Source organism: Pinus tabuliformis, chromosome 8, assembly GCF_031772625.1.
Source record: "Pinus tabuliformis cultivar Carrire ecotype Pingquan chromosome 8, CPIR1, whole genome shotgun sequence".
Lineage (NCBI taxonomy): Eukaryota > Viridiplantae > Streptophyta > Pinopsida > Pinales > Pinaceae > Pinus > Pinus tabuliformis.
The window spans coordinates 1,190,282,298-1,190,354,386 of NC_142294.1; the positions used below are offsets into that span (position 1 = coordinate 1,190,282,298).

Consider the following 72,089-nt stretch of genomic DNA (forward strand, 5'->3'; position numbering starts at 1 on the left):
CTGTAAAGTTGCAAGGATTCCTAGATTCAATTTGAGTTTGTTGCCTTAGTTTGAGACTTATTATGAAATTTACCTCATATGGAAAAGGCCAAGTATATTTAAATGGGATTCACAAGTTGTGAAGCAGTATGGATTCATACACCACTTGCAGAATTGTATGGTGACAAACATGGCAATGAAATATGTAATGAAGCTCAAGTATATCTCCACTTAGGAGCATATCAGGAAAAATTTTAAGGATGGAAAGTGATCTTGAAGTGTTAAAACATTGGTGATTCTCACTAGTCCATAATATGCAAACTATAAAATGTTTATTGATATATTTATAAAATTATTCAAATTTATAATGATTTCATATAGTGTCTATATAATGTTCGCGATTTCTAAGGTAAAGTAATTTTATATTGAAAAATTTTGGCAGATAATTTTTCTAAAAAATGGAAAATTGTGAATCTTTTTTTTGGAAAAATCATGGAGAATTAGCCCACCTACGAATATTAGCCCCTAAATTTTTTAATGGAGCATATAGTCGATATTATGTACAAAATTCATTCTAGAGGGAATTTTGTGCACCTTCAAGACAAGATTGGTCTTGTGGAGATTGCCTCCCTAGTTGAGAGGGAGAAAGTATGATATTGCATCATGGATATGGTTTATCCCTCTATCATGTACTTTGACAAGAATTAGGGATGTTATCCTTGTTTCAAATATATTAATCAAAATTAGGGAGAATGGTTTGATAGATTAGATAGCATCATGGAAAAATGTTCTTCCAGTGTCATGTACTCTGGTCAAATTTAGGGATGTTATCCTTGTATCAAGTAAATTGACAAGAATTTGGAAGAATGATTCAATGGACATACATTCTCCATGTGACAATAATTATGACTGGAATTAGGGAGAATGATCTGGTAGATGGTAGTTGTTTCCTCCTAGAATCATGCTTGGACCTATGAGAGAGCTACTCAGATCTCTGAGAGAGTTGTTCAAATCTATATTTAGCGAGAGCTTCTTGGATATTTGAGAGAACTTCTCAGATCCATGTTTTGAGAAAGCATGTTTTGGCATTTGGACTGGGTTGAGGCCATTTGGAAATTCACCTGGAATATGTGCACTAATCGTCTTAGGGTGAACAAGGACTAGTCTGGATGCCATGAAGTTGAGGCACCGACATGATGATTTTGGTGTTGTACCATAGGTACTGAGTTGACGCCATGATTGTTATAGGTCAAGAGGGTTAACCTAGATGACAATGATGCTAGTGATTATGAAATTGATGATGATGTTTAGCTTAATCTTGATCCTTCCTTATTGAATATTTCAACTTGAGAACATTGCGATAAGACATTATGAATACCTCCCTAGTTAAGAGGGAGTGTTGAATTTTGTAACTATGGTTAGTCTTCATAATGTAAATTTTTATTTATATATTTATTTTATGTTTATGCATGTTCTTCATGCTCATTTCAAAAGATGGAAATGTGAATTTTAAATTTAAATGTTTTGGCTCCATTGAAGGCTAGTTGGCCTCCTCCGAGTCAATTTGGCCTCCTTCAAGTGATTAATTCGAGTTAGATAGAAAAGAACCCATTCACCAAACAAGAAATCTATATATTGACATTTATGCTCTATCATTTGATAAGAAAATTTCCTTTGTCTGTGGTGAATTTGACTCTCATCTGAGGCATATGAAGTATCAAATATGAGGTCATCAAAGAGGCTTATTTGAGGCAACATGGAATGAATTTGAGGACAGTGAATAACCTCTTGGTCTTTGTGATACATGATCTAATAGAAGTGTTACATATGGAAAAATAAGGATCTATGCATGTTAAAGAGTTAAGTAAACTAAAGTTCTAAAAATAAAAATATCAGCTCAACTTATTTATAAGCAAAAACTAAATTAGTAATAAGGTAGTTGGTGTCTTTTTTTTGTTTTTGCTATTGGTATGTGTGGTGAATTGATTAGTAATCAAATATTGTTCAAGGTGATTTTGTGGTGAATAGGGTGTGTGATTGAGGAGAGATTGTTTTGTTTTATGAAAGAGAGTGGCCTTCAATGATTTGAGTTTGAAAATGAAATGAAAGATTAATAAATGAGGTTAAACAAGTGGTAACTTAAAAATGAGGGGTCTTAGCTCCTTCTAGTAGTTGCTGTTAAAAAATCATGGGTTGGAGATTATTTCAGTGGTAGTTGATAAACTTATGGTTTGTGGCTCTTTCTAGTAGTGGTTGGTAAACAATCAGGGGTTGGATATCCTTTCAGTGGTAGTTGATAAACTCAAGGGTAGTTGCACCTTTCAGTAGTAGATGATAAATTAGGGAGTAGTAGCTTCCTTCTCGTTGGAGCCAGAAAACTTTGTAAAAGAAAGTCGAATCTTTCCTTTATGAAATTAATTGAAGAATATATGTTTTTATTGTGTTGATTCTTTTGATGCTCATATTTATGGTATTTGAAGTGTTTATTGGTGTTTTAGGATTATTTACTTGTGAAATAAAAAAATTAAAATTCTCACAATATTGGTTCGCTCCCCCTTAGTATTTCCCTAGTTTCTAAAAATTGGTATCAGAGAAAAGTTATTTCAATATCATTCCAACAACTGGAAGGAAGATCAAGGACTATGGAAAATTAGGAAGGGATATTTACCAATAGGGCACCTATGTTTAGTGTAATGAGCTGTGTGTTTTGGAAAGTAAGGATGAAAACCTATATGTAATCTCTTGGTGTTGACGTATAAGATCTAATGGGAGAAGAATATTAAAATGCTAAATCCCTCATTACTAGAGATTAGAATATGGAATTTACTTGAAATTCAAAAGATATAAGTGCACTATTAGTTGGCGTACAAGAATTTGAACTAGTCAAGGTCATGGATTACAAAACTGCAAAAGCAATATGGGCCAAGATAAGCAGTTTGCATTAAATTTGAATACAATCTGCATTCGATTGAAACAAATAATTTCTTGACAATATGTTCATTGAACACACGTAGCATCCTATTTCGTTTTGAAGATCTTATTGCTGACTATGATTTGATGAAATTTGATATCCTTTATTTCCAAGAACCAATGACAAATTCACCCCCATCAAACGAAACCTTTACAAAGAGATATAACTATATACAAGTCTTGCATCTGCATGGGATTTTTACATACTACACAAAAAATATCAAAATTCACAACCACTTCTCTTATACAACAAACTGCATTGAATCAATAATTACAACTTTCTGCAAAACAACAACTTCAATTTCCATACAACAAAATAAACAACTAATTATGTCTCTATGCTTGATCGCTTTTGAGCAAATTTCACATTATTTGCATTACTATAGCTTGATTGATCGTTTAACTATTTTTCCACTGTTCATATGCATGGTTCCAAAGCATTTAAAGCTCATAGCAAATAGAAATATTTGTAGATATCCATGATAGACATATGCAATTTTTTGAAAAAAATATTGGCACTTATATTCATGGAATATTTGTAGCACCTTCAAAATATTTTATTGGTTGCATTTATGAATAGAACAATTTTGCAAAATAAACATGTGTATATTCAAAGATCTAGTTACTAGAAAATCATATATAAAAATAGATGCAACATAGCTACAATTCACATGTCTCTGTCAGTACATTACTTTGATTCCCAATTGTTATTTTGACATCAATATAACACATAGTCATCCTAGAATATCAAAAATTCAAAAATTATAGAATATTTAGCATTTTTACTCCCTCGGATAATGTTATCCAACAACCATTGTGTCATAATGGCCTAAAAAAACTTGCCACAAAAATCATTTAAAAAAAAACAAAAGTAAGAAATAACACAAAATGACACTTGTTCTTTGGTAAGCAAAGCTTTTTACATTGACAATTCCTAAATCAATTTCATGCTCTTTCAATTATCTTGACACATATTAATTGATAGACTTTGTACATCTTATAGTGCCAAACATACTCACGTACTAATAGGATTTTGAGAAATATGTCAAAATAACTTTTTATGTAATTATATTAGACTTCAACTAATTAATTTTACTCTCTTGACAGCAGTAAATTGACCCTCCCTCAATACAAAATGCATAGTAGCAATACAACTTCCTAGTTGCTCCATGAACAAACATCAAATGATCAAAATACAAAAAGGTAACATTGACTTTATTGACATTCATTCTTACAGATCAATTGTAGTTTTATGAAACCTAGTGACATGGTTTCACATATGCATAAAGAAAAGAGTGTGCAAACAACTTCATGTTCAATTATAGAACTTTGCATAGGAGTGTTGAGAAATGGCAACAAGAAATTCCAGTTTAATTTGTCCTTGAATTAAACTGAGAATTAAAATTGAATTCTATTCTCATAGCAACTTGTAAATAGTTAATTAAGTTTAATTAGCTTAACTAGCTTAGGAATTTCGATTTGGAAGTCTTCTTGTAGTCATGTATATGTTCTTCCTAAGTTTTAGGGGTCCAGTATGAGTTTAAATTGAGTTGGAAATTAGATCGCTCAGTTTATTGAGTTAAGTTCAGTTAAGTTATTTCTAAATTGCTTTTGGAACTAATAGAGGACTAATAGTCAGTTGGTGAACTAACACATCCATTAGTGCTATTCCAATTAACTGAAGATTTCCTCATGAGAAACTCATGCATGTCAGTTCAAAGAAAGACCTAGTTGATACTAGAGTGCAGGGACAGTGTACTATCAGTGGTATGATTTACTGGGTTGTACAGATCATGCATGCAATCAGGAATTGGACCTAGTTGGATTGCTAGTTTTGTATGCACTGGATTCCCATTAATATGGGTTATTCAGCAATAGGAATTGTGCAAGGAAATAGGGGCTTGGAGAGCTACATAATTGGCTAATTTTTTGCCAAGAGCTTGCTTGTGAGCTAAGAGATTTGAGCATACTTGTGCGGAATTGTTCTAGTGAGAATAAGATTTGTATCTTCACTCATATTTATGATATATGAAATACAGATAGTGGGGTTTTGATCAGTGGCTTTCCCTAGATACATCTTGTGTTATGTACCATTGATTTATCTTCTTCTTGTTCTTATTGTTTTCATCAATCTATTGGATTCCCCTGGTTGAAAGTAGAAGTGGATTCTTGTCCCATGATTTAGTAAATTGCATGCGCTTGTGAATCTACAAGATTTTCTATAAGGAGCATAAGAAAATTCTTTTGAGGGTGATATACTCATAGTATTTGGTCTAGGGCAGACCAAAAATTCCAATTCACTAGTCAAAGCACAACTTTTTCATGCAAACCTTGTGGAAAAATATGGATAATTGACCATCATAGTGAACATAAGAAATAGTCTTATAGATAAATTTCGTGAGATTTTCTTTATTTGAAATAGCCTTTGTATCAAAAAATGTTGGATAAGAAACAAAGACATCTATGAAATAAGATATTCAAAATGCTACATGGTGTTACATGAAAATACTACAGTCCAAAAAATACCTCAAATTTGAAAGAACCACAAAATGGCACTAGACACAATAACACAAAATCTCGTTGTGTCAACTAAAGCATATCCACTTGGTTCTATTGCAGCTGCAATTATATCATGTCACCAAAACAATAGACAATTTGAACTACATATCAAAGATGGTGAAACTACGAATGATACAACAATTGTAAGTATATCATTCTAGTAAATTGCTCCTTATTTTATATTGCAAATCTATCAACAACTATTGGTTAATACTTATATTCTCCTTTGAAACATTTTAAATTAGTTAATACTCATACTCATGGTCTTCCTAATGCACAACAACTACAATTGGATGAATATCACAAAGAACATTTCCTAGCCATAAAGCATCAGATAGCATAAAAAAACACACCACTCTATTTATTCAAAAACATTGTTAGTAACGACCCAAAAGGATGCTAGGTGCTTCCATATGCAACAACAACATTCATTGATGTTCTCATTAACAATTGTGCAAAGGCACATTTGTTGTCTCTCATCAAATCAAGAACACAGGTGTTTAGCAATGCTCTCTCTTTTTTTCCATTTAATATACATTGTATTTCTCACCATACCATCATGGTACTCAATAATTACAAATTATTTTGAAACAAGTGCAAGGAATACTTAGAGAAAAAATGCCTTCACACCACCCTGTCAACAAATCTATAGTAAGTGTGTAGATACCATGCTTCCAAATTCCTCGACTTGCACATCTTGTAAACAAGGTACAAAATATTTTTATTGCCTCAATGTGGAATGCACGTTGAAAACACATGATGGAAAAATAGATTGCGTTATGAAAATGCCACAAGTACATGAATATTGTCGAGTCATTGTTGATAAAAAAATTTAGCAATATCTCGAGAACATTTCATCTATACTTTGTGCCCTCAAAGCTTTCTATCCAAGGGATTTCCACATTGACACTTGATAACATCATCATTGAAATCATGCCACTGTAAACAACCATTCCAATATCATCAACAGTTCCATTTTCTATGTTATCAATGTATATGTCCTCATAAAACACTTTCATTGATAGTATATTCCATTTTCTTGTAAAACTATTTGAAATACACTATTCTTGCACTGGAATTAGTTTTATTTGACTAATATTTCTTTCATTTCTGATTGTCATGCATTTGTTCCAATTGTATATGAGCATATAGTTTTGATTACACTTCATCTTTATTGGTCCAACCACCAATGCCATGCATATCTAGTATGCAATTTTTGTTTTTCACAAAACTTGTTGATTTCTATTTTTTCTCTTTCTTTTTCACAAACCTTGTTGATTTTTTTTTTTTTTCTTTTTCTATAAGTTTAACAACATGTACACTTTACTTATTTCTCTTTGCTTGTAATTTTTGCTAGTAACAATGTAATTTAATTTAAGATAACTAAACTTTGAACTTTTGTAATACTATGGATTCTAGGTATATTTTACCTTTCTTTCTTCAAATTAGCTCTACATGTCTAGTGCTTTAGTCCATTAATATGTCAAATTTTTTTTACTTATTAATCTTAATATCATTATATTTAGTAAATTAATATGTCACCCTTTTGTACTTATTAGTCTTAATATCATTTTAAAATGGAGTGATATTCACATTAAAATCAATAATATATATTAAATTTATATATTTATTACTTTCATTATAGTATTTATTTCATTGTAGTATTTATTACAACATTGTACCCAAAAAACAATCACAATGGCATCCCACCACATGACTTTGGTCTACATTTTATATCACATATTAGTACAACTAAATTTTCCATTAGATTTTGTACTTATTCGTCTTAATATCATTTTATAATGGAGTGATATTCACATTAAACATGAATCAATAATATATATTAACGAGATTATTAAGTTGATTGGTCGGCCATAAAAGAAAAAGATAATGAATATCAACTATGAAAGTGAGCTTCGTGGATAGTATTGGATGGATACTTCTCACCGGTCAATTAATAGTCGGTGAGACCCATTTGGAATGGTAGTTGCGTATTATATCATTCACCTAACCAGTGGAGATGCCTTCTGTGAGTGAGCGTGACAGAAGGTGTTGTGGCTTCCCTGAAATTTCACATCAGTGGTAAAGTGCACCTTTAAACAGACGCGTCCCCAGGACGCGTTTTTAGCCGCTAATACACCATCATATTATTGCTCAACGAGTCCACTGCATCTTTTGAAAGTTTTTTTGCAGTTTCCCCTTCAGAATTTCACACTGCCTTTGTTCCAATCATCTAAATCAATTCGTTGATAGATCCTAAAATTTCCATAATCCTGTGTCAATGGCAAACCTAACTATGGGCTCCCTCGACTGTGACCATGCTTCTGCTGCTGCTGCTTCTTCCTGCACGGCCTCCACTTCTTCCTCTACTTCTTGTCCCAATTACCAAATCTTTATCAATCATCGCGGGCCTGACGTAAAAAAGGGCTTTGCCAGCCATCTTTACAGAGGCCTTCGTGATCAAGGATTGAGCGTGTTTTTGGACAAGGAGGAATTGGAAGAGGGCCACAATATTTCTTGTCAGATAGAAAACGCTATCCGTGGTGCCTCTGTCCACGTTGCAATTTTATCTCCAACGTATGCGCAATCTAAATGGTGTTTGGATGAACTTTTACTCATGAAGAATTCGGGGGCTTTTATTATTCCAGTGTTCTACAAGGTCGATCCTTTGATGGTCCGCTGGACGGTCAGAGACGGAGCCTTCGCTGAAGCCCTGCGGCAACATGAACAGAAAACAACACATGACACCGAAACTGGTAAACAGAAGCCACGCTATAGCTCTGATACCATTCAGAATTGGAGAAACGCACTTTCCTATGTGGCCGATCTGAGCGGTTTAGTATATGGGTGAGCTGCATCTCCAAGCTCCTACTGTCCCTTGCAATCCGTGTTAATATTCATTTGTTGATTGATGATATAGGCTGCCTGATGTACTTACCTAGCCGTTTCTGACTTGCTTATTTTACTCCATTCAGGGCCGAAGACGATGAAGGCGAGCTATTGGAAAACGTTGTGGAGGCTGTTCTGAAGAAGGTTCCAAAGAAGGTTCCAAAGACATTGTTGGATGTGGCAAAATATCCAACCGGGCTGGATATCAGATTAGAAGATCTTGAAAAGACTGTGCTCTCTCAGTGGCAGGAAAGGGAGCTTGGGGAGGCCAAGGTTGTGGGCATTGTGGGTGCGGGTGGACTCGGGAAAACCACCCTAGCCAAACAATTCTTTAACCTCAGAATGTCAGATTATAATAGTTCCTCTTTTGTATTTGATGTGAGAGAAACTGCACGTACTAGGTCTCTAGCATACTTGCAGAATAAGCTCCTGGGGGACCTAATGCCAAGTAAAGATATCAAAATTCAGAACCGTGATGAAGGCATAGGGATACTGAAAAAGTATCTCTCATCTTGTCATGTTCTGATAGTATTAGATGATGTAGATGATGTGGATCAATTGGAAGCACTTTTGCCAGTTAAGAAAATCCTGAAACCAGATAGCGTGATTTTGGTTACCTCTCGTGACAAGCATGTCCTAAAAACATCAGGGGTCCTTGAGTCATCCATTTATAGTCTAAAGGGGATGGATACACTGCACTCCAAAGAGCTCTTTTGCTGTTATGCCTTCCATCAGCCAGATCCAGTACCAGATTTTGCAGATCTGGTAGATCGATTCTTAAAGGTGTGCGGTGGACTGCCATTATCCTTAAAAGTATTTGGGGCGCTGGTTTTTGGAAAAAATGAAAATTACTGGCAAGAGATATTGGATAAACTTGAGAACGTGCTACCCTCTACTAAGATATATGATAGATTCAAAATTAGTTACAAGTCTCTCAGTAAAATGGTGAAGGAAATATTCTTAGATATTGCTTGTTTTTTTCTCGGAGAAGATGGAGATAAGGCAAAAAGAATATGGGGCGAAGTGGGAGTTCAAAATCTGCAAGACAAGTGTTTGTTGGAGTTGGATGAAAATAATGAAATAAAAATGCATGATCATATCAGGGACATGGGAAGAAAGATTGCTGAGAAAGGATCGAAGCCCCTTCGTCTTTGGGATTCGGCGATCAAGATCATTGATGATTTGTTGGAGCAACCATCAACTGTAAGCACTTCAACCAACCATTCAAACATTTGTCTTCCGTTCAATTAAATTTTGATCTTTAAAGCTTTGCTTTCAATTAAATTAGATCTGTTTGCTTTGTTATTCTAAACAATGAACAGGTCATAACCAAAGTTGATGGAATCAAAATGGATAGTTATTCCTATGATATCTTCCGGAATGCCGAAAAATACCCTTCTTTATACTTCCACGACTCCAAAAGCTTAGAAATGAGACACCTATCCTCGTCCAGAAGCTTAGAAATGAGGCTTAAAAATCTGAAACTTCTTGTAGCCGAAGGAGGTTATGTAGATGACATATTGAGGAGGGTGCAATCGCCCAATCTGATATGGCTACGCTGGTATGGATGTCCCTACTCTTCCCTGCCTTCCTGGCTTCCCATGGAGAATCTACGCGTTTTAGAAGTGGAGGGGAGCGGATTGAACATACTGTGGTCACATCAATCTCAGGTAGGCAAATATTTGTGTGCTTTTTGCTTTCCTATAATTTCATTTTGTAGACCACAATCATAGATCTCTTATTGCAGGCGATGCCTCTCCAACTGCGAGAATTAAATATCTGGGCCCCACTTTCAGACATTCCAAAGTCTATAGAGCAGCTGAAGTACCTGGAAAGGATTGCCATATGGAGGAACTCCAAATCACCCACAGTCGCAAGATTGCCCGCTGAAATTTGTCATCTGCGGTATTTGAAATACTTAGTTCTCAAAGACTTTTCAAGACTCATGTCGCTGCCCGATTCCTTTGGGGAACTAAGAAACCTTCAGTATATCGATTTGGAAGGTGCTTCTAATTTGCAGATGCTTCCAAATTCATTTGGGGATTTAACTCAACTCAAACATCTATCATTGAAAAGGTGCTCTAATTTGACCATCTCCAGCGAAGCACTTGGAAATATTACCACGCTTAAAAGCTTAGATCTTTCATATTGTAAGCAGGTGAAAGAAGTGCCTCCCCAAGTCACACGTCAATTGTCCTTGCAAAAATTATATTTGACTGGATCGAAGTTAAAAGAATTGCCAAGCATTATTGGAGTCCTCTGCAATTTGGAAGTTCTGGAATTAGGTAGCGATTTGTTGGAAGTGCTGCCAGATGGTCTTGGTGTCCTGAATAGCTTGAAGAGATTATCACTCTATTCTTCTCCGCAATTGAAATCCTTGCCGGATTCCATTGGACTATTGACTCACTTGACAGAGCTGGTCATAGAGGATTGCGGACTAGAATCCTTACCAAAAGAAATTTTGAAGATGAATAATCTTACAATTTTAAGAGCAGGGGGATGTCCGTTCCGGGAACATCCATTTAGAAAGGAGGTTGAAGGAGCAAGAGAAACACACTTATTATTGGAAGGGGAAAGTGCATTGAATAATTTGAACTCCTCCAATAACAGATGCATGTTTGGGCTCAAGTGGTTAACCCTGTCAGGCACAGAAATAAGGGAGGTATCTTTTGATAGGGGTGTTTGCCCTAACCTTCAACACCTACAGGTTTCGTTCTGCCCTGAGATACTGAAGCTGTCAGTGGAACATTTAACTTCTTTGGAGATGTTGACTGTTTGGAATTGCAAGAAGCTCCAGAACATACCAGGGTTGGGGCAACTAACACAGCTGAGAGAACTAAGGGTTTGGAACTGCGTTGAGATACGAGAGCTGCAAGGTGTAGGACAGTTGACTTCTTTGAAGAAGTTGGATGTTTGGGCATGCGAGAAGCTCCATAGCATATCCGGGTTGGGGCGGCTCACACAGCTCACAAAACTACATGTTCATGGGTTCTGTGAGATACGAGAGCTACCAGGTGTGGAACAATTGGTTTCTTTGGAGATGTTGAAAATTTGGGAATGCCAGAAGCTCCAGAGCATACCAGGGTTGGAGCAGCTCGCAAAGCTCACAGAACTAAGTGTTGATGGATGCCGTGAGATACGAGAGCTGCCAGGTGTGGAACAATTGGTTTCTTTGGAGAAGTTGACTGTTCGGGAATGCCAGAAGCTCCAGATTATACCAGGGTTGGGGCAACTCACAAAGCTTACAGTATTAAACGTGTATAGATGCCCTGAGATACGAGAGCTCCAGAGTATACCAGGGAATTGTTTGGAGAAATTGCGTGTTTCGTATTGCCAGAAGCTCCAAAGCATACCAGGGTTGGGGCAACTAACACAGCTGACAGAACTACATGTTCGTGACTGCCGTGAGATACGAGAGCTGCAAGGTGTAGGACAGTTGACTTCTCTGAAGAAGTTGGATGTTTGGGGATGCGAGAAACTCCAAAGCATATCAGGGTTGGGGCAGCTCACACAGCTGAAAGAACTACATGTTCGTGACTGCCGTGAGATACGAGAGCTGCAAGGTGTAGGACAGTTGACTTCTCTGAAGAAGTTGGATGTTTGGGAATGCGAGAAACTCCAAAGCATATCAGGGTTGGGGCAGCTCACACAGCTCACAGAACTACATGTTCGTGACTGCCATGAGATACGAGAGCTGCCAGGTGTGGAACAATTGGTTTCTTTGGAGAAGTTGACTGTTCGGGAATGCCAGAAGCTCCAGATTATACCAGGGTTGGGGCAACTAACACAGCTGAAAGAACTACATGTTCGTGACTGCCGTGAGATACGAGAGCTGCAAGGTGTAGGACAGTTGACTTCTCTGAAGAAGTTGGATGTTTGGGGATGCGAGAAACTCCAAAGCATACCTGGTTTGGGGCAGCTCACACAGCTCACAGAATTACAGGTTGGTGGATGTCACGAGATACAAGAGCTGTCAGGCGTGGAACATTTGGCTTCTCTACATAAGTTGAATTTTGGGAGATGCGAGAAGCTCCATAGCATATCAGGGTTGGGGCAGCTCACACGGCTCACAGAACTAAATGTTAAAGGACAGCCTGAGATACGAGAGCTACCATATGTGAGACATTTTGTTAAATTTGTAATTTTACAGCGCGCGGTGGTTTTCAGCAAAACCACAAACCAGCTGAAGGGATATCGCACTGCCTTTTGACAAAGGCTGTTTTTTCCTTGGAGCCCTCCGAACACTCTCACCTGCCGCCACGCGTCTCTTGTACGAACCCCCCAAAACCATTTTCCCCGGACAGTAAAGTTCGTTTGTTTTGCCCGAGGTTGGTGTGCGAACCTCGTTGGATCAGTCAAGTAGTTTGGGCACGAAATCTCCGCCGTTGATCTCCGGAAGGTGCACGGGCCAATGTCAAATCAATTTTTTTTACGTGGAGTGAAGTTTTGTTTCGTTGACCACCGTGAAGGAAACATTGTAGTTTTAATGCATTTACGTAAAATTTGGTGGCAGCTTTTATTATGGTAATGGGCATACGTCCCATGCCTTTAATACGATATGGGAATATAGTTAATTTTGGTTATGGGCATTGTCCCACATGCCATACGATTTATATTTTTTTTATATATTTTTTGCATACGTTGTTATATGTTAAAAAAACATGGCTACGTGCTGTAGTTTTTTTTTAAGTTTAGAGTGGAGTGGCTGCGCACAGTAGTGGGATTTTTTTTTGTAAATGCACAGCAGTGCTATATAGATTTTGGAATGTAATGCTTTGTATTAGTTTTTTGAAGAACAGAGAGCTGTGTATGTAATTTCCACAGCAGTGGAAGATCTGTGAGAGTAGCAGTTTTTTTTATTCCCTCTTTGCACAGAGGAAGAAATATGTAACAGAGTTTCAGTTTTAAATTAATAGAAATGTGTTTGTGACTGTGTAATGCTGTCTTATGAGTCATTTTAGTTTTAAGAGGTTGTCTGCAAAAGATCCTGGACAGAGTAAACAGAGCATTGTCTCTGTGGTGAATTTTATTTTGGTTTTGGTATTTCTCCATTAAAAATACCCAACAATGGTATCAGAGCAAGGTTTAGGCTCTTTGTAGGAGACAAAGAAGCTGAAGGGAGAAGGTTGTTGCTGCAGCAAAACCTCTCAGGCAGTTAGTAGACTCAGACAGCGAAGGATTCAGGTATTCCCCAAAAGCATTTCTCTTGTTATTGTTGAAGACAGTCAGTTTTTAAAAAAATCACAGTCAAGGATTTAAAACCATAGTTCAAGATGCAAGGAATGGCAAGCACAAGCATGGGTATGTTCAACACCCAGCTCCCACACTTTAATGGGAAGAACTATGACTACTGGTCTATAACCATGAGAGCTTTGTTCATCGCTCAAGATATATGGGAACTAGTAGAATATGGGTTTGAGGAACCAGCAGATGAAAATGAGTTCAATGCACTAACTCAGGGAGAGAAGGATCAGCTGAAGCTCAATAGGAAGAAGGATGCAAAGGCCATTGTCTTGTTGTATCAAGCAGTGGACCAGAGTATATTCCCAAGGATAGCAGCAGCTACAACATCACACAATGCATGGCAAACCCTCAAGACAGCCTATCAAGGCATGGAGAGAGTGAAGACAGCAAAATTGCAAATGCTGAGAAAGGATTTTGAAAACTTGAACATGAAGGAGTCAGATAACATTGACTCATTCTTCACTCATGTGATTGGTGTAATCACACAAATGAGAACTCATGGAGAAACAATTGAAGATAGAAGAATAGTGGAGAAAATATTGAGGGTCTTACCCTCAAGGTTTGATGCCATAGTCACCACCATTGAAGAGACAAAGGATCTCTCAAGATATTCAGTTGATGAGCTACATGCATCACTGATAACTCATGAGCAGAGGTTGAGTAGGAATGAAAACTCATCCCTTGAGCAAGCCTTCAAGACCCAGATGTCCTTTGGAAGAGGAAGAGGTCAAGGCAAAGGAAGCAAAAGAGGAAGAGGCAGAAGCCAGAACAGAGGAGGAAGGAACAGCCCATCAAATGCACAAGGAAGAGGCAGCAATCCAAATCAGAACCAAGGTCAAGGCAGCAACCAACAAAGAGAACAGTATCAGGCTCAAGGACAAAGGTATGATAAATCTAATGTTCAATGCTATTATTGCAAAAAGTATGGACATTATGCTAGTGATTGTTGAAAGAAACAGCATGATATGAACAGCAGACAAAATGCAAATGTTACAAGAGAAAACAGCAGTCAAGAAAATGTCCTGTTAGCTTGTAACATGGCTGAAACACATAGTGAGGACATATGGTTTTTAGACTCAGGTTGCAGCAACCATATGACAGGGAATGTAGCCCTCTTTTCAGCCTTAAATCAGAATTTGAAATCAGAGGTCACACTAGGAACTGATAGTAAAGTGTCTGTTATGGGAAAAGGGGAGGTAAAAATATTCACAAAACAAGGAGAAAAGAAAACCATAGCAGATGTCTACTATGTCCCCGGAATGAGATGTAACCTATTGAGTGTTGGACAGCTTATCCAAAAGGGTTACAATGTTTACTTTGTAAATGATGTGTGCACCATCATGGACATACCACCCAGCAAAAGATGCATTGCTGAAGTGAAGATGACAAGGAACAGAATGTTCCCTCTTAGAATAAGAGCAGACTTGAAGAACAAGAAGGAAAAGGCAGCAGTCACCCAAGAGGCCTACCAAAGCGTGCCAAAGGATGAGAACTGGTTATGGCACTTGAGATTCGGGCATCTAAATTTTGGAGGTCTAAACTTATTGAGCAGAAAAGGAATGGTAAAGGGATTACCATTGATAGAGAAGCCGGACAGCCTTTGTGAAGGCTGCATATTGGGAAAACAACATAGAGAAAGTTTTCCATCAGGGAAAAGCATAAGGGCAAAGGCACCCTTAGAGATTATCCACTCAGATTTGTGTGGACCAATGCAAGCTCCATCATTAGCTGGCAGCCTATATTTCTTGACATTCATTGATGATTTTACAAGAAAGACTTGGATATATTTCCTCAAGAACAAAAGTGAAGTCTTTGAGAAATTCCAAAACTTCAAAGCACTTGTGGAGAACCAAAGCGGGCTGCACATAAAAGTATTGAGAACTGATAGAGGAGGTGAGTATATCTCAAATGAATTCCTAAAGTTTTGTAGAGAAAATGGAATACATAAACAATTCACAACTCGGTACACCCCACAGCAAAATGGAGTTGCTGAAAGGAAGAACAGAACCATCATGGAGATGGCAAGGAGCATGTTGAAGGCAAAGCATTTGCCAAATGAGTATTGGGCTGAAGCTGTACATTGTGCAGTTTATATTTTGAACAGGTGTCCTACAAAGGCAGTCATGAACAAAGTGCCAGAAGAGGCATGGAGTGGGAGAAAGCAAGAAGTCACCCACATGAGAGTTTTTGGGTGTGTGGCCTATGCACACATTCCAGATAAACTAAGGAGGAAGTTGGACAGCAAAGGGGAGAAATGCATCTTCATTGGATACAGTGATGAATCCAAAGCCTACAGGTTGTACATTCCATCTACCAAGAAGTTCTTTGTAAGCAGGGATGTTCAATTCATTGAAGAGGAAGCTTGGGATGGAAGCATAGAGAAAACAGTGAACATTAAAATCTGTTTGCCTCATGATGAAGATGAAGAGGAGGTGGCTGAAATGAATCCCCAAACAGCAGCACCAACACAAGGACAGCAAGGGACACCATTGAGGATCAATGAGAGTGCTTCTCCAAGCACACCACAAGGAGGAAACTCAAGTGCATCTTCAAGCACTTGTACACCAAGTGAAAGAGGTAAGAAGTTTAGAAATCTAAGTGAAATTTATGAAGAAGGAATGAATTCCTTATTTGCCTTGTTTTGTCATGTTGATGATCCTATCCATTTTGAAGAAGCTATTAAAGATAGGAAATGGATAGAAGCTATGGATGAGGAAATGAATGCCATAGAGAGAAACAAAACATGGGATCTGGTTGAGTTACCAAAAGGCAAAGAAGTCATTGGTGTGAAATGGGTCTACAAGACCAAGAGCAATGCTGAAGGCAAGATTGAAAGGCATAAAGCAAGGCTGGTTGTCAAAGGCTACAAGCAGCAGTATGGGAGAGATTATGAGGAGACTTTCGCCCCGGTTGCAAGAATGGAAACCGTGAGAGCAGTGTTGTCCATAGCAGCTCAAAACAAATGGAAAGTCTACCAAATGGATGTGAAATCAGCATTCCTAAATGGAGTGTTAATGGAAGAGGTCTATGTGGAACAGCCTCTCGGATATGAGAAGAAAGGAGAAGAGCACAAAGTGTGCAAATTGAAGAAAGCTCTTTATGGGCTGAAGCAAGCGCCAAGAGCATGGTACAGCAGGATAGATTCATATCTATTGGATAATGAATTCGACAAGTGTGAAGGAGAACCCACAGTCTACATCAAGGAAAAGGATGGTAAGATTTTAATAGTTGTCTTGTATGTTGATGATGTGATTTTCACAGGTAATGATGATCAGCTCATTAAGAATTTTAAATCAGTCATGAAGGATGAATTTGAAATGACTGATATGGGTTTCTTGAGATACTTCTTAGGCATAGAAGTAGATCAAAATGAAAAAGGAATTTTTATATCTCAAGCAAGATATGTAAATCAAATTTTGAGCAGATTTAAGATGGAAGAATGCAAGGCAGCCATCACTCCCACAGTAATGGGATTAAAACTCAGCAGAGAGGACAGCAGCAAGGATTTTGATCCTAGCTTGTATAAAAGCATTGTGGGCAGCCTTATGTATTTAACAGCAACTAGGCCTGATATTATGTATGCTGTTAGTTTGATTTCCAGGTTCATGGAGAGGCCAAAGGAGGCACATTGGCAGGCAGCAAAGAGAATTTTGAGGTATGTCAAAGGCACTAAAATGTTTGGAATTTTATATCATACCTCAGAACATTCAGATTTGGTTGGGTACACAGATAGCGATTGGGCTGGAAGTGTAGATGATCGGAAGAGCACTTCCGGTTATGTTTTTAACATGGGTTCAGGAGCCATTTCATGGGCTTCTAAGAAGCAGTCCATTGTAGCATTATCTACAGCAGAGGCAGAGTATGTGGCAGCGACAGCAGCAGCATGTCAGGCAGTATGGATGAGAAGGATGTTGAGAAGCTTAGGCCAAGAGCAGGCAAAAGCGACAGTGGTATTTTGTGACAATAGCTCAGCGATTGCTTTGTCAAAGAATTCAGTGTTTCATAAGAGAACGAAACACATTGACACAAGGTTTCACTACATCAGAGAATTGGTGAGCAATGGAGAAATTGTCCTAGAACATTGCAGGACCCAGGAACAGGTAGCAGACATCTTGACAAAGCCACTGGTTCAGAAGAGTTTCGAATTTTTGAGAAAGTGTTTGGGAATGACTGAACGCGCAGCTGTTAAAATTAAAGGGGAGTGTTAAATTTGTAATTTTACAGCGCGCAGTGGTTTTCAGCAAAACCACAAACCGGCTGAAGGGATATCGCACCGCCTTTTGACAAAGGCTGTTTTTTCCTTGGAGCCCTCCGAACACTCTCACCTGCCGCCACGCGTCTCTTGTACGAACCCCCCAAAACCATTTTCCCCGGACAGTAAAGTTCGTTTGTTTTGCCCGAGGTTGGTGTGCGAACCTCGTTGGATCAGTCAAGTGGTTTGGGCACGAAATCTCCGCCGTTGATCTCCGGAAGGTGCACGGGCCCATGTCAAATCAATTTTTTTTACGTGGAGTGAAGTTTTGTTTCGTTGACCACCGTGAAGGAAACATTGTAGTTTTAATGCATTTACGTAAAATTTGGTGGCAGCTTTTATTATGGTAATGGGCATACGTCCCATGCCTTTAATACGATATGGGAATATAGTTAATTTTGGTTATGGGCATTGTCCCACATGCCATACGATTTATATTTTTTTTATATATTTTTTGCATACGTTGTTATATGTTAAAAAAACATGGCTACGTGCTGTAGTTTTTTTTTAAGTTTAGAGTGGAGTGGCTGCGCACAGTAGTGGGATTTTTTTTTGTAAATGCACAGCAGTGCTATATAGATTTTGGAATGTAATGCTTTGTATTAGTTTTTTGAAGAACAGAGAGCTGTGTATGTAATTTCCACAGCAGTGGAAGATCTGTGAGAGTAGCAGTTTTTTTTATTCCCTCTTTGCACAGAGGAAGAAATATGTAACAGAGTTTCAGTTTTAAATTAATAGAAATGTGTTTGTGACTGTGTAATGCTGTCTTATGAGTCATTTTAGTTTTAAGAGGTTGTCTGCAAAAGATCCTGGACAGAGTAAACAGAGCATTGTCTCTGTGGTGAATTTTATTTTGGTTTTGGTATTTCTCCATTAAAAATACCCAACAGACTGCCCTGAAGAAATTGGATGTTGGGGGATGCGAGAAGCTCCAGAGCATACCAGGGTTGGGGCAGCTCACACAGCTTACAGAACTACATGTTTGTGGATGCAGTGAGATACGAGAGTTGCCAGGCGTGGAACATTTGGCTTCTCTGGAGACTTTGAATGTTGAGGGGTGTGAGAAGCTCCAGAGCATACCAGGGTTGGGGCAGCTCAGACAGCTCACTTCATTAAACGTTCGTGGATGCCGTGAGATAGTTGAGTTGGCAGGTGTGGAACATTTGACTTCTCTGAAGAAGTTGGTTGTTGGGGGACACGAGAAACTCCAGACAATCCCAGAGTTGAGGCAGCTCAAACAACTCACAGAACTACACGTTCATGGATACAGGGAGATCCTAGAGCTGCCAGGTGTGGTACATTTGACTTCTCTGAAGAAGTTGGATGTTGGAGAATGTGAAAATCTTCGGAGCATACCAGAGCTGGGGCAGTTCACACAGCTCACAGAACTACATGTTCGTGGATGCTGTGAGATACTAGAGCTGCCTGGTGTGGAACATTGTACTTCTTTGAAAAAGTTGGATGTTGGGGGATGCGAGAAGCTCCAGAGCATAGCAGGGTTGGGGCAGCTCACGCAACTCACAGAACTACACGTTAGTGGATGCCGTGACATACGAGAGCTGCCGGGCGTGGGACATTTGGACTATCTGAAGAAGTTGGATGTTGGGGGATGCGAGAAGCTCCAGAGCATAACAGGGTTGGGGCAGCTCACACGGCTCAAAGAACTACATGTTCGTGGATGCCATGAGATACAAGAGCTTCCAGGCCTGGAACATTTGACTTCTCTGGAGACGTTGGATGTTGGGGGATGCGAGAAGCTCCATAGCATACCAGGGTTGGGGCAGCTCACACAGCTCACCGAATTACATGTTCGTGGATGCCGGGAGATACGAGTGCTGACAGGTGTGGAGTATTTGACTTCTTTGAAGAAGTTGGATGTTTGTGGATGCCAGAAGCTCCAGAGCATACCCGGGCTGGGGAATCTTACAAATCTTACAGAACTGGATGTTGATGGATGCAGCGAGATACTAGAGCTGCCAGATGTGGAACATTTGATGTCATTAAAGATTCTTTCCGTTCAGGAGTGCCCCAAACTTCAGTGGAGTGACGTTGTACTTGAGCAGTTGAGCGAAAGGTTGAAGGATGGGTTAAAATATGAAAAGCAACTAAACAGAAGCGGTTGTCTCCAGTTTCTGCAATCTCTGTGTGAGATGTTTAAAATTGGTTCTAATTCTGGTCAGACTGAGTAAACTAGCCCATCATTACTGGGCTTTCCTGTAAATTTGAATCAGGGCAAGATATTTGAGTAAGTGAAAAAAATGCAAAAATGTTTTTATCATTATTAAAAATATGATTTGTGGAATTTCGGAAATTTACTTTATGATGGTTCAGTTTAATGAAAAGCGTTCATTCCATTGTCATTGGTTTTAGATCAAACCAGTTTGGTATTTTTTTTCAGTTCCAGTTCAATGTCAAGGTTATATTTAACAATTTGATGGGAACCGTGTTTTTTATTGCAAAAGTGTCTCTTACGAATTTTGCACTCTCAGCAACTTCCCACTCATAAAAATTTATGCGTCAATTTCGATTACAAACTTCTTTATGAATTGATATGTTTTGGGTCAAGAAAGCGCTGCGCAGAGCTTTTAAGTGGCCTTGGGGACAGATTGAAATTTCTCAAGGATAATTTTGTGATGAAAAATTTATAGTTGAAAATTTAAAATAAAGTGTTTAAATTCTTATAAAGTGATGCTGCTGGACATAGGCAATCCGGAGTCTTGATTTGTGGTTTTAACTGTAGTTCTTGTTGGGTCGCTTTTTAGTTTAGACAGTTGGGACTTGCCAGTTTCTGTGTATTTCCTGGGACAGTTTCAACTTGCATTTTGGGCTTGGGATGTGTATTACTGTTTATATTGTTATTGAGGGGATAGTTATATGTAAGTTTTATGTTTATGTATATTATTATTTATATTGTTATTGAGTGGATAGTTACATGTTTATGGAGCTAAACTACGTGTTTTATTTTATTATGCGAATAAAAATGATGCACAATTTTATCTTAGAAAGGAAAATATTGAAAATAAAAAAACATTATGGTTATAAAAATGTTATCATTGCTAAAATAAAATAAATTTTAGATTTATTTTTAATTTTAGATTTATTAAAGTTGAGAGGGATTAAATCTCTCAAAATGCAAAATTTTTTGAGTGTAAAATTTGAGGAAAGGTTTGCATCTAGTCTTGACACATCATTGATGTGATTAAAATGAATCTAAGCAGATTTTATTTATATTGACACTTGATAGATCTGAAATAAAAATGACTCTAAGCTAATTTTAATTCATAATATTTTCATCTCATTATTCATTAGTAAATATATTAAAAAAATTTAAATGTGTTTTACATATTGTTTTTTAGTTATAAATTAATTCTTTTTATACATTCATAATGTATTAAGGGGACTTAATAGCTTTAGTGAAGTTCACCCAAGTTCAACATTATTTCACTATATGTAAGATGTGAAAATTCATTTCTAAATAAATAATTTGGCAAAAAATGCTTTGTCACACTTATTTTTAAAATGCTTTGTTACATTTTTTATTAGTATTTCAAGGTGATAACATTGAACAATGGTGAAGTGGAGGTTGGTGTAGTTGAGGCTGGGGATAATTTCATTGTACACATTGTGGGGAATAGCTCCACTGTACACAATGTGGTGAATGTTCAATGTTCATTGACGTACATACCTTCATTGCCTTCCAATCGATGCTTTCACCACCTCGCCACTATTACATTGTTGTTCTCGACAATGCTCATACAGAGCCATGCAACAAATCCTGATTGATAGAGTTGTATCGTTTTTGTTTTTACATTCTTGTATGCCCTCTATGCAAAATCCTAGCTACATAATCAAGTTAACATGTGATGCAAGAGTATTAGAGCTTCGAAACCATTAAGTCTTCATGTGAATAAACTTCAAAAAAGGGACTTGATTTTTGAGAATAATTTATATTCTTTTATGTAAATAAATTGTGTTTTCCAAATTGATATATTTTATGAGTTTTATAACTGATGAGTAATAGTTTTAGAAAAGTTATGGATAGACGAGATTTTGTCCATAAGGGAAAAACTAATTTACCTTGAAAATCATGAGAGATTTAGGGAATAAATCATGAAATCTTTAGGGAATAAATCATGAGAGCTTTATGGAATAAATCAAGGAGTGATTTATGAAGTAGGAAAATCTACTTTTCTTCTAATTTTGTATTTAATCATTGTAAGCCTACAAGCAAGGCTAATGGCCAAATGAAAGTGAAATCAGATCCTCATAGAGAGAAACAAATGTTTTGAGTATTTTTGTATGTACAAGTTTTGTTAATGAAATGAAATTTCATATTTTATGTGTATGAAGTGTCTATGTGCACGATTATTGAAGAATTCTTAAAATCTGGAATTGGTAGAATTAAGTGCCTATGTGTGTGAATTGGGCAAATAAATCTTATTGAAGATTTAGTGAAATTAAATTTACTGCATGTATTAAATGCTGGAGACCAAGAATCATTGGTCAAACTGTTGATGAGAGATTTGCAGTTAAATTTTTTGTGAATTTTGTATTGAATTTAGTTATGGGTTATGTTGAGATCGTATGGAGATCTAAGTATAGACCATTGGATGAGTTGTGATTGGAAAATTCGATTTTCCTGCTATCAAGTGGTATCAGAGCTGGTTAGCTCTTTAGAGAAGAGAGACAGAGATGATTATGCTCTTTGAGATTGGAAGAAATGTGTAATATTCCCTTTCTTGATCTGGTCAAAATGGACAGAATTTGTCTATGGTTTATCTATCTGCTATGTTTTTCTTAAGAAATTGGTGTGGCCAGTTCCAGACGAAAACCCTGTGGGTGTTATTTTGTTTGGTGGATCCATCCATGGTCCACGATTGTGCTTTAGTGCATTTGTCTTCTCTTTGATAAGCAACCATACGTGCCATTATAGGAGCTTGAAATTTATTGTATGACATGTACTATTTCTTCAGTTATTAATATAAATAAAGGCTGCATTTGCATTTGCCTTCTCTTTGATAAGCAGCCATACGTGCCATTGTAGGAGCTTGAAATTTATTGTATGACATGTACTATTTCTTCAGTTATTAATATAAATAAAGGCTGCATTTTCATATTTGTTTTATGTTCGTTGTTTTTACTGCAAAATTTTTTAGAACATCTAGAGTGTATCAGATCTGTTAGATATTTTGGTGTTTGGGATATTACAGTGGTATCAGAGTTGTGCATCCTGCCAGCCTGAGGGTTATAGTTGATACATCAATTTTTTCATGCCGTAACTTCGGTGAGATTTCTCTGCACCCTAACTGACATTTACCCAACTTCGGTGGTACCAAATACCACCCTCGCTGGTCGATTAATTATCTTATTTGGTTCGTGGAAATGATTATGGATTGGTTCTAAGACTATTGTATAAGATCTTATCATCCAAGGCCATCGAACCCTTATCAAATCTGAGTTCTAATTGGGCATTTCAGGATCATGCGATTGAGACGAGCAGGATCAAGTTCGTATACAACATTTTTCCATTGTTGAATATCTGCAAACCTGCATCGCCAAGCTTTGTTGGTGGGGCAAACTACCATACCACAAAAGTTACCAGTCGTTGGGTCACACGAGGACCATGTAGGGGTCATCAGGGCCTAATAGTCTCATGATCGATGTGGGCAATGTTTTCAGAGGCAATAAAGGGCGATGACCATGCATAAGCTTTTATAGGAAGAGCAACATATATATAGTCATCCGAGGAGCAGAAGTCTGGAAGGTTCCTTTAGGTACCCAACGCTTGAAGGGAGACATGCGATCTATCTGAAAGCGCCCTCAAGGACGATCCCAAAATCGCTGAGTTCCAGAATCAATGTTCCCTCCTCACGTAGACAGAATAACAGGGTTCTCTATAATTTATGGGAGCACGCCAATGTAAAGGATATGTTGAAATATTAATTTCAAACTGTTGTACTGCGCACATTTAATTCAGCAAAACCACCAGTCTCCCATCGGACCGCTTTTGTTGAGGTAGTGGTTTTCCTTCGAGGGGCTCCGCTACTGTACACCTTTCGACGCGTGTCCCCAGTACGTTTTGCAAAACAGCGTTTTATTGGGACGTAACGTTTGTTTTGTTTGGGCAAGCGATATTCGTCCGATTGCAAGGATGGATGATGATCGTTGATTAAACCAAAGTTAATGTACATGCCTGCAGCAAATGGAGACTGCATGAAGTTTCATTTTGACCGCCGATCTTATGAGTAAAATATTTAATGAAATTTATTACGGGATGGTAAATGTAGGTAGGCTTTTAATTTTATTGCTTTTTTTTCATGTACGAGAAGTATGGTCATGTTTTTTTTGTTATTAAAAATATATGTTATGTTCTTTTGTTTTTAGCGTTGACTATGTATTGTAAAAAAAATGGCACAACAGTGCGTATGTGTAGTTTTGAATATGCAAAAAAAAGAACACGCAGCAGCGTGAGAAAAATCTATGTGTAATTTCCACACAGCAGTGTGTTGATCTCTCCAGCAGAGACAGAAGTTTTTTTTTATTATTATTTTGTAATGCAGTAGTGTGAATGAAACAAGAGGATTTTTTTTACAGCAGTAAATGTAAGAGATTTTTACACACAGCAGTGTAAAATCTCAGGAGGAGACAGAGTAATTTTTTTTTGTTGTTGTTGAAATGTTCTTGGTGTAATCCCTCAGGCAGAGGAAGAATATTTTTGTAATAACAGTTTTATTTTAATGAATACAAAGCTTTTGTGGGTGTGTGTAATACTCTGTTCTCAGAAAACAATTGTAGCTTCCCTGTGTTAAAGATCCTGGTTAAAACAGAGGATTGTTCTCTGTTCATTATTTGTTTGAAATTACCAGAAATTTCCAACATGGTATCGGAGCTTGTCCAGGCTCTTTGAAGGTGTCAAAGAAGCTGAAGGAAGGTTTCTTGCCGAAGCAGCTTCTCCAGCAGAGTGAAGACTCAGTCAAGAAAGGATCAAAGTATTTCTCAGATTAGTTTTCTGTGTTGCTGTTGAAGACACTCAGTGATTTTTAAATACACAGTCAAATATTTTGAACCATAGTTAGAGTGCAAGGAATGGCTGGCTCCAGCACCAGCACTAGCATGGGTATTTTTAATACTCAGCTCCCACAGTTTAATGGAAAAAACTATGACTATTGGGCAATAACCATGAGATCCCTGTTTGCCTCACAAGATTTATGGGAACTTGTTGAATATGGGTTTGAAGAACCAAGAGATGAAGATGAGTTTAATAGATTAACTCAGGTAGAGAAAAATCTGTTGAAGAGCAATAAGAAGAAGGATTCAAAAGCCCTCGTATTTTTATATCAAGCAGTGCATGAGAGTGTGTTTCCAAGGATAGCAGCAGCCAAGACATCCAAAGAAGCATGGCAAACTCTCAAGACAGCCTATCAAGGCATGGAAAAAGTGAAGACAACAAAACTACAGTTGCTGAGGAGAGATTTTGAGAATTTGTGCATGAAGGAGTCAGACAATATTGACTCATTCTTCACACATGTGATTGGTCTGGTCACACAAATAAGATCTCATGGAGAAACTCTTGAAGAAAGGAGGATTGTGGAGAAACTATTGAGGGTCCTACCCTCAAAGTTCGATGTGATTGTCACCACCATAGAAGAGACAAAGGATCTCACAAACTTTTCAGTTGATGAACTTCATGCATCACTGATAACACATGAGCAGAGCTTGAGTAGAAATGAAAAATCATCTCTAGAGCAAGCCTTCAAGACCCAGATGTCCTTTGGAAGAGGAAGAGGTCAAGGCAGAGGAAACAAGAGAGGAAGAGGCAGAAGCCAAAACAGAGGTGGAAGGAACAGTCCAGCAAATGCTCAAGGAAGAGGCAGCAATCCAAATCAGAACCAAAGCCAAGGCAGCAGCCAACAAAGTGGACAACATCATGCTCAAGGACAAGGGTATGAAAAATCCAATGTCCAATGTTATTATTGTAAAAAGTATGGACATTATGCAAATGATTGTAGGAAGAAGCAGCATGATATGAGCAATAGATCTAGTGCAAATATCACTAGAGAAAATATCAGCCAAGATAATGTGCTCTTAGCTTGTAACATGGTTGAAACAAACAGTGATGATATATGGTTTCTAGACTCCGGTTGCAGTAACCATATGACAGGAAACATAGCCCTGTTTTCTGCTTTAGATCAGAGTGTGAAGTCACAAGTCACACTTGGGACTGATAATAAAGTTTCTGTTATGGGAAAAGGAAAAGTAAAAATATTTACAAAGAAAGGTGAAAGGAAAACCATAGTAGATGTCTATTATGTTCCTGGAATGAAGTGTAACCTCTTAACTATTGGACAGCTTGTTCAAAAGGGGTACAATGTTTTCTTTGAGAATGATGTATGCACCATCATGGATAGAGCACCCAGCAAAAGATGTATTGTTGAAGTGAAGATGACAAGGAACAGGATGTTCCCTCTCAGAATAAGAGCAGATTTGAAAAACAAAGAATTAATTGCAGCAGTTACCTAAGAGGCTTTCCAAAGCGTACCAAAGGATGAAAATTGGTTGTGGCACTTGAGATTTGGGCATCTCAACTTTGGAGGTCTTAACTTGTTGAACAGAAAAGGAATGGTAAGAGGATTACCATTGATAGAGAAACCGGACAGCCCTTGTGAAGGTTGTATCTTGGGGAAACAACATAGAGAAAGTTTTCCATCAGGGAAAAGCATAAGGGCAAAGGCACCCTTAGAAATTGTCCACTCAGATTTATGTGGACCAATGCAAACTCCATCACTAGCAGGCAACCAATATTTTCTAACATTCATTGATGATTGTACTAGAAATACTTGGGTTTATTTCCTAAAAAACAAAAGTGAAGTGTTTGAAAAATTTCGAAATTTCAAGGCACTTGTAGAAAACCAAAGCGGGCTGCATATCAAAGTTCTAAAAACTGACAGAGGAGGTGAGTATATCTGCAAGGAATTTCTACGGTTTTGTAGAGAAAATGGAGTCCATAAGCAGTTTACAGCTAGGTACACCCCACAGCAAAATGGAGTTGCTGAAAGGAAGAACAGGACAATCATGGACATGGTGAGGAGTATGTTAAAGGCAAAGCATTTTCCAAATCATTATTGGGCTGAAGCTGTATATTGTGCAGCGTATATTTTGAATAGATGCCTACAAAAGCAGTGATGAACAGAGTGCCGGAAGAAGCATGGAGTGGGAGAAAGCAAGGAGTCACCCACATGAAAGTTTTTGGTTGTGTGGCTTATGCACACATTCCAGATCAGCTAAGGAGGAAGTTGGACAGCAAAGGGGAGAAATGTATTTTCATTGGATACAGTGAGGAATCCAAAGCTTATAGGTTGTATATCCCATCTACCAAGAAGTTGTTTGTGAGCAGAGATGTTCAATTCATTGAGGAAGAAGCTTGGGATGGAAGCATATAGAAAACAGTGAATGTTAAAAATTGTTTGTCTCATGATGAAGATGATGAGGAGATGGCTGAAATACATCCCCAAACAGCAGCGCCAACACAAGGGCAGCAAGAGACACCCTTGAGGAGAAATGAAAGTGCTTCTCCAAGCACATCACAAGGAGGAAATTCAAGTGCGTCTTCAAGCACTTGTACACCAAATGAAAGAGGTAAGAAATTCAGAAATTTAAGTGACATTTATGATGAAAGTATGAATTCTTTGTTTGCTTTATATTATCATGTTGATGACCCTATTCATTTCGAAGATGATATTAAGGATAGGAAATGGATAGAAGCTATGGATGAGGAGATCAATGCCATAGAAAGAAACAAGACATGGGATTTGGTCGAACTACCAAAAGGAAAATAAGTCATTGGAGTCAAATGGGTTTACAAGACCAAGAGTAATGCTGAAGGCAAAATAGAAAGACACAAGGCAAGATTGGTTGTCAAAGGATACAAGCAGCAATATGGGAGAGACTATGAGGAAACTTTCGCACCGGTTGCAAGAATGGAAACCGTGAGAGCAGTGCTGTCCATAGCAGCACAAAACAAGTGGAAAGTTTACCAAATGGACGTGAAGTCAGCATTCCTAAATGGAGTATTAATGGAAGAGGTTTACATTGAACAACCTCTAGGCTATGAAAAGAAAGGCCAAGAGCACAAAGTGTGCAAATTGAAGAAAGCTCTTTATGGGCTGAAACAAGCACGAAGAGCATGGTACAGTAGGATAGATTCCTATCTACTGGAAAATGGATTTGATAAGTGTGAGGGAGAACCCACCGTCTACATCAAAGAAAAGGATGGTAAAATTCTAATTGTTGTGTTATATGTTGATGATGTTATTTTCACAGGTAATGATGATTATCTTATTGAAAAATTCAAAACAGTCATGAAAGAAGAATTTGAAATTACTGACATGGGTTTGTTGAGATACTTCTTAGGAATAGAAGTAGATCAAAATGAAAATGGAATTTTTATTTCATAAGTAAAATATGTTAATGAAGTATTGGAGAGATTCAATATGCAGGACAGCAAGGCAGCAATCATTCCCACAGTGATGGGATTAAAACTCAGCAAAGAGAACAACAGCAAGGATTTTGATCCTAGTTTGTATAAGAGCATAGTTGGCAGCCTCATGTATTTGACTGCAACTAGGCCAGATATAATGTTTGTTGTTAGTTTAATTTCCAGATTCATGGAGAGGCCAAAAGAAACACATTGGCAGGCAGCAAAAAGAATTCTGAGGTATGTTAAAGGTACTAAAAGGTTTGGCATTTTATATACTATCTCAGAATGTTCAGATTTAATTGGATACACTGATAGTGATTGGGCTAGAAGTGTAGATGATCGGAAAAGCACATCCGGTTATGTTTTTCACATGGGTTCAGGAGCCATTTCATGGGCTTCTAAGAAACAGCCTATTGTAGCATTGTCTACAACAGAGGCAGAATATGTGGCAGCTACAGCAGCAGCATGTCAAGCAGTTTGGATGAGAAGAATGTTAAGGAGCTTAGGCCAAGAGCAGGCAAAAGGAACGGTAATTTTTTGTGACAATAGCTCAGCTATTGCATTATCCAAGAATTCGGTGTTTCATAAGAGAACGAAACACATTGACACAAGGTTTCATTACATCAGGGAATTGGTAAGCAATGGAGAAATTGTTTTAAAACATTGCAGGACTCAAGAGCAGATTGCAGACATTCTGACAAAGCCATTGGACCAGAAAAGCTTTGAATTTTTGAGGAAATGTTTGGGTATGACTGATAACCCAGCAGTTGAAATTAAAGGGGAGTGTTGAAATATTAATTTCAAACTGTTGTACTGCGCACATTTAATTCAACAAAACCACCAGTCTCCCATCAGACCGCTTTTGCTGAGGTAGTGGTTTTCCTCCGAGGGGCTCCGCTACTGTACACCTTTCGACGCATGTCCCCAGTACGTTTTGCAAAACAGCTTTTTATCGGGACGTAACGTTCATTTTGTTTGGGCAAGCGATATTCGTCCGATTGCAAGGATGGATGATGACCGTTGATTAAACCAAAGTTAATGTACATGCCTGCAGCAAATGGAGATTGCGTGAAGTTTCATTTTGACCGCCGATCTTATGAGTAAAATATTTAATGAAATTTATTACGGGATGGTAAATGTAGGTAGGCTTTTAATTTTATTGTTTTTTTTCATGTACGAGAAGTATGGTCATGTTTTTTTTTTTTGTTAAAAATATATGTTATGTTCTTTTGTTTTTAGCGTTGACTATGTATTGTAAAAAATATGGCACATCGGTGCGTATGTGTAGTTTTGAATATGCAAAAAAAAGAACACGTAGCAGCGTGAGAAAAATCTATGTGTAATTTCCACACAGCAGCGTGTTGATCTCTCCAGTAGAGACATAAGTTATTTTTTTAATTTTGTAATGCAGTAGCGTGAATGAAACAAGAGGATTTTTTTTACACACAGTAGTGTAAAATCTCAGGAGGAGACAGAGTAATTTTTTTTGTTGTTGTTGAAATGTTCTTGGTGTAATCCCTCAGGCAGAGGAAGAATATTTTTGTAATAGCAGTTTTATTTTAATGAATACAAAGCTTTTGTGGGTGTGTGTAATACTCTGTTCTCAGAAAACAATTTTAGCTTCCCTGTGTTAAAGATCCTGGTTAAAACAGAGGATTGTTCTCTGTTCATTATTTGTTTGAAATTACCAGAAATTTCCAACAGGATAGATCCAGTTTGCAAAGGGACGTAGACTGCCAATTAAAGACGCTATAGGGGGGAAACAACCTCATCCATAACAACATTCTTGTCATTTAAGGAAAATCAAGCATCAGTTGATTGGTTAATCAACCCCGCTCACTTCACAGCATTCACGATTAGCAAGGATTGAACACAGTCTCTGCAGTTCTTGTGGCACGGAAGAGGGTTGAACATTGTTCGAGGGCCATCGGTTGTAGCGAGTTGACCAACCGCTTGCCACAGGGTCATCTACCTGCATCATCGGCAGAGTCATCTCACTCTAATGTGCACTGGATGTTGTGGGGGTAAGTGAAGAAAGTTGAGGAGAAAGAAGGAAGGCTAAGTATGAGATCAAAGTCATAATGTCATCATTTTATTTTTGGAAATACCTGAGGAATTAACATAGTAATCCTTTGGGTTGCAATACTTTGGTGGATAAAAAATGGTAACAACTTCCAGATCAGAAGCAAGTGCAGAACAACAAGGCTTTCTCTCGGAAGATCCATTCTATCCTTCAACAGTCAAAGGATATATGGAAGGAAGATGTAAGAAGAAATTTTCTCTTTGAACTTGGATCCAAATTGCAGAGAGCAAAGTCAGACATAGATCTTCATAAGTTGGAGGAATTAGACACATGTCTGTCTAAGGTGGGGCAGCCAGAATGGAAGAAACTCGGTTGGGTTCTCAAGCCATCCATGCTTGCATTGATACAACCGAAACTTTGGGAACATCACTATGAAGAGGTCAAACTTACAGTTTTTTCTTGTCTCAGCAGAGTCATAGCTCTATCATCACCACTACTGCCCTACAACAATGATCTCATGAGAGATATACTGCAGCTGATAGTAGAAGCCCTTTAGGGATTGAATAACATCATGCTTCCTACCTTTCAGAAACGGTGCATAATTTTAAAACTCATGGCAGAATTTAGCTTTGGCACATTCATGCTGAATCTGGAGTGTAATGAGTTGATCTTTCAATTGCTCCAAATATTTTACACTAGTGTTACATCATCTCATTCAGACCATGTCAAAACAAGCATGCAAAATATTGTGTCTCTATTCTTAGAAGGAAATGCTGACATTTGCAAGATACTAAGAACCAAATTGTTGACCATTTGGAGGAAGGAACCATAAGGATCACCAGTTGCCTATGATCTAGTCGAGAAGTTGGTTAGGAAAAACATAAAATTGCTCAGAAGGGTGTTGACTAGAAAGGAGTTGAGAAGGATTTATGGAGGAAGCAAGAACAAAATCTGCAGCAAGAATGAACTGAGGAGGAGAGGACTATGCTTTATCTGCAAGGGACCTTGGGCCCTTAACCATTCATGTCCAGGTGATAAGGAGGCAACAAGGGTAGATCATGGGGATTTACCCATAGTCAGAATCACCAGTTTTCAAAAGAGAACCTATGAAGGATCCAAGCAGTCAATTACAGATGGTGAACAACAACAACATGTTTTTTCAGAGAAACTTGCAGGACAAGCCAATGATAATCAATCAGTTTGACAAAGTACATGAGGACAAGAAGGAGAGAATTCCTCCTGGTGATAAGGTAGTTGAGTCTATAGATATCCAGGAGAACATCCATAAGGAATATGGGCAATCAGGTATAGATAACAGTCCACCAATACATCCATGTTTGGTAATCAGAGAGGGTGGAAAACTTATCCCCCCATGTGGAGAAGGCCAGGAAGAAGACATTCAAGGAAAATCAAATGAGGAGACAGTAATAATAAACCAACATGATGAGCATGATCATGCGAGGCAACATGACAAATATAGTATGTAGGACAAGCCATTTCTAGAGGGTCAGTCAAAGGTTCAAGTTGAAGTTGTGGTCATGGGGCATCCAGTGTAGACATATACAGAGACATTCAAGAAGGCACAAGAATTTACAGTAGAGGATTTTCGAGAAAGGATCATGCATTTCAAGACATATCTTATGATGTTGAAGCAGAGAGTTTGGATAGTTCGAGACACTATCTTACAGGAGAATGGAAAAATTGAGGAGCTCATAGGGGTATGTGTCGAATCAATGACCCAATTGTCTAGTGTTGAGGAACAACTCAAGTCCCTCACAAGGCAGTAAGACAAGTACAGTTGGGAGTTCCAGAGTAGCCCTCTACCGGAGTACATAGATAAGGCTTGCAACACTACAAATGTTCTCCAAATGCATCATGTTGGGTGACCGAGTGAAGCAACATGAGTTAAGCATCGAGCAACATCAACATAGTAGATTTGAAATTATTCAACCTTCCCAAGGCATGGATTGGCGAGAATTTATGAGTTCGTACTCTATTGATGGGTTGATTACTAGGAGGACACTCACATCCAAGGGCATATTGCAGCTTTGGCCATTTGGCACGGGCAGTGATGGAGGGCTGAGATTGTACCATAACCCATAGGTCCCAGGACTTAGGTGGCATTGGGATCCAGGAGAATCCATTGGGGCTAGGATTGGCCAGAGGATTGTTTGGGATCTAGATGAATCTATCGAGGGAAGGATTGGTCGGAGGATCGTTTGGGATCCAGGTATCAAAGGATCCATTCAAGATCATGTAGCATGGAGGTATGGAATAAAACACTGGGTTGTATGGGATCTTGGTATCAATACTTTTGTTGAGGATAGCAGTGAATTGCTTAAGGGCGAGCAATCTTTGGGTAGGAGGATTTGTAATATTCCATTTCTTGATCTGGTCAAACCAGACAAAATATTTTCATGGTATTTACCGTAGTATTTTCTCATGGTGTTAGCCCAAGGTATTTTCCTTTGGTTTTCGAGGGAAAATAGTCAAATTAGGTCTTTAGAGAGTCCATAAAGCCTATAAAATGGGATAGAAGTTAAGCATTTGGATCATTCGGGTTTATCTATCTTGCTATGTTTTTCTTGAGAACTTGGCGTGGCCAGTTCCAGTTTGATCCCAGGGACGAAAACCCCGTGGGTGTTATTTTGTCTAGTGGATCCATCCAGGGTCCACAATTGTGCTCAGTGCATTTTTCTCTTTGATAAGCGATTGTACGTGCCATTGCAGGGGCTTGAAATTTATTGTATGACATGTACTATTTATTTAGTTATTAATATAAATAAAGGCTGCATTTTCAGATCTTTTTTGTGTTCGGTGTTTTTACTGCAAAATTTTTTAGAACAACTAGAGTGTATCATATTTGTTAGAATTTTTTTTGTTTGAGATATTACAAAAGGATAGTTGATCAGAGTCATGCAACACAAGGAGATTGGAGAATTGCGGAAATGCAATAAGTTAATTGGTCTTTATATTTCCAAATTGATTTGTGTATAGGAATTGATGTTTGTAGGTAACAGTTGAAGGAGATTGATAGTGGATCATAGCTTGGAAGTTGTGACAGAGACAAAAAGTGAAGTAAGAATTGTGGTAGAAGAACCTTGTAGTAGAGGAAGCAGGGAACAAGTAGAAGTTCTCAAAACAAGTAAATCAAGTAAGTGCAACAACCAAAGGAGTAGAGGAGTGCTCGAGAAGGTTCTAAGGAGAGAAAATACTGAAAGGTCAAGCTAGTGAAAAAATATTGATGAGGTATTGAGTAGCAAGAAGTGGAAACTTTCTACCGAGGAGAGGCTTGGTTGTAGTTCGCTGCTGAGCATGGAGAAGCTCACAAACATAAAGAGAAGAATAACCACAGAGGGTCATTACAAAAGTTCAGGTGAAATCCATAAGAGAATGAAAAAATATGTCAATGCAAATGACATAAAGATAAAACTGAGTGATGATGAGTTTGAGAGGGAATTCTCTGAGATTAAAGAACAATTGAATGTACTTATGGAGCGGCTACAGAAACATGAGGAAGACCAAAAATGCGGATGGATTTTAATTCGAAGAAATTTAAATGGTCGGTTAAGGAATTTTTTGCAAGAAATTTGCGCAAGAAGATGAGGCACATGATAAGAACTTGATTGAAAGAAAGGGAACTCAAAGCAGTTGAGTACTAGGAAAAACAAGTGCACTTTTGTGAACCAGAGAAAGGGCCATTGCTTGGAAAGAACAAGGATGAAGCAGTGGATGAGATCCATGATTCTCATATTTTTAAAACTAATGAATTTTCTCTGGATGCATGTATGGAAGATGGTGGGAAATTACATACAACTGCCACAAAATTAGAGGAAGAGTTGAATGAAAATTATGTTACAAGTGATGAAGGTAAAGGATGACATAACTCTTACTTTGTTCTAAGCCATGATGAAGAGAAACACTTAAATGCAACACTTGTGAAAGGAGGTACAAAGAGAAATGATGAACATGAAGGAATACTCAAGGAGATTCCAAGCAATGGAATTGAGCATGGAATTCTTCTACCAAGGAAAGTAGATTTGGGCTTTGAAGAATATGTAAAACTCTTGGAAGATTGGTTAGTGAAGGACAAAGGTAATGAATGTTGCAAAGAGTTTATAAAACAATTCAAGTTTGGTTTGCTGATTTGGAAGAGAAACTATTAGATCCAAAGGTGCATATCCCACATGCACAACTAGAAGTGGAGGAGGAATTTGCCTTGAAGGATACTAAGTTGAATGATACTATAAGGTATGGTCAGCATAAATTATTTGACCTAGAGGTAATAAGAATTATGAGATTCTTATACAAATGGAAATGCAACAACAAGTGCGCGATGCAAGCAAGTTACAACAATCAAAGCCAATGTTAGATGAGGAAATAGACATGTTGTGAATGGTGATGAACAAGATGATTGAGAGAAGGTATAACAAGAGGACAATGACAACCAACAGAAAAGAAAATTTGACTATAATACTTTTCATTAACAAAGCAAGTGGACACCAACAACACAAGGTTTGGAAACTAGGAATATTGAAGGTGACAAAAGAAGAAGCATATGAACAACAACAGTGAAAAGTTTGGGATCCTAAAGGATTCATAAATTAATGAAACATGATCTGGAGATCATGAACTTTTTTCTAGCTTGGGAGTCTGATGCACGAGCATTAGAGCTTCCAACCCATTAAGTCTTCGATGTGAAAAGACTTATAAACGAGGTCTTGATTTTTGAGAAGAATTTATATTCTTCTATGTAAATTTTATTTTTCCAAGTTGGTATATTTTATGAGTTTTATAATTAATGTCATAGTTTTAGAAAAGTTATGGATAGGAAAGACCGTAAGGCAAAAGGTAATTTACCTTGAAACCCAGGAGAGATTTAGGGAATAAATCATGAAAACTTAGGGAATAAATCATGAGAACTTTATGAAATAAATCAAGGAGTGATTTATGGAGTAGGAAAATCTGCATTTCTTCTAATTTTGTATTTAATCATTGTAAACCTATGTGCAAGGCTAATGGCCAAATGAACGTGAAATCAGGCTCATAGAGAGAAACAAGTGTTTTTGAGTATTTTTGTATTTATAGGTTTTGTTAATGAAATGAAGTTTCATATCTTCTGTGTATGAAGTGTCTATATGCGAGATCATTGAAGAATTCTTAAAATCTAGAATTGGTAGAATTAAGTTCCTATGTGTGTGAATTGGGCAGAGAAATCTTATTGAAGATTTAGTGAAATTACATTTAATGCATGTGTTAAATGGTGGAGACCAAGAATAATTGGTCAAACTGTTGATGAGAAATTTTCAGTTAAATTCTTAGTGAATTTTGTATTGAATTTAGTTATGGGTTATGTTGAGATCGTATGGAGATCTAAGTATATACCAGTGGATGCGTTGTGGCAAGAAAAATTGATTTTCCTGCTTGAATGGGTCAAATGGTACTCACCTCCATGTAGAATTTCTTTTGTCCTTGCTTGACACCCTTAAACTTCACTAAATAAGTTACAGTCCTAAATTTTCAAACTTTTGTCGTGATTTGTGATGTGTTTGTATCTAGAGTTTTGAAGGAATATATAACTAAAATATTATACTTTTGAAGGAATGTATCACTGAAATTTAAGTATAATAGGGAACATTTAATACAACAAAGGTAGTAAATAAATTTTAAAACTCAATTTATAAATATGTGCTCGGAATTGTGATGCTAAATTATGCATGCCCTTAGGAAAATCAGATAAAATGCAAACCTTTTTTACTAAAAGATCTCAAAATTAGTCGTCGTATATTAATAAAAATTATCCAATAAAGATTTAATAATCATGACTTTAAATCCCATGGTAGCTTTTCAACTTAGCGATCATAGACAATATTTCCAATGGAAACCTGGTATCTTTGTGAATGTTAAAATTAGGATGAAATCAATGATGTTTTATAGGTTATAATCAACTCATAATAGTGATAATTGAGTCTTTTTTTTAACATATAACCTTTCTCATTGCTTCCACAATGGTCGGGGCATACCTCTCCATGTGTTTTTCACAATTATTTGGTCATAATTCTCCATGTATTTAGAAGCCTACCATCAAATTAAAATTGGGTCAATATGAAACGATTCAAATCAACACGACTCTCTGTATAGTGACATCGACTAATACATGAAAATTCAAATTAAATAAAGATATACTAGCAATTGCCTCAAAAGGTGCAAGAGACTCCGATATGTTTTTTAAATTGAAAAAAATTGTACTTATAAATTAATTATTTATACATTAAAATATATTTTTATGAATATAAAAATGGTTCAAAATTATCATTATGATTATAATAAATTTTTTTGTTTTTAAATTAAGTACATTTGATAAATGCATTAAACAAACAATTGCTTTGCAATTTTGGAGTTTTCATAATCTATTATTTCTAGTTCTAATTTAGCTATAAATAATTTCCTACAAACATTTAAAATATAAAACTAAAATAAAAAAAGATGAACACAAATTTATGATATCAAAGGTGCACATGGACACTCAAGCCTTAATGTCACAACAATCTTATGTTAGGTATTTGAAAAGATGACAAATTGAATATAAGAAGACTAGAGTTCACAACACAATGATTACATCTTAGGCAATTATTAGGACAATTTGTTCAACAATGAATTATTCAATACAAAGGTGATCTAATGTGTGCATTCCATCAACGAAGCAATAGGGCACTCTAAATGCCCCAATCTCAACACAAATTTCTCTACAATTTTGTTGCTTTCACCTCAAGGCTGAGAGGATTGCACACCATTGTGCTCATAGCGTGCCCAACATTTTTTTCTGAACTATAAAGCCCCCATAAAACACAATTTACAACTAGGAAGGTAATCTTGGTATGCAACAACTACTAAGAAACAAGTAAAATCTAACACTGCCTCCACTCTTGTATCAGATAAAAGTAAAATTGTTGTCGAAGTGATAAATTTTCTCTTTGTATATTCAACATGCCAAAGAAGATAATTGTAACGTTCTTTCAGCTAAAAAAAATAAAATAAAAAAGAATCTTTTGAATGCCTAGTTTGCATTTTTGAGGAATCTAGTTGTGTTCCTCATTTAATGATTACACTAACAATATTGTTGACACTTTTCATTTTCTTTTTATATATTTTATTTTATTTTGTTTACTTGTATATGTTTTTTTTGGTCAAGTAAGAGTGGATCCTTCAATTAATCGAACAAAGATTACATATGGTACACATCTTTACAAGTGTAAAGACCAACAAAAGACAGACCGGTATAAGATCAACAAACAACCGGGACGTCTGAACCCAAAACCTTACATTCAAACCCACCAAAGCCCCCTGGGCAAAACCTAAATGAAAAGACTGCCGATCTCTCCGCAATTCTTCTCCTTCAAATATTACCACTCAATCTCCCCAAAACTTAACCCTCAAACCCCACCGTCGATATAACTTTACATCAGACAGTTGAAAAATTCTCCAATCTATCAAGATCCACCATCTATCTTACTTTCAATCGGATGGTAGATAATCGCTCCGATCAACTGAGTTGTACAATGATCCTGCACCGTTAATCAAAACCCATTTGATCTGACGGTCCACAAGTCATCGTTGTTGAAACTTATGCAGTATTTACCCGCTTTACAGACCCGATATAGATTATAACCTTGGTCTAAAAAGATATCGGGTCCACTCAACCCCTTAACTTCTGATCAATTTGAAACCCAATATCCATTCGATATCTAAGGCCAACAGAGTTTATGGTCTGCAACCCTTCAATAAGCACGCTGTTTATCCCATCCTCCACTCCCTCCAAGCACACTGTTTATGCCATGGCGTAAGCATTGACTGTGGGATCTATGGTTAGGATTCGCTCTGGCACTTCAACCAGGCTCCAGGACTTCTGCTCTTTCCCACTCCCGCTAGTCTTCCTCCTACTCATTATTCATGATCTGGAAGTACTCTATATCTTTGGCTGCCTGTCTATGACAATCTTCCCTCAATTTACTAGAGGGTATAGAATCCCAGTCATACCAGATATAACTCTCCTTGCATATCACGCCTTCATTCGCCAGACGATCAGCTAACATATTGGCTTCTCTTCGCACATGAACAAAATTTACTATTCTCAGGGTTCGCAAGTGGGAGTGAATGCGCTGAAAGACCTGCGAGAGCCTCCAATGTTTTGACACTTTTCCAGGTGCCGTTCCATTGCACATTTTCTTGGTTGCATTAATGACCAATTCTGAGTCAACTTCAATGATGGCGTTGTGTAAATTTAACTCAATCAGGATTTCCAGACATTGTTCTAAGGCCATGAGCTCCGCCATGTTATTAGTGGCAGTCCCCAAGTGACTGTGGAAGATATCCTTTATGCTCCCCTGTTCATCTCTTATGACACCTCCAAATCCAACCATCCCTGGGTTGCCCTTAGAGGCCCCATCTATATTGATTTTCAAAAAACCATGAGGAGGATGCTGCCAAATATCTTTACCAGCAGTTGTTTTTCTCACACCCTTAATAGCGCCAAGGGGAACCAGAGAATGGAGACCCAACTACCTCAGAATGCGAGCCTCCTGGGCCGAAGGGGGGTCCTCAGGAATTTTCCACATAAGGGCTCCTACTGTATCTTTGATCTGTCGTAGAATTTGGCCAATGATATTCTGGATCGAGCCTGTTTTGTTCTTGAAAATCCTGCCATTCCGTTCTTTCTAGACATCCCAGATAATAAAGCCTATAACTAGAGTCCAAGCCTTATTAATGATTTCATTACTTGATAAGTCTTTCCTCCAATTCTTCAATGTGTTGGTGATGCTGAGTTTGTCTCTATCAGTTTGCTTTAAGATTGAGGCCGCCCAATCCCACAAGGTAGAGGTGAAGGGGCAGTGGTTTAGTAAATGCTCCATCATTTCTTCCTTTAATCCACAAAGATGGCATTTGGATGGGCCAACAAATCCCCTTTTCAGAAGAGTCTCCCAAGTGAGAATCTTCTTTTGGAGAACTAACCACATAAATAACTTGACTTTCATCCATTGCGGGTTCCTCCAAATGTTATTCCAAACCTGGTTAGGGTTTGGATAATCAAAACCTAGGTCCATGCATTTAGCTTCTTTGAGGTTAAAGGTGCCTTCGGTGTTTCGACCCCATCTTAGTTGGTCAGATGAGGAAGACACTAAAATCTTCCTCTTTTCCAAGTCTAGAGCCAGGGAATCCACCTGTGCTTTCAAAGGACTCTCTTCACTATAACCAAGATTCTTCCACATTCGCCATTTGCCATTGTCCCTTACCTGATACCAGAAGTCACTTACCATGAGTAGGCCTTTGTTATCAGTGTCATTTTTGAGAGCGGTTAGTTCTTCTCTAAACAAATTTGGTTCCTGCTGCCAGTTATCCTCCCAAAACCGTGCAAGGTTCCCAACTCTGATCTCCCAGAAACTGTGTTGTTGGACAATGCCTCTATTCTCCCAAGCAAGGTTCCAAATGTGGGAGCCCTTGATGAGCCCTGAAATTCTGATATGATCCCTCTCCTGCCAATTATTTTCATATTTCTGCTTCCAAATCTTTACCCAAGGGGTTGCCGATTCCTTGAGCCACCTCCACCAAAGTTTTGCTCCCGAAACTCTGCTGAGGATTTCAGGGTCATGAAGCCCCAAACCTCCATGGGCCTTAGGTTTGCAGAGCTTGTCCCAAGCTACCAACACCCACTTCTTTTTCTCTTCCCCTTTGCCCCAAATAAAATCTTGTTGAATACTCCTGATTTGTTGTATAACACCTTTGGGAGCAGGGAGAGTTGAAAACATGAAAATGGGTATAGCCTGCAGGACAGCCTTTGTAAGCACAAGACACCCTGCCAAGTTCAAATGCCTATAGGTCCATTTCCTGACTTCATCCTGAAGTTTATTGGTGACTGGTTCCCACACTCCCTTACTCAGAGGTTTGTCAGTAAGAGGCATTCCAAGGTACTTGGAAGGTAACTGAGCCCTTTGAAACCCAAGAATTTTGGTGAGGTTCCTCTGAATAGCAATGTCAGTATTGAAAAAAAAAACCTTTGATTTGTCAAGGCTTACCTCTGTACTAGCTGCCAAAGCAAAGTCGTTCAGGATTTGTTTGAAAGCTCTGGCTTCCTTGACCATAGGAATGCCCTGCAACATTGTATCATCCACAAATTGTTGATGAGTAGAGGCATCCCCATCCGGGGTAAGTTTCAGACCCTGGATTCTTCCTTCACCATTTTCCATTTTGATCACTCTACCTAGTCCTTCCATCATGAGAACAAAGAGGAAGGGGGAGAGTGGATCCCCTTGTTTGAGACCCCTAGAAGGTATAAAGGTTCTAGAGGGAGATCCATTAAGCAGAATTGAGAAACTAACCGAGGATACAAGGGCCATAACCCATCTTATCCAGTTGTGGTCGAATCCATAAGCTCTTAGCACTTCCTTGATGTACACCCAACTTAGCTTATCATAAGCTTTCGCTAGGTCCAGTTGCATGATCATACCAGCTTGCTTCTTGCTCTTAAGAGAGTGTACCACCTCGTGAGCTTGTATGATGTTGTTGAGAATCTGTCTTCCTTCCACAAAACCAGTTTGCTCCTCTGAAACGAGAGCAGGAAGAAGAGGCTTTAGTCTGGTAGCAATCACTTTGGAGATAATTTTGTACACCACATTACATAAGGCTATGGGTTTGAATCTGTCCGGTGTCATAGCTTTTTACTGCTTTGGAATCAAAGCTATGAAAGAGGCATTAAGAGATTTCAAAACAGTTTTGGATCTTCTAGAGTCTTCCACAACCTCAAAGATATCTTGTTTGACTGTTTTCCAACAAGCTTTGAAGAAATCCACATTGAAACCATCAGGGCCAGGAGCTTTCCCATTTTGCATATCATTGATAACTTCGCTAACCTCCTCTTCAAACACTGGCCTGTTAAGATTGTGGTTGTCTTCCTTGGTTACAAGCTTAGGAATGAAATTTGTGAATTTGTTAATGAATCGAGATCTATCAACGAGAGGCTCCTCTACTATGCTAAGGAAGTGTTGAACTAGGAAAAATTCTATTTCTATATGTGAGACAAGCTCTTTCCCTTAAGAATCTTTAAGTTTGGAAATTTTGTTATGAGGTCTGTGATCCAAGGTTGATCTATGAAAAAACTTCATGTTTCTTTCTCCTTCTCTAATCCACTGCACCCTCGATTTTTGTCTTCATAAAATATCCTCTTGCATTAACTGCTCTTCCCAATTGTTCTGAAGAGAGTCAGCCTGAATTTTCCTTTCCTCGGTAAAACCCTCTAAGATGTTGATCTGATTAATCTCCTGGATTTTCTTCTCAACTTCTTTTTTGGCTTTAAAAATATTGCCAAACTCTTGTTTATTCCAATCTTTAAGCCTAGATTTGATGTGCTTGAGTCTCTGCTGCAGTATGAACATTTTAGTGCCTTGAAAGGGCCTATCTTCCGTCCACCATTTATCAATATTGCTGGTGAAGTCAGGGTGAGAGAGCCAGATATTTTCAAACCTAAAGGGTCTGTTCCTTGGTGTACCCATAAAAGTAGCTTCCATCTGGACAGGCCAGTGGTCTGAGCCTCCAAAGGGAAGGATTAAAGCTGACATATCAAGGCCTGTGAGAAGGAGTTCCTCTGAGATTATGAATCTGTCTAATTTAGAGGCAACTTGAGAAGCTCCTCCCCTCTTATTATTCCAAGTAAAAATTCCATTTGCTGTTTCTGTGTCCACTAGCCCCATGTTATTCATGAAGTTCTGGAAGGCAATGGAGTCCCTGCCTAGTTTTCTTGTACCTCCTTTTTTCTCTGTAAGAGATCTGATCATATTGAAATCCCCTGCCAGAATCCAGGGCATATTAGAATGTCTCTCCCTCAGTTCCTCTAGGGATGTGAGAAGCTTTAGTTTGTCTTCTAGTTTTTGAGGACCATAGACATTAGTGATCATGTAAATCTCCTTATCCCCCAAAGGTTGAATCACCATCGATAGATAATTCTTAGAAGCTTCAGGATCTAGGATTCCAAGTTTTTGAGGATCCCATAGGATGAGAATCCCCCCAGCCGAGTTATCTGCTTTTACCTCTAGATATTTACTTGTATATGTTCAAAACTATGTGTATAAATGAATCCTTGGTAAACTTATGGAAATTCGCCACACCTGCTCTCACACTTAACTTGCATGCACATCCATATTTTATAAGCTTGCTGACTTCAAGAATAATGAAATCAAGCTGACAAATGTGATGTGGGACATTGAAATATAGTGGTTGATACTAAATCTCCAAAAATACACATTTAACATATTTCACATCGGTCTTACATGTACGTTGCCCAACCTTATACTAAAAAGATAAATCAATTCCTACTCACTCCAACAACAAAAAGGAAATTATTAGACTTAATTTTTTCATGAAAAATAAGCACATACTTTGTTTAAGAGCAATAAAAATAAATATTGTCCATGAACTATTGCTATTATAGCTAAATATACTCTAGTGTTTTTCTCTCATGCTCCACAATCTCTTTAGGTCATCTCCCTAAATAGAATGAATTGTCTACAATTGCACATGTTATTATTTTTCCACTGACTTTTAAAAAACAAATGTTTGGAATCTTGATTATTGCAGAAATGGATGGCAACCATAATTTTTTGAATGATGATTGCTAGGAACATTTTGGAGACTCCCTAGATGCATTTATGACATCCGCCTTTTGTAGGAGTGATGATGAGGATGATGAGTATGGTAAGATTCCCGAAGATCCTGGGTGGTAGATTTCTAGACAAACAAAAGAATACTTTTAGGGCAACCTTAGGTTAGTTCAAGATCCTAGATACAATTTCAATGGGATTCATCCTGTTGGTTATAACTCCCAAAATTCCATGCACTAAGGAATCCTGGAAACATGGTTGAGTAGTAAAACTAGAAACTTTGATGAGCATGTTGAGGCAATGAATATCCCTTCACAAACATGTAACCAATAAGAAATCCAACATTACTCAAGGGTGCCAGAAAGGTCTGGAGAAGAATAAGAATAAGGTGCAATCATCTTGATCACAATAAGGAATGTTTTCAGATATTCCGCAGAGCAATGATACTAGGCCTTACCTTGTGGGATTTATTCTCTCCATGCATTATCGGTGAAGAAGTCCAAGCTGCGTTCGTTGCCATCTACTAGTGGTAATTTTTCCCATGGTTTATTTGCAAGCAGAGTACTTCCTGTGGGTTATTTCTGCTTCGCCCAGAGATCTCCTCCCGCTTAGAACCTTGGGTGGCCAGTGCAGTAACAATGAGTGTTGAGGCACGACACCAATATTAAGTTCCAACACACCCATACATATCATATGAAAACTCTTTATATGCTCGGCAACTTTGTTCATTGAAATCAATCCCAGACATCACGATCATGTCTGTAAATCCAAAACCCTCTAGTGATATTTTTCAGTGTACCTTGAAGGTCTTTGAGAGGTCATAAAGATATTAAGGGGCAGCTGTAAACAAATTATTTAAATAAGCAGATGTAAACAAAATATTATTTAAATAAGGAGATGTACATGGGATATTAGAATTGCTCCCTTGGACAATAAACTAAGTGGGATTTTTTTTTTTTGGGTGACGAAACCTGCAAAAAACTGAACTCTATCATAGTTTCATTGCTATGGGCGTTTGAATTTCAAATGTAATCGATGGGACCATTTCCGCCTGAATTTGGAAGGATTGTGTGGTTGGTTGTGGCCACATTTCATTGCAACATTGTGGCCATGCAGAGAGTGGAGGGGAAAACAGTTGATAGATATGCTTTTAGTCCAAGTTGATATTCTATGTTATATTTTATTATTTACTTCATTTTTTTATGTTCAATAAATAGATATTATTTTATCCATTTAAATTTATCTTCTTCATTTTAATTTTATAGTTATATATCATAACCATCAGAGCTAAGTGAAGGGTTTCGATGGGCAACACAACATAACGAATTAAGGCCTAAGAGATGTTACATTCCCAGATGTCTTTGTTCAAGAGAGGATTATGCAAATGGTTTATTTATAGATATGACCATTTTAGAAAGTTCATTGTTACAAATAATATACCGATCTCATTCATCACAACAGGAGGCCAAGAAAAAGCCTTTGACCAGATAGAGAATATAAATGAAATTTTCCTTCTCTCCGCTGTTAATATGTAGAGAAAGTAGAGAGAGTCTTGCTTATTATTATTTCAAGCTCTCCCAATAACATTGTTCGAGCTGATAGACTGATGGATAAATCCTCTGTTGTTTTGAAGCAAACCAATAAACTAAATTCAATCGTCCCAGGAAGTTCTAATAAAATGTTTTTTTGCAGGCCCTTCAATTAAAGAAAGTAAATCCAGCTTTCTCTTTATTCTGAAAAAAGGATTGAGGAAATAATATAGTAGATTGGTTCTAAGAACCTCCAATTCTCGATCGGAGCTAAACTGCTTTTTATGGCTTCTGGAATGCTACAATCTCGCAAAACATCCTGCCATTGTGAAAGTAAGTAACGTTGCTTTCTTCTCCTCTCCTATATTTTTAGTTTCTGAGATGATGGGTGGCTAAAGATGCTTTGGTTTTTGGGGATATTTTCATCGCAGAGCCTGATACCAATCCTGGGACCAGATATTGTTCTGCATGGAATCAAGCTGTGGAAACCCACAAATGAGACTGCAAGGAGATTGCAATTGGACGGTCAGTCAGGACAATGTGATGAGGTTGCCAATGTGGTTTTAGGAAGCAATGCTAGGATTTTGAAGGGCTCACAGATGTATACGGGCAATTTGAGACAGAGAATTTTAAGTAAGATTGCTGCATTGGATACCTACCAAAATCATGCTCATGTAGAAGATGTAAGGTTCTCTTTGGCTCCAGTGTCTTTTAGTTTACAGTATTGCAGGACACACACACATAAACTTATAGGGTTGACCTTTCAGGAGCAACCCTCGCTCATGTAAAATCAGGAACGAACCTTCTAACCAAGGTAAAGGACATTACCTGTTTAGGTCCTGTTCATCTTTTTGAAAGGTAAATGAAATGGTGTCATTGGTTGCCATCTGAAAGTTTTTGGTGCCTGGAGAACAATTTTTTGACTTATAGCTTTATCAGTGAGAAAGGTTTCATATCAAATTTCCTCGTGGTTTAATTGCATCAGCTGCTTCCTTAACTGTATTATTTTAATAGCTCAATGGAGACCGCATTCGTAAATTTTAATCTGAAAGCAGTCATAAGCAAAACGATTTGTTGTTCTTGTCTAATTTTGTGAAATCATATTAGGCTTGGTTACACCTGCATAAAAATTGCAAAATCTCCATTACCTGCATAAAAATTGCAAAACCTCTGTTAACTGTTGCAAAACTGAACTCTTATATATTTTGTTGCACCTATCATAGAATTCACACGAGACCTATAGACATTTGGGTTCAAGATGCTTAGAGATGGTTTTCTGTAATTACGTGATCTCACCTAAAGTATTACTATTATGGATTAACCCTTCAGAATTAGTGTTGGTACGTGGCATGTGATAGTTTTTGGTTCAGGATGATTTTTCTATGTTGCAATTATTTCTGGTAGATATAGATTACTATGGATCATTCAAACTTTTGTGAGCCAAGTGTGTACATGTGTCATGAAACAAGAAGACTTAATTCTGTCAGAAAGTTGGGGATTATGGTGAGTGCTTTTCACAAATAAGATAGATCCCGTGTTTTCTCTACTATGGAAGATGCTCCAGACACTCACAATGGGTTGCACACTGCTATTAATCTGTATTCTATTACAAATGGGAGGCAGGAGGAATGTAACGGTGATGGCCTCTGTTGCTTTTCCTGGGATGAAAGAGCAGTATGAGACGCTGAGATTGAGCCCTGGGGCTTCTGAAAAAGATGTGAAGAGAGCCTACCGTCGCCTTGCGTTGCAGGTATGCAAGTATCCATTTGAAGCTATGTCTCTTACTTTCAAGATCAGATATTTTCAATAAATCTTCCATTTCTGAAGCAAATAGAAAAAGAGATACAGGTTTGAAATAGAAATTAAAAATGTCAGACTTCACACATTCTTGAGAATTTTTAAGAAAATTTGTCTGGCAATATCCCTGGTCATATATAATGTTAGAAAACATTAATATTGCACTCATATGTTGATATAATCTGCTTACAGTATCATCCGGATGTTTGCAAAGGAGATGTGCGTGGGGTTCAATTTCACAAGATCAATCAGGCTTATGAGGTAAATTGCCTGCCTAAGAGTAATCTTTATCTATATGCATTTTCATTCTGTAATATGGGACTCTTATGCAGGCCCACAGTTTTCTGATTGTTGTTACTTTTGTGATAATGAGCAAACGTTAATGTCCAGTTTAGCAAAGGCAAAGCAGCAAAGTTATTCTGCTGATTACTCTGTCGAGGGCATGATGGGAATCAATAACGCTTATTGGGACGAATGGGAAGAATGGATGGGATGGGAAGGAGATGTAACCCTTGATTATTCCTCTCATATTAACATTTATGCCTGATGAAATTTGATCATAGACTGTGTAGGTGTCTATTGTCCGGCCTTGCAAACAGTTATGGCCTCTCCATTACCGATCCCATGTTGACTGTTATGGGCTATCTATAAAGTTCCTGCTATTGGCAGAAAAACAATTGTTTTAGAAAGCCCATAAAGCTTCTTCATTCATCTCCTGGAAATACAATATGTTCTTCTAACTGTATAGTTGATTTTATTTATCTTCCGTTGGTTTCCATAACACAAAGGACTTACTGATCCAGATGAAGCAACAGCTTTCTGAGTTGTCTCTGTTTTAGAGAGTCATTTGATTTGGTCATGGGTCCTGATTATTAGACTACCTGTACATATGTTATGTTCATTTATACTCTCAACTACTTGTACATACCTGCGGGATATCTCTCTGGACCATGTGATTATTATGGGGATCTGCTCTTCACTAAAGAGCTCCTAACTATTCTTCCTGCAATTTGTAATGACATTCATTTAATGGAAACCATTATTTTGATTAAGAGATCTTTGATCATTGAGATCAAATGCTGCCGTTTCATTACATAATTCAAAATTTCTACATATTTGATCCTTGAGACATAATGAAACCGTTTCATTCCATAATGAATTTTTCTATTGTATATCATCCTGAACAAGGCATTATTCTTGGCTGTAACTATAGGCAATCCCTGCCTGTATTTGCAGGATTCAAATGTTGTTAAGTTTTACCATTAATGTTAATTTTATATGTTTCATCTGGGACTGAGATATATTCAATCAATTAGTTTTGAGTATTTTCTTTCTAGATTGTTACCGTGACAAATCTAGGGTAATCCCTGACAAATTATGCTTGGGGCTATAATTGTGGAGCCATTGAGTGCAGAATTGATGCGTAGATCCTGTAGCAAGAGAGATCTGGACTGTGCAGGGCGATTGAAGTAGGCAAAGTGTCCAGGTTACAGATGTAGCGGCGAAGAGTGGCCAACAATGGGGTGGCACTAAAACTACTTATGTGATAGATACGGAAGAAGAAACTCATTACAATTTCGAAAGTATTCAGATTTGCCATTTAAAATGTAAATTCTTCTGATTCCTTTTTCAAGAAAACAGTGGGAATTTATAGATTGTGTTTCTTTGTTTACATTAATGATAAAAGATCCAGACGAAATTCCCTGAAGGCTTGTTCTTTTTCAGGGTTTGAGTGAAAAATGTCGTTGCGTATGTATCCTACTTATGGAAAAGGGTATAAACAGTTTTGGGGCAGCAAAGATTGCTCCAAAGAAAATTCCAAGAAACTGAAATCATTTTAATTGAATTTGAAATTGTAGAAACCTTGAACCCCTTTCTTGGTTTGAAATCAAAGTTGAAGATGATTGGTGTGAGTAGAAGGAAAACGAGTGTATGGGAGTATGGGAGTGTAGAAGGAAAAATATCTGGAGACACAGATTATGTGAGGAAGCAAAACACAAAGATGGTCTAAAACTATTGTTAGAATTGGATATCAAAGAAACCTGTTAACCTATTGCGAATGAGTGATGCATAAGCAGTGTTATGTGGGGGTAATTGGTGTGTGACCAATGTTCTGTGTGAACTGGCGATCATTGGGAGTTGTTATCTGGAGACACAGATTAAAGTATAACTGAAAATTTTGGTTGAGACTATTTCCATTTTTGGAAAGCCAAATTGTAAAATGCCCTTTAAAGGAAGGATGTGTAGGGATTGTAGAAATTTCCAGAATGAAATTCTTGATGTAAATTTTTAAAAATTCACCTTATATTAAAGGTTTCTAATTTTTTTGAGAGCTGCTAAAAATGGGAAGACATAAAAATCTAGAGAAGCTTCTTCATTGGACATGACCAATCCTACCCATTCTAAGAACAATAATCAGCGATAAGACATGGACGCTGTTGTTGATTTTCTAGTGATAATTCACCTTCATTCACTTCATATAGGAATCATAAACCTAAAACAGGCTCTCTGGCACTATAAGTGGCAACTTATCAATGTAATTAAATAGCCTTTTTAAGTTCTCTCTGCCCAATGTTTCCATGTCAACAACTTCTTCACTACTTGTAAAAATCCACAAGTCTGTTGAGTTCACTCTTTTCAAGCTATCACTGCAGAAAGGGCATGATTCTGATCGTGCATGCCTGCAAAACACAACAATAACAACTGACAACGTTAATTATAAATCTGTCAAACCTTTCAATGCTCCTGTCTCATGTAAATGTGCCTAACCCTGAAACTAGGGGTAAGATGATCTTTCAAGCTCAAAAATAGAATTATGCTGTTAGAAAAATAAGAAACTACAAAAAATAAAATACATTACTAGGATTCATTGCTCCTACCATTCCCGATAGCAATTCAAACACATTGAATGACTGCAGTTAGGCAATACAACTTTGTTCTGAGTCTCCAAACATATTCCACACTCTTTTTCACGTTCCAAATCAAGCTCAGAAAGATGTCTCCTTTCTTCATCAACACGTTTCTTGTATCTTTCTTTGCAAATCAGTTTCTGCTTATTATCTTCCATCTCTGTTATACCTCCTTCAAGTTGCAGCAAGGAAGGATATATAACAGCTGCCCAAGACAAAATCTCCATTAGATCACAGCTGTTATACCTCCCTTTTCCCCTTTATTTAGAAAAGAAGAAAACAACTTACCATAGAATTCTCGAACTGGCTTTTCTTTCATATGTAGACATTGTTGTTGTTCCATCTGAATACACCTGCTAAATGGAAACACTGCAGTATTAGAAAGCATAAAAGAATAAACAATGTGGCAGTGAATTAAACCACCATGAAATACCAGTATCAAAGATAAATAGTAAATACCATAAAAAATAATAACTAGTGAATAATTAAAAATATTAGATTTTTTCAGATTGCAAAGGTACTCTGGGTTCTACAAAAGGGGACTCAGATTTGAAGCAGGAGTAATTTTTACAATAGCAACATAGACCTAAATAACAAAATCATATTATTCAATATAATTTAGTTGAATTTCAAGCCAATCAAACAACATAACAATTCCTAGAGGAAAAAAAACAAAATAAGCATAGGACCTTATATATTAGTATGTACAGAAGTCCTAATGTGCTTGCTAGGCTGCAATCAGCCCACTGTACAAGAAAAAGGAACAGCTGTGCTATGGGGCTGTATGATAATCTCATTTGAATGCAGGCGCCATCCTACTCCCTTGTAAATGAAGATCCCCTGCATAATTTTGAGTATTTTAGTCCAGAATGCCAAAATCTTGGAAAAGCCTTAACATAATTTCAAAAAGGTAAAAGAGAAACAGAAAATAACTATTTGGAAAAGAACATAAAAGTAAAAAGGAACAATTGAATAAAGATGAGGGTCTCTTGTTGACTTCCATTTCTGTAGAAAAATTCAAAGAATTTTATCATAACAATCCAGCCTCACTGTAAAGCCAGATTCTCAATTTCCAAATAAAAAAACTGAAACCCCAGGTAGAGTCTGCTTGGATCAGGTATATCTTTACCACATCTTAAAAAACTCTACGTAGGAAAATTTGTGGCTAACCATCTATTGAGTCAATACCATAGATACCGTTTTGTTCAAATTAAATGGCAATCTGCTTTTGCACAATACTACACAAAATAGCTCAAATCATTTTCCAATTACTGGTATTTCCCCTCCAATAAGGATTCAATTATTTTACCTCTTGAACAGCATTTTTCGCAACGGTATCAGTTGTTAATGGTGGCCAATGACAATCTAAAAATTAGTGAGGCTTCTAACACTTTGCTAGCCAAAGAAAGTTCTACCCATTGGAAGGTCTTCAAGTATTTTGTACATAAAAGGGTAACTCAGCAATTAGAAGGACTATAAATATTTTTCATGGTAAGGGCAGGAATTCAAAAACTTTAAAATAGCAATTCAGTCAATAAAATGGCTTTGAATATTTCTCTAGTGGAAAGGAAGAATCCCTCAAAAGTGCTTAAAAAGGCAGTTTCCCCAAAAGCATTTTACCTGTCAAGAGGGCTTCAAATGCCTGGCCCATGAATTGGAATTTAACTATTAACAGATTTCAATGCTGCAGTGAATTTACTGATTGGAATTCCTCCACCCTCAAAAAACTATAGTTGAAATAGTATGCCTATAGACAGTTGAAGGCATTTGAATCATTTTTTTGTTAATGGGCATTTCCCATTTTCCATCTGCACTTCAGATACTATGTCGTAGAAGAACTGAAAACCAGATACCTTTACATTGCCAAAAGGGCTTTGAATATTTTACAATAAATAAGAAAATTCTTCGGCAGAAGCTCAAACATTTCACTGCCTATCTTGGCCATCAGAAGGACTCCAAATACTTTGCCTTCTCAATGAACCTGGAATATTACTCATCCGAACCTTCAAAATTCAAATATTTTTACTCCTTTGTAAGAAATGCCAGGCTACTACCTGCATGTCAAGGTAAAATTATGTTGAAACTTTCCAAATATGTAATTTGATTCTACATGTAGGAGAGCCATCAGTGTACCATTAATCTCAGCGCTGCAAATCCAATTAATCCGAATACTGATGGTATCAAGTGTTTCAAATTGATCCATATTAGCACACAGGAGAACACGTTCCTGGAGGGATTTGAGAATTAGGCATTAAAGGCGTTTAGATAGTATTAGAAAACTTATAGACAGTAATATTTATGTATGGATAATATAATTCGAGGTAGAGTTCTACATAATAATAAAATTTTATGGATTAAAATATCTACTCATGACTGGGATTAAGCTGTAGACATAATTCTAGATAATAATGGGGAGACAAATCTAGACAATAGGAAGAAATTAAAAATTATAATAAACATTTATAGATAAGGATGAAGATGGATTAAGCTCCCATTTAAAGGGGTTCAAGCTTGAAATCTAATCTTGATGTAAGGAAGCATAGAATAGACTGGGGATAAGCTTTATGGAAGAGATTGCCTCAGTTAATTTCAATGAATAAGAATTTGGCTGTTGTGCTCCTGCTTATTTTTTTTTATTTCTAATGTTAATGGGTTGTTTTTTTCTGATGTTTATTTGACCTTTCCTGTATTGCAATCCCATCAAGCCCATTCTGATTGCATCACCCCAAATTACTACATACTTCAGCGGACTTGAACCCCAATCAGACCAAACCCACTTCATCCCTGATATACCCACAACATACTCTGTAACCACTTCTGATTTTTCATCACTTTTTACTGCTACAGAAGCAGCTCCCCTCTGTCATAAAGCCCTGCGTTTGTTTCTATTCTTTTAAAAACCTCATTGACCAAATACAAAAAGATGCTATTTACAGCCCAGAACATCAGGATCAAAACAGTGCACAGCATGAAAAGAATTGTTACACAAATTAGACAAAGGAACCATCAATTCCAATCTTATCAAAACAATCATATATATTTTATTTGTAGAAATTCAGACAAGTAAATAGAACATTTAAAATATTTGCACTGTTTTGCCTCTTAAAATGCTTGAAAATGAAAGTTTGAATTGTATCTTGGACAGAGCATAGATTAATAAGTGCTAAAAGCTTGCTTTGAGGGCCAGAGAAATACATAGTGTTTTGAATGATGGGTTTGCCAAAATGGAATCTAAAACCACTATATTTGAGGACTTCAGTATGTAAAACAAAATACTTTGAAAAATACAATACATGAATTTAAAATCGGTTTCAAAATTTTAATAATGTTAATGTTTTACTTCTACTGTCAACCAGTAATGTAAGTGATTTGTTTTAACATTTGCAAATCACAAATTTCTCCACTTTTCATTTACCATGTACAACGTTGTAATTTACTTTTTATTTAGAAAAAAACCGTGCTGCCAATAATCTATTGAACCTATTGAGCTTTAAGTATGAACGCGTTCTACACTTACTATATTAATATGAATGGTTTGGTTTTGGTTTTGTTCTTCTAATGTCAAATGCACTGGTACAGGATGGTAGTTATTTGTGCGGATAAAAAAATGTTTTATTAAGTCTCACAAAAGCATGATACATCTTGTAGTTAGGCACATTATTCTCTCATCTAATGCAGAGGTTGGTCCTTTCATTTAACATTGGGGCTAGCCTTGACATAGTTTCAATATAACTCAAAAAAAAAGTTCATAGCTCAAAAAAAAAGAGTAATAATTATTGAAATATCCCAAATATTATAACAAATATCTATGAGTTTGACTTAAAATTGTTTCTACTTGTTAAGAGCTTGCTTTCATTGGAAATCATTTTAATGGTTGAAGACCTAGAGGCATCTAACAAGAGCGAAATTTTTCCCTCATATGGACCATTGATGGGTTATTCCACGTGGGGTGATTTTCCTTGAATAATGATGAAGAGTAAGCCTCCATTTTCGAATAACATCTTGTGGTGGTTGTCCCCACTACTAGTTTGATCACTCTGTTATGATAGGTTTTCCCATTGGTAAAAAGAAAACTTATCCCAAAATTTGAAGTACAAGTTTTTATAAAAAGATTTATACGAAGCAATAGTATTTTGTTGATAAGCTTGCAACTTAGCACATTTGTGAGCCTTTGGACATAACCTATTTATTAATTCTAAGTCATTGTCCAAAGACTTCTTTATGGCAGTATTAGTGCACATGCATATTTACCTAGTTCATATTTTCTTGAGCCCTATAGTTCATAGTGCACTCGGTCCAAGATATTTTCCTTAGGTGAGAAGATTCTCTTCTTAGACAAGTGCAAACTTCTCTTTGAGTTAACATTAGTTACTCAAGTGGAGCCTTAGTTTTGCACACATCACTTCACCTATGTGCATGTGTAGGAATGTGGATGCAGTGGTTATGTACACATGAGTTCTTCACTTATGCATGCATGAGTTTTTCACTTGTGCATGACTAGTTAATTAAGGACTAAATCCATTGCAAGGCCAAATAACAGGGACAAAGAGATTGTTTATGAGCGTTTACTAATGTAAATGTATTAGAAGTCCAACTTAATGTGCATTAGCTCACTCATGGAGAATATGTTTTTATATGTGATTCATTCATTCTTTGAAACAATATGAATTCATTCATTCTCTTTGGCCTCAATCTTGCAATTGTCATTTCTTCTTTGCAATTAGATTTTGTGTATAAGTTATCCAAGGATTTTACAAGGTATTAGAGCACAAGAGGAGCTTGTAAGAAGAAGCCCATATTTTTCTTTGCATGTTACAAAGGATTGTAACACTCATAGAGAATGGATAAGCCCCTGTTAGTGATCCTCACACTATTCAATTATTTTGAATGGAAACCAAAAATTCTCCTTCTACTTAGAAGCAAAGGACTCTATAGATCACTATGAGAATCAAACTAGATCCAAATTCAACAATTAAGAAAGAAAACTATTTAAATAGGATGGATGAAGCATTTAGGTTGTTATGCTTGTCAATATCTATAGATTTATTCTTCCATGTAGAATATGATGCCACATTAAAGGGCCTATGTAGGAAACATGATGAGGTACAAGGATATGATTTGGAGAATGAACTCAACTCATTGAGCCCAAGTAGTTTTGATACCCTACAAGACCTTTTCACAAAGTTCAAATCTTTGCTTCTACAATTCAAGGCATGTGGAGAGAAGCAACTAATCCTCTATATTCTCTTGAAGTGAGTCCTAAGTACTTGATATTCATTTCCTCCTTTAAATCTTCAAAGCTAACAATAAGAGTATTGTGGAAAATGCCTCTTGTGGATGCATTCATTAAATCCTTTCTACAAAAGCAAGATAAGTTCATAAAAGTGGGTGCTCTCAAGAATTGCAAGGCCCATGTGCTTGCATTGCATGAAAGCAACAAGAAAATTGATAAATACAAGTAGAAGGAACCTCATATAGGAACAAACATCATCTTTTATTTATTTTCATGGTTGTTTTGTACATGGGTGCCTAATATGGTTGCATATGGTTGAGACTCATTTATTCAACACACATTAGTTGTGCTTCAAGTTGAATATTAGTGAACATACATTTTTACTTAGTTCATAGTGCACTTAGTTATAGATGTTCTTGCTTGAATGAGAATACTCTCTTTTTACATGAGTGTATTTCTCCTTATCCATTAGTTGCACTTTAATTACTCAAGTAGAATAAAATTTTACATGCACCATTGTCTTATCACTCCACTTATGTGGATCACAAAAACTTGGAAAAATGGTTAGATATTGTTGTAAAAATAATCAACAAATGGAAGATCGCAGACAAGTTAACCTTAAAAGTACGTCGGCGTAAGAACAGATCGAAGTGTACAGCTAGGATCCAGGTTTTGTTGGCTTTAAAGCATCTTATATAAAAGTAAGTATTGTTGAATTGAGACTTCTGTGATCCATAACAGTATAAGTAGAGCTTCGGCATAAATCACATATAGAAAGACCTTTGTCGACGCGTTTCGAACCAACTAGTGTGGTTCATCGAACGTGTCCTGACGATGAACCACACTAATTGGTTTGAAACGCGTCGACAAAGATCTTTCTATATGTGATTTACGCTGAAGCTCTACTTATAAAAGTAAATGTTATACAATAAATTAATAAATACTTTAATATTTTTATCTGGTTCTAAATATTATATTATTTTTATTTAATTAATAAAATAAAAAAAAACAATGGACTCAATATAAATGCAAAATCAATAATTTACATGTGATCATTCTTTAAAATAACAAACACTAATCGAAGGAACCGAAAAGTCAATCTCTAACGTTGCCCTGACAAGAATGGGATTTGACACCTGGACATGCCCGTCAAATCAAAATCGTTAAATTCCAAACCTAGCACTAATGGGCAACATGTGTAAAGCAATTTAGGTGGGAATATTTCCACGTAACTTCTGGACGGGAATTTATTTCAAGTTTAGAATTTCAAATTTATTCATTTGGTGACGGCCATTTTTTTCCATGCGTGTTATTTATACTTTGTATAAATTTACACGTTTCTAAATTTTAGTTTTTGTTATATATAATTTTTTTTATAGAAAGAAAGATTAGATTTTCAAGGTGGATATTTTTAGATTTTTATTTTAATTTTAGGAAAGGTATGTTAATGATATCTGAGTAAACAATGTTACTATTTTTTTTTAAATATCTTATTTACAACTCATTCACAAAAAATGATGATAAACAAAAAAATAAATATTGTAGCTAAATAGTTTGTGAAACTTAACACGTTTAAATCACTCCTTAAAATTTACAACTTACCATTTAAATATTTATACATCAAATTGAATGTTTGAAAATACGTATACGTAAAAAACAAGGGTCTATAAAAGGTCAAATTTCGAGGCCTGATGGGGACAAATAGATGTTCTATTACTATGTAATACCAACCACCTATGTTCGATAAACTTCCTCGACTTCAAGGTAGCGTTCACATGGATATGCGCGCAGCGCATCACTATGGTCATTCGATGCCATGGTAATGTCATGCTTTCGGCACTCAATCCTACACTATCTGTTCCAAGCCATCTCCTACCACTTTCAATTGACTAACAATAGGACTAGGGAAATGAATTACCTAAAGCCACCCACAAGAACCATCATGAACACTTCCACCCTAAGACTTGCAAAAGGTCGAAAGTGCCTCACGAAATTTTTGGCATTTGGTTAACAGAGTGTGTGGTTTTGAGATCTTTGAAAATATATGAGTTAATTTGGGGGAGTGTTTTTGTTGCATTACACAGGGCATTGCATATGATTTGTGGAGGGAATTGAAACTTTTGATTCTGTGACAAAAAGTCATCTATCTGGCTCTGTCAAACAACTCCATAATATGAGGGTCACACTCGCTAAGCTCAGGACCTTCAGGCTATTTTTCATAGATGGTTGCTTCTTCCCATGATTGCAAATGACTTGACACTAACAGTTGAGAAAAATCAGGGATTTGGACGCGAATTTTGTCATTCCATGAGTTGGAACACTTATGAACCTCCACTAAAACAACAAATGGTTATGATACAAGTTTGATAACACAAAACATGAAATAATGCTCCACATTTACCTATGATTATATGACGGCTCAATTTACAACCCACAATGCATAAACGTCTTTGATAAAAAGTTGGCAAGTAACAAATTGTCCCATTTGTTGATTTGATCTAAGTGATAGATTGACGATGGTGATGAGTGCAGAGGTGACAAACTATATTACCTTTATCCACAGGGAAGAATCGACACAAAATATTTAATGGATAGGTGTCACTTCACGATGAGTGTGGGAATTTGAATGACGCCTTAAACTTCGAGCAAGTCTGAATCTGCAATGCATATACACCGTTGATCTCACATCTCATGCAATCTAGACCATTAAACTATGCACATTTAAACTAATATGTGTTGCACGCTAAAATTTGAAATGGCAGCGCCGCTATTTTCGTCAGATTGACCATTCGTTTCCTTTTAATTTGGCAATGCCCTTTAATTATAGCGTCGCAATGAGCGCTACCAAATTAAAATGCAACGCGAATTAAAACTTGATAAAATTTAAAACTTAGGACCCCACGAGAGCTTATTTTAATGAAATATTTGCATGTGATAACATTATACATCAAAGAAATTTTGTATCTAATACATTGGAAGCTTTGTGAAATTTCTTGCACTAGGAAGAAATTTAATTTAATGAATATTTGCGATTTGATTTTTTTTATGTATCTTAATGTATTGTTTTTAATTATTTCCTATATAGTATATAGAATGGGTACTGGGGAATTGAGAGCGATGTGGGGGTTGGGGGTTGCAGGGCATGAGAGCTTCAACCTTCACGTGGTTGGCCCTGTCCAGTAGAGAATAAATTAGGATTTGGATAATCTTGGAGAAAAAAACTGTCGATCCAACAAAACAACAACAAAGTTAATGTTGACTTTATTTTTGCTTCGTCAAGTGGAGGGAGGTTTGCTCCAAGATTAAACTACTCCAATAATTTATTATCGAAACTAAGAGGAGATCATTCAAGTATTCATGCACTCAAGTCCTTTTAATTATTATTTATTCATGCAATTAAATTTAATATTTAGTCAAATTTAATCTAAGTTTGCCTCATTGATCTCATGAATATGTGTAGGACAACTAGTATTCATTCAGATGTTGAAGTGGAACAACTATCGGAAGCAAGTAGCTCAAAATGGTAACATTACATTTAGCATTCAAGGTAAGTTACTTTCAAGTTGATGCCTTTTTGCTTCTGCATAATGCACTGCACTACTTATTGTATTTGTAGTCATATGAGTGGTAGATATTTGAATTGACTTGACATTTCTTCTGTATTTTAAAAGGAGATGTTGTACAACAGAGTAATTGCAACTTACAAAGTTCTTCAAATTGGAAATAACATACTGCCACGGATGGAAGAAGGTATGAGAAACAATAATTCAAAGGTGTATTATTTGTTTTTATTTGTCATTATCTAGTTAGAAGTGATGGAATAGGGTTGATATCATGAGTAGAAAGATGACTACAAGTAGTTGTGATCTTGTGGTGTTGTTCATTGCTTACATGTTCAATTTATATTTAGTTAATACCTTCAACAGAAATACTACAAGCATTAAAATCATTTACAATTTTATATTACGCAACAAAGAACTTTTGTATCTAATACATTGCAAGCTTTGTGAATATTCTTACTGTAGGGAGAAATTTAATTTGTACATTCCAGTACCTACTAATTCTAGGTTTTACAATACCTGAATTGAAATGGCACTTTTGAGTGAATTGCAATCTTTTGATCTTGTGTAGATATTAATTTAACAAGAAGACAAGGGAGTCAAGTTGGGAGAAGCATTTAGAATTGATGACACCAATTGAGGTGAGATAACACTAGATTTTTGTCACTGTATGCTTGGGTTAGTTATCTTAATATATGATGCCATTCTTTATAGATTCAATATATATAAAGATTCTTGACATTTCTAGAAGTAATCTCTTCTCTTTTCGCAACTGCTCAAAAAGATTCTTCTCAAGAAGTATTCCTTTTGGAATTTTTCATGTTGGGAAAATGAAATATGATAAGCATGTTTTAATTCCATCTTATTAGAGCACATAGATCCAAGCACATTCTAGGCTAACTCTATGAAAACAAATCCATAAAAATTTTAATATAATGATCCAGTACCTCTAAATAATGTATCAAATGAATACCCAAGGTCATATCTTGGGTTAACGGACTTCCATGAAGCATAGGAGTAACTTCCTAAGATTATATAAAAAAAAAAAAAAAAACACTGAAAAATCCACATTGACATCAAAATAGATGGGGTTGACCGCTCAAGTTTAGCTCATTTGTCTTAAAATGGTGTCATTTAAGTCACCTCCACATCTCTGAACTTGTGTCAAGTGAGTTCCAAGTCATATATTCAAGATAGAATGTCACTCAACTAACCCCATTTACATCATCAAAATTGTGTGTAAATACCCTTGCTTGAAGGATGGGTAATAATGGCCTCCAACTTGGGGACTTGTGCTCTTCTCTAAAGTGCATGAAGATTTCAAAATATTTTCATTGTACACATCAACTCCACAATACAAAATCAAATGCTCAAAGAACTTATTCCAACTAAACTATTGTTCAAATGAACTTATTCTATTCCTACCCTAATGTATATTATACAAGTGTTGTTGCTAAGTGAAATCTAATAACCAATGTGGCCACCTCAAAATATCCAAAGTACAATGCCCTCTTCCACTATGTTTGCTCATCATGAAAAATAGGGTAATGCCAAAATATGGATGATTGTAGGCTAGTGTCTCCACTATTTCTAGGTTGAATATGAAAATAAACTTGTGTATATGCTCCTCAATGACATCTTTAGAAGGGTTCCAAGACTGACTACTACATGCTTCCTATATGTATTCTTGAAGAGGGTTTCTATTGAATGTTGTTCTAATATTTGTTATGATGGAAGGAAACAACCCATGATCTTTGAGAGGTTGTCAATAAATGCCTAGCCTTTGGTCTTTGTTCTTGTATAGGTTGTCACCATCATTGTTATAATATACATGGGATATTCCTTAATTTTTTGGTCTTTTGTTCTTATATAGGTTGTCACCATCATTGTTATACTATATAGGGGATATTCCTCATTTTGGAAAAAAAAAAATAGGATTTTCATGTTCTATTTGGAAAAATTATGGGCATACACCATCATAATGAAAACCACCAACATGCTTTATCATCCCTTGTGTTGTGACAAGAAGAGATGCCAAAGGAAAGCATAGATGAGGACTCAGATATAACTGAGATTAGCTGATTGGTATTGGCATGTATCCTCAGATATGCATGAGATATATAAATTGGACCACAAACATCAATGTTTACATTATATTTGGAGACAATGTGAATAGAAGGTTGTCCACCATTTTTTTACAAATATGGAAACTCGACATCACCTGAGTACCATCAAATTCTAGGTCATTATTGGGTGACACACTTACACTGTCATCTTTACTAATTTTTGTACCCTCCATTAAGGTAGCATCTATTTAATCGATATGGGAGATTAAATTGCCTCCTATGGAAGGAATATTCCAAGTTTGAATGCCTGAAGATGAAAATGTGAGAGTATTAAATACCCTTTCAATTTTTTGAAGCGCAAGAGTATTCATCAAAATGACCATGGAGTACGTGCTCATGCCAAATATCATCCAATAAAAATAAGTATCCTCTGCTTGTGGCTCACATATTTTGTAAGTTGAACCTAACATAACATTGTTTTTGTTGTGTGATACTCCTTTGCCTTTATTGGTACACAAATAAGATCTAGCAATGAGAATACTTGTATTTGTATCAAAAAATTATCAACCAACTATTAGTAGCCATTTTGAGTACCTACAATTAGGGAGGGAGAATCCCTTGCATCTATTTGATCATGTTGTAACCCTAGGTACAACCTCTGGCTGAAAGGAGGTTGGTGCCTAGGACATCTATTCAATATAAATAAAGATATTTATCTTAGAGTTTTCCTAAATAATGGTGCCAAGAAATAACCTTTTTGGTGTAATGTGAATTTAACTCTTGGAAAAAATAAGCCAACTCTCCAAATGGCCTTTGTATCTGTGACTACATTTTTTTTTTGGAGTTGTAATGTAGTGGGAGAAAGATTGAGAATGAAGATTCAATGTACAGGGTAGTAAAGAATCCGATACACCAAATATTAGCAGAAAATATGGGATAAAGGAAAATGAAGTGATGAAAATGTGGAGTGCTTTATTAAGGCTTCTTTAAGTAAATTTTACAGGTACCCTCTACTATTATCACAACATTAAGTCTAGTTATAAAAAGAAACCAGTTGCTTCATAACACATATTTCAATGGAAGAATAAATACAATGATTAACTTACAGAGATAGGAAACACATACTATAGCCAACACATATGAGGAATCACTTGAAAACTTTTATTAATTCTCCAAGAAAATTTTCAGCACATTACACAACAAAATATCCACTCTCCAGGCCAAAATTCAGAACCCCTACAATGGTTCCTCTATATTCTTTTAAAGAAAAAATACAACAAAGACAATTATGGGTAATTTTAAACTGTTTTAAGTACTTCTTAACTATTCATGACTAATTAAGTTCTTTAAAAACATTAAGGAACTATTACAAAATTACAAAAATATTATTTTTCCAATTTCTGAAAAATGAAAGTCATTTAGACTTTTGGGACTGATGCTCCTTTTGGGACTGATGCTCCTTCGATGTAGCTCCTTCCTTTGATGTAGCCCCACGTTCTATAGCTCAACATTCAATGGAACTATGGTTATGAATTTTTTTCCAAATTTCCAAGTCCGAGACAAGACATTGGACCATTCTATTGCAAGCCATTTTCAAATTAGTGAGCTTAGCATAATTAGGCTTATCTGTAAACAATGTCTTGACTTGAAACAACAATTGAAAATCCCTCTGAATATAGTTCACTATTGTTGAACCTTTCAAGGTTGCAATCTTTTCATGTGATGAATCAAACTTGCTTTTGGCTTCCATCAGAAGTGACTGATATTTCTCCCATGCTAGAAGATTGCCTTGTTGGACGCAGCGATTGGGCATACTTGCTCTAAATCTTTAATCAAAGTGGGAATTAAAAAGTGTCGTTGATTCCTTGACTTATATCAATATATTCTCTGCCTATTTTGTATACATATTCCTCTGCACCATTTTGTTTATTTCCATCACCACAATTTCTTTATCTATAATGTCTACAACTTTGAGCTCCTGTGAAGATTTAGCATTTAAATAGTTAATAATTTTCTTAGTCATTTGGGTGCTCTCTTGTGCTTTCTTTTTATTTGTAGTAATAATTTCTTTGGTGGCCTTTATTATGTATTTTTATTCTGCAATAACATTCATATGGTCCCAAATAGCTCGAACTTGCTGAATTATATTGCCACAAATAATATGCCTTGCTTGAATTAAGGAAATTTTACCTTTGAGTTTGGCCTTCAGTTCCTTAATTTTCTCCTTTGTTGTTTGATGTTTGAGGGTTTCTTAATTCAGATTTTCCTTTGCTAAATATATTTGTCTCTCTTTTATACTCAATTGTCCTTTGGCATCCTCTAGGATCCTTTGCAACTTATTTAGATCATCTTCTTATATTTTTAACTCGGTCATAACCCTGGTTAGTTTCTTTTTAGGGTCTTCTGAATCAGCTGACACTACCACAATACATACATGCTTATCTATTTTCTGCTGCAATTATGCATTTTGTTGCTTGAGGACTACCAAATCTTGATTTGTTCCCAATAGTTCTTTTGTCAAAATTTCATGTTCTTTCTCCACTTGAGCCAGTTCAGGTTTCTGGACATGTTCAACTCCATGAATCTTTAATTTCTTCCTCAATATTTGAACTTCAAACTCTGTACTTCATAGCAAGGCTTGAATCACTTCTTTGTCCTCAGGATTTACTCTCAACTTGATGATTGACTTCTTGAATTCTTCATTTTCGTATGCAGGGCTCCAGAATTTTCCCTTTCCTTTTTAAGTTAGTATATCACTTTTTTCGAGAGTGCCTTTTCTTTACTAGCTACCGACAAAGACTTGCGAAGATCATTATAAATCAATTCACATATTTTACTACGTAGATTGATCTTTCCAAGCAAAGGAATGGCTTTAGTATCCATAGAAAAAGTTATTGCCTTGAAATCTATGCCTGATGAAAAAGTATAAGAAATTGGATGAGTAAGAGATATTCTGAAATGATTCCTTTCCAAGTCCATATCTAAAAGGAGTCTAGTTTGGCAATTTGGGATTGATTGAGCCTCCATACGTGTTGTAAAATTTCCCCTTACTTTTACATTTCTCTCCTCAATTTGCTAGAAATAATTCTGCAAAGAATTGAGGAAAGAAGCCTCCTCTTCATTAGGAATTGGGGATGAAGGTGAACATCTTGTATCTCCCAATTATACTTGGAATCCTACTTCTCTTGAGGCTTTTTCAATCAATTGTGAAGCTTCAATTTCTCCTCCTTGAACCTTAGCTTTATTGCTAGATTGTGAGCCTTAAGGATCAACATCCATAAATTCAAGGGCATTCCTCTTCAATCCTTTTTCCATAGGAAGAGGAGTTTCTACATATATCTTCTGATGTGAATCAACTATACCAAGATTTTCCAACTTTTCCAACTTTGGTTTTTCTTCATGGGTACATGGAGCACAAGTTATTTCCATTCTTCTTTTGGAAATTACTTGATGAGGATCATAATTCCATTTTTATCCTTGTCAAAAACCCAATTCTTGCTTCCTCTTTTCAACTTCTTCTGGATTCTGTCTATTATTCACAATAAAAGGACTGACTGTTCTAGGTAAGTTAAACAAGAAACCCTTCCGAGCTAGGAAAAAATGAATATGGGCCACATTTAGGTTCTGTCTGATAAATTCCAAAGAAAAAATTATCATTGGTGCAAATACATGCAACTTGTAGGGTGGAATTTTTGCACCATATAACCTTATTTCTAAACAATCCTCCAAGATGTACTAATCACAAACTCTAAAATATTTACTCAACTGCAACAAGGACTTAGCTTATGGAAGGATTTTGGGAGCAGGTTGACCATTTATGAGCTTATATACAACTAACATAAAAGAAGATATACAGTAGGAAAATCCTTCATTATTATCTCTCCTTCTAACAATATCATTCCAATTAATTACAAGTTTCTTTTGTTTATTAGGCTCAACAATATTCAACTCCACACCAATAAATTGATTAGCATGGGTGTATAGGAAAAGATAGACGAGCAGAGATGGAAATTTGAAGCATCCAGTGATGCTGAAATTATGGAATTGAAGGTTGATGGAGTGCTAACAATAAGATGGAATATCTAATACAATGTTTGGTTGTATCATTAGATGGAAAAACCCTAAAGTCTGGCAATTGATGATCTTTGTATCATCCTTCCCCAATATTCCCATAATAAATGAAAGAATCGTTTTAGTAGTTTTAGAAAAGAGGGTTATGGGAAACTCAGTAACAGTTGAAGAAAGAGAAGAATTGGGGGGGAAATGAGTTCAAATAGATTCTTCTTATCCTCCTCAGAAAGAGATTAATAAGTGGCTAAAAGAGAATCTTCTATGAAAATGATATGGCTATCATACTCTGGAAAACATAGGGCTTGAAAAATTAATTGAGTAGAGAACTGTAAAATCTTCTCCCTTGAAGAATTCATCACACAATTTCTTTGAGTGTAAAGAGATGAAGTCAACCAACTAATCAAATATAGGAAGGGATAAGTATGGGGAACAATGGCAGCAATAAGACCAGACTTAACTACTCGAAAGGGGTTCTCTAACTTAATTTGGATAGCAAATAGGTTCTGTCAAATTTGTGTGAGGTCCAGTGAACAAACAGGGTCAAAAATGTCCCTCTCTGTATCCATTAGAGGAATGTGTGTAGTTGACATAGACAAAGTAGCTTTCCTGGCCATTTTAGCAATTTTCCTTTTAATTAAAATTAGAGGAGATGGAGGATGTTATTACTTGGATGATTTGGAGGAGGATGTTGCAATTCTGAGCTGAGAGCAAGAGTGAAGTGTGTATGGAGTGATAAGGATAGAATGGAGTGGAGTAGAGTTTTGTTTAATGGTAAAGATGGAGAATGAAAATGATGAGGATACATATGAAAGAGTACGGAAGGATTGTGGTGGAAGGTGACATGGAAGAGGATGATAATGTGAGGTGGGTGAGCTGGCTTGCTTGCTATATGCTTGCTTACCATCGCAAATGGTTTCAACATTTCCCATTTTCCACCCTTAGGGGATTTCGTGCTAGTAAGTGGTTTTCCCTTGAGTGGTAGTAGGGAAGATACGAACCGTAGATCTCCTAATCAATTGTTTTGGGGGACCATCTCTCGGGGGCTCCTCCCCACATAAACTATGATTTCTTTATATCGTCATGTTTGGATATGGACATAGCTCGGTCCAAAATCACAGTGATGCACTTGAAACATGCACACTTTTTAATCCTCCACTGGTGTGGGGTGGCCCACCCTTCACTTTATTCATATAAAAATGCTCCACTTTATAGGCCTGAAATGTTAGGCTACTCTGAATATATAGCATAAAAAATTTGTAAGGGATTTTAACCATACTTTGGCTATATGAGCCCCTATACAAGATTTTATATGTGTGTGTGTGTGTTGTATTTTTCCTTTTGAAAGGAAAAATGAAAATTGGCTACAACACATCCCCTGCATGGATTAACACTGTTAGATCACAATTGCACTTTGTTATCACATGGAAATATTTCATTAAAATATGCTCTCGTGGGGCCCTAAAATTTAAAGTCTATCAAATTTAATTTGCGCTACCTTTTGATTTGGCAGTGCTCATTGTAGCGATATAAGTAAAGTGTGCTACCAAATCAGAAGTAGTGAATGATCAATCTGACAAAGACACAGGCAAAAGAATCCCCAACTAATCAGTTCCTGGATTAATTTTTTTTTTTAATGCTCTGGCACCTTTTTAGATATTTGATGTTAAGTTAAAACATCGACTATCTGACAGCATTCTGATGGAACAGACCATCGGATATCCGAATTTGTACTGACAGATGAATGATTCAGTTCCACAACACTCTCATCACATTAAACTATTACAATGTTGCTTATCTGACACCACCCCATCAGACATCTAACTCCATTCCGATGGAACAAACCGTTAGATATCGTCGGACTAGAATAATACAACGTTGAATATCTGAGGTCCAAGCATCACATGTTTGGCCTCTATGATGATAGATATCTAACATTTAAATCATCGATTAAACTTATTATAATTTCAATTATCTGACGCTATGCTGTCAGACATCCAACTCCATACCGACAGAACAAAACATTGGATCCCGTCGGGCTAGAATAATATAACATCACATATATGATGTCTAAGCATCTTATTTTTTGGCCTCTATGGCGGTAGATATCTGAAATTTATCCCATCACAAATCCAACATATGTTGGTGTTGCAAATCCGATTGCAAATCGTTGGACACTCAAAGATAATTTTGGCCAACTTTGGCATCAGATATTCGACGTTTATCCCGTACAATACCCGACGCTAAAAAAAAGTGTTGATTATTCGACAGAATCCCACTGATGAAAATTATATCTCCAATGTGACAGATATTTTGCAATTATGAGTCGAATAACCGACGAATATACATCGGATTTTCACCCCATTCATACTAGTGTAAGGAGAAATAAACTCTCATAGTGTATATTTTGGATTTTTGAATATGTTTTAGAAGATATATTTTGATGAATTGTCTAGTGGAATATCCACAGTAGTTTATAAACCACCCAAACAATACTAGCAAGCATGATGAAGACCCCATTGAAGTGGATCCCTCTGTTTCTTCATAGAATGCATGATTTCTACCATTAGTTTCATAATTTATATAACTACTTTATCGATGGCCAACCTAGGCACTTTAGTTCAGTGGATAATTACATTTATGAATAATATAATTATGTTGATTTTTGTATAAATTTTGATTTTAAAGCTCTTTTGGTAAAGGCCCTTTTGCATTTCCCTAGTATAGTTTCCCTGGCAACAAATTTAGGGTAATGGAATAACTATCTGGTTATGTAATTTCATGAAATATGAATACAAACTTCAACTTAACAAAAGAAGATCATTACAATTAAACATTATGTATAATTTAATTAGATATAATTTAGGTGAATAACATGTTAAACTCATAATAAGATTTCTTATTTGAAAATCCATCCAAAATCAAATAAATCTCATATGAAGAAAAAAAAAAACAAATATATATAGAACAATTTTTTTATAAATTATAATTACAAAGATGCATTAAGTAAACCATGCTTAATAAATTAGATATAAAAATAGTTTTTTTAATTAAATAAACATTAATCAAATTATTTATATAATAAAAATTATATAATTGCTTGAACAATACTCTTTTCGAGCCGGGGCTATATATAAAAAGTTAAATCATAAAATGTTTGTAGAAAATGATTTCTAATATGTAAAATTAAAATATAAAATTTATAAAGTTATTAATTTTAATTAAGGTTAATGTTTTCAGAGTTCCATCTCCACAACCACACTTAAAAATGTTTGAAATAACTCAAATATTAAAATTGAATATAGAATTTTTTTAAATGAATTATTTTGCTAATCAAATATTTAATAAAATTGTAAAAGGCTTTCACCATAGAATTTATATTCATAGATGGGAATTGTAAAATGTTTTCCAATATAAATGGTATCTTGTGGGATAAGAGAAACGAGAAAAAAATTGTGTATGAAAAGTTTAAAATAAATAAAATATTGAAAAATAAATATAAAATTTTAATAATAAATTATTTTGTTAATTAAATATTTTAATAATTAATTAGAGTTGTATGGCCGGGGTTGTTTAGTTGGTGATAGTTGTGTTATAAGTAATATATCAATTATGAGATTTAAAGTTTAAATCCCTATGAATCAAATCAACAAAAAAAAAAAATTAGAATTGTAACTTGTTTCTTGCTATAAAGTTTATAACCTTAGATGGTAAGATGGTAAAAGTAGGAATGTTTATATACATGGAATGTATTGATTTGCCAAGATGCTCTAGATGGTTGTGACCATTGACGTAGACTTATGTTTTTCCAATGATTCCAAGCCAAACATCAATAAATTTGTTTCCTTTTGTTAAGCTAAATGCATGCAAACAAACACCAATTTTTCCTTCGGTCTTGGAACTATGTCCAACACATCATTCTTCATAATGGAGTGATACTTCTCCATCATAGCATCCCTCCAAACTGTTCGTCTACTACCTCCTCAAAACTGGAAGGCTTAGAAATAATGGTGTTATTCATGAGAGCTATATAGCTAGGAAACTTCCTCGGCGGTTTTCTCTCCTTGAATGTACTTCTAGGATACTCCACATGCTCCTGAGCATCCCTTGATGTTTTCTTGGCCATGGAGGCCTCCTCCTAATAGAATTGGAAAGAGCCTCTAACTCTTCTTTCTTAACTAAAGATTGATTCCTTGTTGTGAGTGGTGATGAACTATCCTCAATCTTTGGAGCCTCCTGCAACTTCTCTTATGTCATTGGAATGGGCTCATGATAGTTCTTGAATATCAGACCCTCCTTAAACTTAACATCTTAGCTCGCCAAAATCTTCTTCCTATGTGCTGGAATGAAGACCCTTTATTCCTTTGAGGTCTCACTATAGCCAAAAAATATGTTCTTCTCTACTAGTACATGAATATACACTGAACAATATGCAAAAATGGATAATCTCTGACTTCACTCCAAAGACATCCTCCTTTATAGTCTTGTCCCATAAGACTTTATGAAGACTCTTGTTTTGCACATACATTGTCGTATTGCATGCCTCCACCCAAAGGAACATGCATAGATCCTATCCACGAAATATTTCCTTGGTAGCTCTAGCTATGGACTAAATATTCCTTTAAGCAGTCCTATTATGTTGCTTGTTGTGAAGAACTGTCAATTCCCTATTGATCCTTACCTTGTTACAAAAATATTTGAAGTCATTTGAGGTGTACTTACCCCCATTATTCAACGTCAAGAATATGATATTTATGTCTTTCTAATTCTCCACAGGAGCCTTATGTCAAAATTTAGAATCCCCAAATCGCTACTGCAGCGACTGATTATATTTCTCCTACTGAATCAAGTTATTTACAGTATTATATCGTAAACATCGAAATAAATACAATTGCAACCTTCACAACTTAAATAATATGTGGAAACAAGAACTGAGCAAGAGATAAATAACACAAACAGGTGACACCATTGTTTTTGGACAAATGTCCCCGAAAAAACCCAACTTGGGAAAACGGGTGCAGCAGTTGAGGGTTTGTATTATTATGTAGTAATTTCTTAGTACAAATCTTCGGATGCCCAAACTGGAAATCCTATACAGAGATCTTGTCACACGGAATAAGTCGATCTTGCGGACAAGATAGACCTTCCTAGAATTTAAAGAAGACCTAATGACAAGCAAACCAATCACACACTATCTTTCTCTAAATATGCTTTTATAAACAAAGGCAAACAAGTGTTTTTAGGGCCTACCTCAGGTCCAACGCAAGTTTGTGGAAGCCTTCGCTCCTTCGCTTCCAAATGAGCTCCTTTGTCGCGAATATGCAAACACAAACAAGCAAACAAATTAAATAGCACCTGAAAATCCAATATCATAAAACATATTTAACATGAAAGTCAAGGAGTTCATGAAACAAATAACATGAGATACTTGTTGAGAAAAATGAGTTTGATTGTATTAATTCAAAAGAAGAAGAACTTTACAACCTGTGCATTGACGATGTACAAGCTCCTCCCAGGGTCCAGCAAGAAGTCTCCTCTACTTTGACAAGTTTCACTCTCTTCCCAATGAAGCCAAAAAGGTATGTGATCTCTCCTCTTAAGCTCAACTAGGAAGTCTTAATTTCACCAGCATTTACCCTAAAAAAATTTCAGCTTCTAACCTCTCCAGCAACCAACCCAATGCCTGAATTTATAGTGCAATGGAGGGAAGTTACTAGGTCCTCCTTCAAAGGGATAAATCCCTCCTTCAAAGGGATAGCTCCTCTCATCAAGGGATTATCTCCTTCTCTTTTGGGATGCATGAACCACCTAAGAGCGACAAATCCATGTCAAAATTCCTTCTAGAATCATCTAGAATTAACCCAAAGTTAGTTTTTTAGAATAAACTTGCGCCTTTTTGACCTTCACAGGGGTCTGCACCCACACCTTTAGGGACAGAGCGGGCAGGTCCACAATTTTTGTAAACAGAAGGTGCGCGACTGCAAGTAACAGTGAGAGAAAGTGCGGAACCAGAGTTTCATTGATTTTAAATGTCTTTCTCTCATTTTCAAAGCTTGACTTGAAGAGCTGAGGTCTGAGACTTGCTTAGGAGGACAGTACAATTGATGATAGACCCATACTGGCTGCAAATAATCATGGTGACGATATTTTTGTGTAACAGATTGCCCACTAAAGTGTGAAGTCTTTAGTACATGAGGATTTTATTTATCATTTAGGAAGAGTGAAGTACTTTATCATTTCGTGGATCATCTTGTGGAGAGCCCGATTGGAACCTGTAAAAACATTCAATGCAAGATATATATATATGAGATCATATCATCGCTGAGGTAGGCATTCCATACTCAGATCAAAATTGACTTAAAAACTAACTACTGCTCTGATACAGGAATAATCTTGTAATACATCACAAGTATAGACTCATGTGGAGACAGTATGGGCGCAACCATCTGTTTATGAATAGTCCATTATATAATGAATACAAAATTCCTCACAGCCTGGATTGTGGAAACTAGATCCAGGGTCTTCATTTCTACTTCCCGAAACAGTACGATTCTATCCATGCGAATGAATGTGTTGATGTCGAACATGGTAGAAACCACTTGATTACCAGTCAATGATGTAAATTGTTAACAAGTGTGAGAGAAACCACCAGTGATGTCAATGGATCTCAAAGTACCCAGTACAATCCATGAGATGTGAATAAATGTGTTGATGTCGAACATGTCATGGAATCCTTCGATCGAAGGTCAATGATGCAACCTGTCGTCAAAGGCGAGAAACCTGCCATTGAGGCATGCAAATCCCAAGGTACTGACAATTTCTAGATCATCTTTCTAGATAATGAGCTGAAGTTGATAGAAAGCGATCCGTCGCAGGCAAGCCCACAACACGAAATCATAGATCAAGTTGAAGAAATTTAGTTGCAAGGACTGACTCAGGGATGGTCAAGATGGATGACAGATATTTTGCAGATGAATGGCTTATTGGCAGTGACCTCTTGAACACATAACGACACAACAGATGGCTTGGTGACAATTGACCCAAAGTTAATACCCAAAAACTCGCTGAAGACTTTCAATGTGGTTTGATCAAGTGTTAGGCAAAGGGTTTCCCAACCCATGTGAATAAAAGTGTCGTGTTCAAGAGTGGTGACAAAGTATGACAAACAGGCTCATTTTTCTCTCTTTTCCCCCACCATTTCTGGAAAGTACCTCTTTATTTTTGACAAGCTTGAGGAGGATAACATTTGCTTGATTATAAGCTCATCCTTCGGATGAGTCCAACTTAGTTTAAATTCGAACCCTAAGAAGGAGTGGTTCGTTCCTCTTTGTAATTGAACAGGTCCTTTACTGTGAAATTTTAACGAGTCCAGTATAGGAGAAACTCGGCGTTTTTCAATTTTAGAGAGTCTGAAAAAACTTAAGAAGACTCCAAGGTTGACGTTTTTCGTAAGTTTGTGTCTCCCAAGCCCGAAAAAGTATAAAATAATACTTGAGAGAATCGTTTGATCTTTTACGACCAAGGAGTACTTTTCGTAATTAGTGCTTTTGATCCGAAAAAGTAAAAAAGCGATCAACAACACGTCATTTTATAACCGATATCGAATTTGAAACGACAAAAATCTGGCAATCTTTTCATGTTTTTACGGTCAGAAAAGAGCTGTAAGTGGACCGTCTTTTAATTCCGTTTTAACGAGTTTAAAAGAAAAACTCGGCGATCTTTTCATGTTTTAGGAGTCAGAAAAGAGCTTAAAGGTGACTCTAAATGTTTTTTCATCGAAAATGATAGATTTCGCCTGAATAATCTGTTATCCTGAACAAAAACGCAAACATTACTCATACCTGTTTGAAATGGATAAAAATGTCGCAAAAATACCTTTCCAAAGTG

At 36.5% G+C, this 72,089-nt stretch overlaps 2 protein-coding genes, 1 long non-coding RNA gene and 1 pseudogene across 4 annotated transcripts; 3 read left to right on the plus strand and 1 right to left on the minus strand.

Moving 5' to 3' along the window:
* The first annotated feature begins 7,548 nt into the window (after positions 1-7,548).
* LOC149239614 (uncharacterized) lies at positions 7,549-20,161 on the plus strand. Its single transcript, XM_089373464.1, has 5 exons — positions 7,549-8,355; positions 8,484-9,600; positions 9,720-10,067; positions 10,145-12,526; positions 18,784-20,161. The coding sequence occupies exons 1-5, from the start codon at positions 7,790-7,792 to the stop codon at positions 20,080-20,082; spliced, it is 5,712 nt and encodes a 1,903-aa protein (XP_089229590.1). The 5' UTR covers positions 7,549-7,789; the 3' UTR covers positions 20,083-20,161.
* Positions 20,162-44,346: 24,185 nt separating this feature from the next.
* LOC149239615 (uncharacterized) lies at positions 44,347-45,366 on the plus strand. The gene is made up of 2 exons (XR_016245458.1): positions 44,347-44,902; positions 45,001-45,366. It is a non-coding gene; the product is annotated as an uncharacterized LOC149239615 (long non-coding RNA).
* Positions 45,367-46,181: 815 nt separating this feature from the next.
* On the plus strand, positions 46,182-46,913 carry LOC149239616 (chaperone protein dnaJ 8, chloroplastic-like). The gene is made up of 3 exons (XM_089367167.1): positions 46,182-46,319; positions 46,559-46,627; positions 46,740-46,913. The coding sequence occupies exons 1-3, from the start codon at positions 46,182-46,184 to the stop codon at positions 46,911-46,913; spliced, it is 381 nt and encodes a 126-aa protein (XP_089223293.1).
* A 1,942-nt stretch (positions 46,914-48,855) lies between these two features.
* LOC149239617 (E3 ubiquitin-protein ligase AIRP2-like) lies at positions 48,856-50,093 on the minus strand (annotated as a pseudogene). The gene is made up of 4 exons (XR_016245459.1): positions 49,965-50,093; positions 49,564-49,628; positions 49,246-49,480; positions 48,856-49,047 (listed from the first exon to the last, which is right to left on the minus strand). The product of XR_016245459.1 is annotated as an E3 ubiquitin-protein ligase AIRP2-like (transcript).
* Positions 50,094-72,089: the final 21,996 nt, after the last annotated feature.

Excerpts from the sequence above, each read along its gene's own strand:
- LOC149239614 (XM_089373464.1), top strand. The coding sequence starts at position 7,790 with ATGGCAAACCTAACTATGGGCTCCCTCGACTGTGACCATGCTTCTGCT. Across the intron at positions 10,068-10,144 it reads TGTGGTCACATCAATCTCAG|GCGATGCCTCTCCAACTGCG; the intron begins GTAGGCAAATAT and ends CTCTTATTGCAG. Across the intron at positions 12,527-18,783 it reads TACCATATGTGAGACATTTT|ACTGCCCTGAAGAAATTGGA; the intron begins GTTAAATTTGTA and ends AATACCCAACAG.
- LOC149239616 (XM_089367167.1), top strand. The coding sequence starts at position 46,182 with ATGGGAGGCAGGAGGAATGTAACGGTGATGGCCTCTGTTGCTTTTCCT. Across the intron at positions 46,320-46,558 it reads ACCGTCGCCTTGCGTTGCAG|TATCATCCGGATGTTTGCAA; the intron begins GTATGCAAGTAT and ends ATCTGCTTACAG. Across the intron at positions 46,628-46,739 it reads AGATCAATCAGGCTTATGAG|CAAACGTTAATGTCCAGTTT; the intron begins GTAAATTGCCTG and ends TGTGATAATGAG.